At 35.9% G+C, this 72089-nt stretch overlaps 3 protein-coding genes across 3 annotated transcripts; 1 reads left to right on the plus strand and 2 right to left on the minus strand.

Moving 5' to 3' along the window:
• The first annotated feature begins 12642 nt into the window (after positions 1 to 12642).
• Positions 12643 to 15666, plus strand: LOC112772933 (probable receptor-like protein kinase At4g39110). Its single transcript, XM_025817956.3, has one exon. It carries the CDS (start codon positions 12900 to 12902, stop codon positions 15474 to 15476), a length of 2577 nt encoding a protein of 858 aa, XP_025673741.1. The 5' UTR covers positions 12643 to 12899; the 3' UTR covers positions 15477 to 15666.
• A 4196-nt stretch (positions 15667 to 19862) lies between these two features.
• On the minus strand, positions 19863 to 25899 carry LOC112770702 (SUMO-activating enzyme subunit 2). Its single transcript, XM_025815063.3, has 11 exons — positions 25726 to 25899; positions 25542 to 25631; positions 24416 to 24499; positions 24117 to 24335; positions 23309 to 23410; positions 22384 to 22842; positions 22029 to 22258; positions 21228 to 21321; positions 20958 to 21137; positions 20784 to 20881; positions 19863 to 20545 (listed from the first exon to the last, which is right to left on the minus strand). The coding sequence occupies exons 1-11, from the start codon at positions 25744 to 25746 to the stop codon at positions 20227 to 20229; spliced, it is 1896 nt and encodes a 631-aa protein (XP_025670848.1). The 5' UTR covers positions 25747 to 25899; the 3' UTR covers positions 19863 to 20226.
• Positions 25900 to 29455: 3556 nt separating this feature from the next.
• Positions 29456 to 31164, minus strand: LOC112770441 (uncharacterized). Its single transcript, XM_025814796.1, has 3 exons — positions 31128 to 31164; positions 30839 to 30951; positions 29456 to 30742 (listed from the first exon to the last, which is right to left on the minus strand). Exons 1-3 carry the CDS (start codon positions 31162 to 31164, stop codon positions 29456 to 29458), a joined length of 1437 nt encoding a protein of 478 aa, XP_025670581.1.
• Positions 31165 to 72089: the final 40925 nt, after the last annotated feature.

Genomic DNA, 72089 nt, shown 5'->3' on the forward strand with positions numbered 1-72089 from the left:
CACCCTCACTCACGTGACATACACCCTCATCCTCACTCCACACACACATGAAAGATGGAAGAAATCCAAAAGGGGGAGAACGGGAAGAAGAAGAGAAGTGAGGGAAGGAAGGAAAGGACGACTCCGCCGCTGTCGTTGTTGAGCATCAGTGAGAGAGAGAGCTCGAGGAAAAGAGAAAACGCGATGGAGGAGAGAAGAAGGGGGTGCTTCGTCGCTACTGAAGCTCCATCGCCATTGCTAGGGCTTGTTGCCATCGCCGTTCTGCCACCGTCGGGCTGCTGTGCTGCCGCCGAGGAGCTCGAAGGGATGTCTCGCTGCCGTCGTGCTCTGTCGCCAAGCCGTTGCGTCGCCGCTCATCTCTTCTTCACCGTCGCCGCTCATCACCATCGTCGTATCCTCTGTCACCAGGTAAACCTTCTCTGTTCTGTATCCTCCCTTTCTCGATCATTCTCTAACTCGCTCTCATTTTTCAGTTCGAAAGTGGGTATGGTTTTGATAGTGATGATAAACTGCAACGGCTAATTAAGATAGAGAAGGTATGTATCAATTTTCAATTGGTTCTGTGAATGTTTGGAGGTTTTGGTTTCGAATTTTAGGTTTTTAATTAGTTTAGCATCTTGAAAAATTAGTGAAAAGAACAGGTTTCACACTAAAATATTTTGATTTATGTCTTGGTTCATATGCATTCCTTGAACATAGTGGTTGCTTTCAATTTCTAGCTTCAAGCTATATTCCTCTCTGATGCTTTTCAAATGCTTTTTTTGGTTTTTTTTCATAGATGCTTTGAATTTTATTGATAATAGCCAATTAAAATGTGTCAATAAAATAACAGCAAATGGAAAAAAGGAAAAACTTGGTCCTAGAATGTATAATACTGTTATTTGATAAAGCACACTGGAAATAGGAGTTTTATTAGCCGAGTTTTGAGTCAATTACATTACATATGGATAAAAATAGCTGTATAAATTCTTATGTAGCTTCTCATTATTGTTACAATTAAACGGCCATTCCTTATAAAAAGAATTGTTATGTATTATTATTTAATTACGTATCAAGAGAAAATAATAATTGTGCAGAAATTTCGTTAAAATTAAAGGGTAACTATAAAACTAATGAGTGTGAATGAATTAAAGGGCATCATTTTTTTTTTACTTTTGGCTACACTTTTCAAGTGTACCTGAATGGGTATTTTTATTGTAGTATACAGGAGATAAAATAAAATTGTCTCCTGCAGAATTGCCTGTTGCAGCTAAATCAGGCTCAGGTTGCTCACAATTATCTTTTTCTTGATTTTGGGCTTCATTTTTGTTGCTCTCCACTTGATTTCCTACATCACACTCTTCCAAAACACTTTGAACAAGGTTAGAATAAAAAATATAATATGTATGGACTCCTCAATTATTCTAGCATCTTGATGGTAAACTCTATATGCTTTGCTAGTTGCGGAGTAACCTACAAATATATATTCATATATTTTTAGATTAAACTTTTCTAAATTTCTTTTGGTGTTTAAAACAAAATATTTGCATCCAAAGATATGAAAGTAATCTAAATTTTGTTGTTTCCTTTCCAAAGCTCATAAAGGATTTTCTTCAAAAATTTTCTTATGGTTGGTTATATTCAAAATATAGCAAGTCGTGTTCACGGCTTCAGCCCAAAGGAACTTAGGAACTTCACTTTCATATAACATGGCTCTAACCATTTCTTGAATACTTATATTCCTTCTTTTCACAACACCATTTTATTGTGGTGTTTTTGGTAAGAAAAATTATGTGAAATTCCAAGTTCATCACAAAAAAATTTAAAGAAATTGATTTTCAAACTCTTTACCATGATCACTTCTAATAGAAACTATCTTTAAATCCTTTTCATTTTGAATTCTTTTGCTAAAAACCTTAAAGACTGAAAATGCATTATTTTTATGTATAAGAAATAAAACCTAACCAAATCTTGTATAATTATCCGCAATCACCAAACCATAATGATTACCACCCAAACTTTGAGTTCTAGTTAGACCAAAGAGATCAATATGTAACACTTCAAGTGGCCTTTTAGTAGAAATATCTTCCTTTAATTTAAAAGAATTATTTGTTTGTTTTTTCATTTGACAAGCATCACATATGATATTTTTGTCAAACTTAATCTTAGAAAGACCTTTCACTAAATCCTTTTTAACAAGTTTGTTTATTTGAAACAGGTTATATGGTCCAATCTTTTGTGCCATAGCTATTTTCATATTCTTTAGAATGAAAATAAGCTACATTTTGATTCTTAAGTTCATTAAGTAGTGAGGCCATACACATTATCACAACGGTTTGCAACAAATAACACTTCATCAGTCTTTTCACTCACAACAAGGCATTCTAATCTTTTGAAAATTACTAAGTAACCCAAATCACATAATTGGCTAACATTCAAAAGATTGTGCTTCAAACCATCAACCAAAAAACATCATCAATGAAAGTAGAGAGATCTTTACCTATTTTTTCAATTGCAATAATTGTACCATCACCAAAAGACACAAATCATCCATCATACTTGTTGGGTTTGATAAAGAATGTTAACTTTTTCGTCATATGCCTAGAGCATCCGCTATCCAAGTACCACATGTCTTTCTTCCTTTTGGATGCTAGGCAAATCTGCACACATTCTTAAGTAACCTTAGGTATCTAAACTAATTTGGATCCTTTGAACTTAATCCACCTTAGTTACCAAAGTACATTGAAATCACAAATAACCTTGTATATTTTGTCTCCCATTCTCCTTTTGTCAGTAAAGCATTGAGAAGAGAGTGGCCAGGTTTATTGCAATTAAAGCAGTAATTTTTTTGTGCATGTTGTTAAAAACGATTGAAGTTATGATGCTAATAATAATTAAAAGATTTGAATTTTTTATTTTTGAAAAGGGTGCATTTTCTTTGACAAATCTATTTTTAGCATTGATACCTTTTTTTTCAATATAGCCTAAACTAGAATTTTTTGAAGTAAATGGGTTTTTTTAATATAAGACCTTTTTGTCAAAGTACGATTTTTTAAAGGCAACCTCATTGCTAATAAAGTAATCCAAATCAGAAATTGTTTGAAGCAGGTTCGGTTTTTGATGAAGAAGCATTTTTATTAAAATATGGCTTTTCAAAGACAGAATCATTGTTAGAGAAATATCCAAGATTAGATTTATCAGACGAGAATTTTGTTTTTGAAGATGATGCCATAAGTTTAGGAATGGTTTTTCAAAAACTACTTCATTTTTTGTTACATAACCCAAATATGATTTTTCAAATAATGGTCTTCAATTAGCAAGTAATTTGTCTAAGTTGCTTGAACTACATGCAAATTTGGCTAAATCATTATTTAATATTTTAATCATTTCATCCAATCTTTCATTTTCAGCAACAAGTTCTTGAGAAGGATCAACAATGTGCTTTCCTTTGAACTTTTCAGTTTTAGATTTCAAAAATCTATTTTCTTCAACAAGATTAATAGCACATTCGGTCTCCATTTTTTCTTTCAAAAATTTATTTCAACTTTCAAAACTTCATTTTCAAATTTGCATTTTTTATATTTATTCAGCAATTTTTTAAAATGGTTAGTGAGATCATCAACAATAACATATAAATCTTCAAGAGATACGTCATAGTAATTTATCTTTTCTAGTTGATCTTCACCAGCCATTAAACAAACTTGAGCTTCATAGTTGGAGTTATCTTTCTCATCCTAATCATTCTCTAGATCCTCCCAAGAAGTCATGAGCACTTTCTTTTTGTCTTTCTTTGCCTTGTCCTTTTTTTTGAGCTTTGGACAGTTGAACTTGAAGTGTCCTACCTCCTTGCAATTGTGACAGATTACTTTGCTCAAATCCTTCTTGTACTCCTTTGATCTTGAGCCCTTGTTTCTGCCTTTGTTCCTATCAGCCTCCTTAGTCTCCTAGCAAAAAAAAAAATTTGTTATCCTAAAAACTGTCACTTGACTCTCCAAATACTCAACTTTTGATTTTAGAGCCACTTCTTTTTTCTTAGTGTCTTGGCTGGTGTGTGTTTTTATATGCTAGAAGTTTCTCTCTTAACTTATCATAAGTTAATGGACTCAGATTATTGCGTTCGGCTAGGACAGTAGCTTTAGTTTTTCACTCTTTTGTAAGGCTTCTAAGGACCTTTCTCACCAAAGTTTGTTTAGTGTGGGTCATGTCAATAGCATCTAGGCTGTTTATGATGATTGAGAATCTCTTAAACATCTCATCAATGCTTTCTCCATCTTTCATGGTAAATATTTCATATTTTTTTTGCAGCATATCAATCCTTGTTTCTTTGACTTATTTGGTGTCTTCGTGTGTGACTTGGAATTTCTCCTAGATTTTTTTTGCAGTCTTGCATCTAGACACCTTTCAGTACTATTCGAAGTTGATAGCACAATGCATCAAGTTTATAGCTTTTGCAGTTAGCTCCACCTTAGCTTCTTTTTGTCATCATCACTCTATTCGGCTTCTTCCTTTGGAGTCATCACTCCATCAACACTTGTCTTCGTATGAATTTTAGGACTATTCATAACTATCTTCCATATATTGTAATCAATTGATTGAATAAATATCTGCATCCTTTCTTTCCATTAAGCATAGTTTTTTCCATTGAAGAAGGGAGGCTTGTTGTTTGACTGACCCTCTATTAGAGTATAGGCCACAGTATTTGCACCCATGTTGCTCGCCATTGGACCTTTCCTCTAAGCTATGAAGTTTGATTCTTTAGACCTAGTTGTTGGTACCAATTGAAGGTTCTTAATGGCCTAGAGAAGGGGGGTTGAATCTATGTCCTTCTTTAAAAACTTGATTAATAAAGCCTCAAACTAAAACTTTTAACTTAGCTTCTATTTGGTTTACGTATTTGGTTATACAGGAGACAATTTCGTCTTGTCTCATAAATTGTGAAAAACATAATCAAAATAGAGAAGAAGAAGATGACACAACCATGTATCCTAGTTCAGTTGCTTAGTGCTATGTAACCTACATCCAGTCTCCACTACAATGTTGGTGGAATTTTCACTATCTTTTCAAGCATTACATATACCAATTCTCTAGAACTCAACATAATCCTATATGGGACACGCAATCTTCAATATAAACTTGACTTGGCTATGTAACTACCTAGACTCAACATACTAAGTGCTTACCCAACTTAGTAAGGGATACCTCTCAAGTACATGACACAAAATAGAAATATAACCAAAAGAAATCTGAAATCACTCTTGGCTTTTCTCTCCAAATATTTTTTTTTCAACCTTTTCTCTCATTGGCTTTTTCTCAATGCCTTTCTTTCTTATCTTTTACCTCTGAATAAATACAAAGAAAGATATAACATTGAAACAGAAATACAAACAGTAAATCAAGAAGGAGATGATAATTCATAGCCTTTACTTTATGTGCTGAACCCAACTTCTAAACTCAAGACATTGTCCTTCATCTTGGCGGAGTGCTCCTTTTAGTGTAGGTGCAATACTTCTAAGACTTTAAACTCTGTTGTGAGGTTTTTCTCTTCTCTCTCATTCGGGTTCTCTCTCCTTAGTTCAAAATGAAAACCAATTTCCTTTTTGTACATTGCTTGAGCCACGGCTAGAGTTTACTTCAAAAAATCAACCTCTTGATTCTTGGGCTAGCTGAAATCTTTCTTTCTCTTTTTTCAATCAACCCCAAAAATTAGAAATTTGTAATCAGGGCAAAGCCCCTTAGCAGACACAGTAGCAACATGATTTATCTTTTTCAAAGAGCTTAGCAAAATCCAAACCCTTAAATTTGTGCTTTACCTCCAAGAATTCACGTCAAAAAAAATTTACCACCACTTTTTTTATTTTACCCGAAATGGTGGTGCAAAGAGTAGGAGAAAATGTGAAGTAATTGACTTGTCTCTTAAAGAAAATAAATTATTTTTAACTTCTCTGAACTCTGCTTAGCTTGATTTGACATTAACTTTCTTGATTAGCTTTTCCTTTTTTCTACTTTAGTATTTGAACAGAAAAGTGAAGCTCTATTTCTCTTCTTATTTTTATCCGAAGTAAATTTATTTGAAGTTTAGGGTTACTTTCCTTTTGCTTGGAAGATAATGGGCTGAGTTAGTGATTCAGTTTCTATTCAGCTGCTTTGGATTATTGGGTTTCATAAGTTTGGGTTGCAAAAACAATAATTTTAAGCCTACACACTTAAACAACATCATCAAACCCACTTGTGTTATCAATCTAAATTCAATATGTTTGTCATCATCAATTTGTTATATATTTTTTGAACTCAACATAAAATATTATTGTTAGAATAATTATGTAATTTTAGATGTAATAAATATATAATTATAGTTGTTATATATATAATTATAGATGTTTTATTATATAAGGTAACTATCATCCATTTTTAATGTTTACCCAATGAATAATGATATAATTTATTACAATTGAATTTTTTTTTATATTCTACGTACATACTCTCTTACTCTTCCACTCCTCTCCCTGTTAGGTTTTGGGCTCCCTGTCACGGTAAATTTTAGAAGGTTAGATTTAACAGTGTTTGTATAGTTTTTTGGAGTATTTGAGAATACTCTAGATGGTTCCGGAACGTTCTAGAATGTCCTAGAAGGTCCCGGAATACCCTAGAAGGTTCTAGAAGACTCTGGAAGGTCATAGAGTATTCTAGAAGAGTGTAGATGTATATAGAAGTATAAAGAGTGGTATGGAATAATCTAGAAACATTTAGAGAGTTATGGTAGGATAGATATTTGTAAAGAAGGTTCTGAATGATTAATCTGGACCGTTGATTAGATTTAATCCTAACCATCCATTGAGGAGGTGTATGGCTATAAATAGGGGTGAGAGTTAGAGTTTGGGTGTGTGTGAATCATTTGTAACCACACTTGAGCAATAAAGTGTTCTTCCACCAAAGCTTCCTTTCTCTTGTGTTCTCTTGTATTCTTAGCTTTCTTGCTAAGTATTGAGGGTTAGGCTGACTTGGTCTTAGCTCAAGAGGTTGAGTAAGTCCGAGTGCCGGCACGGTAGCGTTGGAGTGTGTCCAAGGCCGTGACAATTTGGTATCCGAGCAAGGTTCGAGAGGGAGCACAAGTCGCTTGTGGGTATGGCTTCTAGTATCACCATGGAGCATGTTGAGTCTCAAAGGGGAAGGAATACTATTCCTTCTCAATGGGGAGGCAAGAAGGTCCGTTCTTCAAGTGAGCCTAGAGGTAAGGACTCTAACTTTTTAGAAGAAAGGGTTTCTGTGTTGGAGAATGTTCTATCCTCTATGGATGAGCGTTTCCAAAGGATAGAACATGATAAGGAGACCCTCGAAGCTCACGTGTTAGGAGAACTAGATGCTTTCAAAGAAAGCATGCTCCAAATCGAAGAGAAGATTGAGAATTCCTTAAAGCTATTTGAGGAAGTTCGAGTTTGGTTCGAGGAGGCAAAATCTCGACCAACCATTATAAGGGAGACGACAAAGATTGATCTCCCCAAGCCAAAGGAGTTCAAGGGCGTAAGGGACACTCGCGAGGTGGAGAACTTCCTATGGCAAATGGAAAGGTACTTCGAAGGCCAAGGGGTGGTCGAAGAAGCAATAAAGGTATGCACTGCAGCTCTCTACCTTTCTGATAATGCTACTTTGTGGTAGAGGAGAAAGTGCGTAGATATGGAAAATGGTACTTGCAACATAGCCACATGGGAAGATTTCAAAAGGGAGTTGAAAAGACAATTCTTCCCTGAGAATTTGGTTTATGAAGCAAGGAAGAAGTTGAGGGAGTTGAAGTACAAGAGTACGATTAGCGACTACGTAAAGGAGTTCACTACTCTCACGCTTCAAATCCCCAACTTAGCATCAGAGGATGCATTGTTCTTCTTCATTGATGGACTTCAACCTTGGGCAAAGCAAGAACTACAAAGAAGGAATGTTAAGGATGTCGACGAGGCCATTGTGGTGGCCGAATCACTCACTGAGTATCATAGGGGAGACTCTAAATCCAAATCATCCTCCAAGCCTAGTTCTGCTAAAGGTGGGGGAGACAAGGGGAGGAGTTTCTCAACCAAGAAGGAAGGAAAATACTCTTCAAAGAAAGAGTATGAAGAAAAGAAGAAGGCTTTCGTGCCCAAAGGAGGATGCTTCGTGTGCAAGGGACCACACCAAATGAAGGATTGTTCCAAGTTAGGGACTTTGGCATCTATCGCCGAGGAACGAGAAGCTCAAACTCAAGTAACTGAGTGTGTTGGATCTATCCAACACATGAATGCTGTGAAGGGCAAAGAGGCAAGCACTACAGAAAAGAAAGGCTTGATGTATGTCAAAGCCTTTATCAATGAAAAACCCGTCATGGCTATGATCGACACTGGTGCTACACACAACTTCATCACGCCTGATGAAGCAAAGAGGCTTGGGTTGAGGATCACCGAAAAGAATGGCTGGTTCAAACCCGTGAATACCAAGGGTGAACCCCTTAAGGGAGTAGCAAAAGGGGTTGAGATGACTCTTGATTCTTGGAAGGGCCTTGTGGATTTCTCAGTAGCACCCATGGACGATTTTAAAATAGTCATCGGACTCGATTTTCAAAGAAAAGCAAATATAATACCTATGCCATACTACGACGTAGTATGCGTCATGGAGAAAGGGTCTCCATGCATGGTCCCTACTATCTCTAAAGTTGGCGGACCACCGATACTGTCTGCCATGCAACTCAAGAAAGGGTTCAAGAAGGGAGAGACTACATATTTGGCTCTATTACAAGAGGAGTCAACATCCGAAAGAGAAGACGTTCCTCCCAAAATCAAGGAAGTCCTTGAAGAAAATAAGGATGTGATGCCTCCCGAGTTGCCAAAACAACTACCACCTAGGAGGAAGATGGACCACAAGATTGAATTGGAGTTAGGATCAAAGTCGCCCGCCTCAACATCTTATAGGATGGCACTGCCAGAACTGGATGAGTTGAAGAAGCAACTCAAGGATTTGCTAGATGCTGGGTTCATCCGTCCATCGAAGGCACCTTATGGCGCACCAGTCTTGTTTCAAAAGAAGCATGATGGTTCATTGAGACTATGCATCGACTATCGAGCACTTAACAAGGTAACCATCAAGAACAAATACCCCATTCCTTTGATAGCCGATTTGTTTGATCAACTTGGTAGAGCTAAGTGGTTCTCAAAGCTAGATTTGAGGTCAGGATATCATCAAGTGAGAATTACCGATGGTGATGAACCTAAGACCACGTGTGTCATGAGGTATGGATCGTATGAGTGGTTGGTGATGCCTTTTGGCTTGACCAATGCTCCTGCGACCTTCTGTACCTTGATGAACGAGATTTTTTTACCTTACCTTGATCGGTTTGTAGTGGTCTACTTGGATGACATTGTTGTCTATAGCAATGCTTTGGAGGAACATGTAAAACACTTACGAACCGTGTTCAAGATCTTGCGAGAGAATAACCTATATGTGAAGAAGGAAAAGTGTTCCTTTGTAAGGGACGAAGTCCACTTCTTGGGATACATCATTAAAGATGGAACTCTCTGCATGGATCAAGGAAAAGTGAAGGCTATCAAAGAGTGGGAACCTCCAAACAAGGTATCTGAATTGAGGTCATTCCTTGGGTTGGCTAATTACTATCGGAGGTTTATCAAGGGATACTCCGCCAAGGCTGCACCATTAACTAATCTTCTCAAGAAGAACCACTCTTGGGAATGGTCAAAGGAGTGTCAAAAGGCTTTTGATGAGTTGAAGGCTGCTATCACAGAAGGACCAGTACTAGCACTACCCGACTACTCAAAGGTGTTTGAAGTCCACACTGATGCTTCTGACTACGCTATTGGAGGAGTTCTGATGCAAGAAGGACATCCTATTGCCTTTGAGAGTCGCAAGTTGAATGATACAGAGAGACGATACACTGTCCAAGAGAAGGAGATGACCGCGGTGGTGCATTGTCTGAGAACTTGGCGTCACTACTTGCTTGGTTCACACTTCATCGTCAAGACAGACAATGTGGCTACAAGCTACTTCCAAACTCAAAAGAAGTTAAGCCCCAAACAAGCTAGATGGCAAGACTTCTTGGCTGAGTTTGATTTCGAATTCGAATACAAGTCAGGCAAGACTAATGTGGTAGCAGATGCGCTGAGTCGCAAGGCTGAGTTAGTGGCCATTTCTATGGTTGAAGGAGATATTATGCATATCATCAAGGAAGGGTTGCATCACGATCCATTAGCCAAGAAGTTGGTGGAGTTGGCTAGAGAATGTAAGACCAAAAGATTTTGGTTAGAAAACGACCTTCTCTACACTAAAGGGAGAAGACTATACGTCCCTAAATGGGAAAATCTAAGAAGAAAATTAGTGAGGGAATGCCACGACACCAAGTGGGCTGGTCACCAAGGTCAGCGAAGGACCTTGGCACTCATTGAATCTTCTTATTATTGGCCTCAAATGAGAGATGAAGTGGAGAGCTATGTGAAGACTTGTCTTGTGTGCCAACAAGATAAGATTGAAAACAAGACACCAAGCGGGTTGTTGAAACCTCTGCCTCCATCAGAGCGACCGTGGGAAAGTGTCTCTCTAGATTTCATCTCTGCCTTACCAAAGTTCGAGGGGTTTGGATCTATTCTCGTGGTAGTGGATCGATTTTCGAAGTATGCTACCTTTATACCTACCCCTACTGACTGCACTGCAGAGGAAGCAGCACGACTATTCTTTAAGAATGTGGTGAAGTACTGGGGATTGCCTAAGAGTATCATTAGTGATCGAAATCCACGCTTCACAGGACGACTATGGACAGAGCTGTTCAAACTCCTTGGGTCGGAGCTTCATTTCTCAACAAGCTTCCATCCTCAAATCGATGGGCAGACTGAGAGAGTGAATGCCTTACTTGAGTGTTACATGAGGCATTTTGTAAGCGCTAATCAGAAGGATTGGACAAAACTCCTAGACATTGCTCAATTCTCATACAATCTGCAAAGGAGTGAGTCTACAGGGAAGAGCCCATTCGAGATTGTGACTGGACAACAGCCGCTTACACCTCACTCTCTTTCTTCCTCTTACTCAGGGAAGAGCCCTGAAGCTTATCATATGATTAAGTCATGGGAAGAACAAGCAGATGTCACTCGTTATTACCTCGACAAAGCTGCCAAGAGGATGAAGAAATGGGCAGATAAGAAGAGGAGGCATGCAAGCTATCAAGTGGGAGACAAGGTAATGATCAAACTTCTTCCACAACAATTCAAAGCCTTTCGCAAGGTTCATAAGGGCTTAATCCGCAAATACGAAGGGCCATTTGAGATCATTGGACGTGTTGGGGAGGTTGCTTACAAAGTACAACTCCCTCCCTCTATGGAGATCCACCCGGTCTTCCATGTGAGTATGCTTAAACCATATCATGGAGACCAAGACGAACCGAGTAGAGGTGACTCAAGTCGCGCTCCGCCTGTGGTAATTAGATCATTTGATAAAGAAATCGAAGAGATCTTAGCTAATCGCATCGTGCGACGAAGAGGGGTGCCACCAAGTATCCAATACTTGATCAAGTGGAAAGGGCTCCCGATAACCGAAGCTAGCTGGGAAACTCGCTGAGATCTGTGGTAATTCCAAGAACACCTAGAGCGCTATCATGAACAGAACGTGACGAGAACGTCTGCGCATTAAATTTTAGAAGGTTAGATTTAACAGTGTTTGTATAGTTTTCTGGAGTGTTTGAGAATACTCTAGATGGTTCCGAAACGTTCTAGAATGTCCTAGAAGGTCCCGGAATACCCTAGAAGGTTCTAGAAGACTCTGGAAGGTCATAGAGTATTCTAGAAGAGTGTAAATGTATATAGAAGTATAAAGAGTGGTATGGAATAATCTAAAAACATTTAGAGAGTTGTGGTAGGATAGATATTTGTAAAGAAGGTTCTGGATGATTAATCTAAACCGTTAATTAGATTTAATCCTAACCATCCATTGAGGAGGTGGATATCTATAAATAGGGGTGAGAGTTAGAGTTTGGGTGTGTGTGAATCATTTGTAACCACACTTGAGCAATAAAGTGTTCTTCCACCAAAGCTTTATTTCTCTTGTATTCTCTTGTATTCTTAGCTTTCTTGCTAAATATTGAGGGTTAGGCTGACTTGGTCTTAACTTAAGAGGTTGAGTAAGTTCGAGTGCCGGCACGGTAGCGTTGAAGTGCGTCCAAGGCCGTGACATCCCTCACGTTACACAACAGCTAAATAAATATAGACCAGAAATTATGTGGCTCGTGTATGAAACGGAATAATGTCACAATGATGCTTTAATTTAACATAATGTTGATTTACTTGTAAGTTGTAACCCACCAACAGATAAAAGGCTTTTAATTATTGTTGTTAAAGAATTACTGGGATGATACTCAAACTAACAGAAACTAAATGTTTGTTTAAGGTGATCAATTCAAGGATACAGAACAAATTAAAAGGCATCTTTTGACTTGTTCAAAATCAATTATTTTCAACTAAGCTTGTTATAAATTCTCTTTGCTAATGCTAAATAAAGGATAAAGATAGCAGATAAAGATAAATAAACGAAGAGAAAAGCATGTCACACACCAGAATTCCCTAATAAAGCACAATAATTGTTTGCCTAATTATAGAAACTGCAAAGTTTTGTGTCAACTTTGTTATCTTCTCTTCCTTTATTTTCTTCACCCTCTTCCAAAAAGAATGAACGAACTTTTTAGATTTTAGGAAAACCACCTTGTAGGGAATAGGGATCAAACCACCCTTTCTCTTTTTTTTTTCTTTTTTTTTCTTACCTTTCTCTAATTCTAAATTTCCAGGGGAGTGTTATAGGAAGGTAGGAAAAGAAACAACAAGAAAAAAAAAAACAAAAACAAAAAAATTAAAAAGCATCATTAGTGCCAAGATAAATTTCTATCATCCTTAGCTTGTGCATGCCATTTGATGGCTATCCCTCTGGTGGTTACCATTCTCTTGGCCTTAGCCTCCACCATAACGCCGCGGACGACCTCGGCCGCGTTCGTCCCCCGAGACAACTACCTGATCGATTGTGGCTCGGAAACCGGAACCACCCTCCCAGACGGAAGAACATTCAAATCAGACCCACAAGCCAACACTTACTTGCAAGCCAATGATCAAAACAAGGTATCAATAGAAAATGGCAATAATAACCCTGATCTCCCAAATCCATTGTACTCGAGTGCAAGAATCTTCATGCAAGAAGCCAAGTACTCCTTCCATTTAATCCAACCGGGTTACCATTGGGTTCGCCTTTATTTCTACCCAATCAAGAACAATATCTTTGATCTCCAAAAAGCCACTTTCTCCGTCAACGCCTATAAATACGTTCTTCTCCATAGCTTCAATGTTAACAACAATGACAAGCCAATTCTCAAGGAGTACCTCATTAATGCAAACGAACCCATCTTCACGCTCTCTTTTACTCCGTTGAAGAACTCAGCTGCATTTATCAATGCCATAGAAATCGTATCCGTCCCGGACAACCTTCTATTCGACTCCGGCTCGAACCTTTTCCCGGTCGGCGATTACTCCGGCCTGACTAACCACGCTTTCCAGCCGGTTTACAGGATCAACAACGGCGGACCTCTTGTAACCGCGACAAACGACACTTTAGGACGGAATTGGGAGAACGACGAGCCTTATATAACGGTGAAGAACGCAGCCATGAGTGTCGTTGTACCTACAAACATTATCAAGTACCCTACGAATAATCCAAATATCTCTCCTCTTATTGCTCCGCCGACGGTTTACGCCTCGGCGACGGAGATGACTAACGACTCTGCAGTGGATCAGCCGAATTTCAATATAACTTGGAAGTTTGATGTGGATACTTCTTTTAGCTACCTTGTAAGGTTGCATTTCTGCGACATTGTAAGCAAAGGTTTGAACGAGCTTTACTTCAACGTCTACATCAACGAGAAAACCGCGATTCCGACGCTTGATTTGTCCAGCATTACGCAAGCCTTGGCGACTCCTTATTACAGAGATTTTGTTGTGAATGCGACGTTGATGTCTCAGGAAGGACTAAAGATTCAGGTGGGAGCGTCGCTGGCGCGAGGAGGAAGCGGGAACGCTATCGTGAATGGGATAGAGATCTTGAAGATAAGTAACTCTTTGGACAGTTTGGATGGCCAATTCGGCCTTGATGGGAGCAATGGCGGTGGTGGCTCTTACCGCGGCGCAGTGGCCGGGGTTGGATTCGCGATGATGTTTGGAGCGTTTGTTGGACTTGGCGCCATGGTGATCAAGTGGCACAAGAGGCCTCAAGATTGGCAGAAACGAAACAGTTTTTCGTCGTGGTTGCTTCCGGTGCACGCCGGAGACAGTACCTTTATGAGCAAGAATGCGTCAGGAAAGAGCAATTTCTCTGCCACTATGGGTTTAGGCCGGTTCTTCTCTTTGGCGGAGCTGCAAGAAGCAACTAATAACTTCGATAAAGCAAACATTATCGGTGTTGGTGGATTCGGCAATGTGTATTCCGGCGTCATTGATGATGCGACTCAAGTTGCGGTGAAGAGAGGAAATCCGCAATCGGAACAGGGGATTAACGAATTCCAGACCGAGATTCAAATGTTGTCTAAGCTTAGGCACAGGCATTTGGTGTCTCTTATTGGATACTGCGACGAAAACGATGAAATGATTTTGGTTTATGAGTACATGCCTAATGGACACTTCAGGGACCATCTTTATGGCAAGAACATGGTCGGACCACCGCTTTCTTGGAAGCAAAGATTGGAAATCTGTATCGGAGCTGCTCGCGGTCTTCATTATCTTCACACCGGCACGGCACAAGGTATCATCCATCGCGATGTTAAGACAACTAACATATTGCTTGACGAGAATTTCACGGCCAAGGTTTCTGATTTTGGTTTATCAAAGGATGCACCTATGGGGCAGGGTCATGTCAGTACGGCGGTTAAGGGTAGTTTTGGGTATTTGGATCCTGAATACTTCAGGAGACAACAATTGACAGAAAAATCCGATGTCTATTCATTTGGAGTGGTGCTTCTTGAGGCCTTATGTGCAAGGCCTGCTATTAATCCTCAGTTACCCCGCGAACAAGTCAACTTGGCTGATTGGGCTATGCAATGGAAGAGAAAGGGATTGCTTGATAAGATCATTGATCCTAATCTTGTCGGCACCATTAACCCCGAATCGTTGAAGAAGTACGCCGAGGCGGCCGAGAAGTGCTTGGCGGATCATGGTGTTGATAGGCCTTCAATGGGAGATGTGCTTTGGAATTTAGAGTATGCTTTGCAGCTTCAAGAGGCCTTCACACAAGAAGGAAAGGCAGAGGATGAGACTCCGGCTGTCCCAGCCTCAGCCTCAGCCTCAGCCTCAGCCTCGGCTGTTCTGCCTCCGGCCGCTCCTGCGTCTTCTAATGCCTTAGATGAGGCTGTCCCTGTTCCAGAAGGAAATAACCCCCCGGCCGAAACCCGGGCGATTGATGACCATTCTGGAACTTTGCAGTTTGCTAGGTTTAGCCTTAATGGCAGGTGAAACCCGGACTCATATTTTTATGAATGAAATGATCTTCATCTAGGATCAAGCCAAAAGGTGTTATAAGAAAATTAAGGTGGGTTTGTGGCCAAAAGAAAATTACATACCTGCATAAATTGTGATGCTTTGTACTATATTCATGTAAAAATTCAATGGAAAGAAAATATATACAAGAATGGCATTATCGGTTCCTCTTAGTGGCAAACATTATATGGCAGTTGGGGTAGTTTGGTTAAAAGTACTAGCGTGTAAATATTGCAGTTAGTACCAATAATCATATGGTCTTATATAACTGAATTCCAGTATTTTGCTATTTAAGTGTTAGAGGGTGATTTTGAGTCATGTTCAAAGAAAATTGGACACTTGCAGCTAGTGAATTGACTCAACTGTGTACACAACCTGTAACTATCAATGTTATTAAATAATAAAATAAGACATGTCTAAGTTCATGATATAAATAATTAAATATATATTTTTTTATTTCGCACTATATTTTTCAACCCAGTAAACTAATCCACGGCGAATTAGAGTTTTATAAAAGTTTATTATTGGCCAACAAATTACTACAAATATAAGGAGGCAGCCGAATCTTCGGCACTTGTTTAACTAGTAGAGCGGGTTAATCACTCGATCAATTCAAATTGGCTAATCTATCTATTTATAATATATAAAGTTGATACTAACCTTCTTAGTTCTCAACAATGAGAAGTCGTTTTTTTTTTGTTAATGATGTTACCTTAACAATTTTAATAATTTGGCAAAAAATGATAATCAATCAATCATCTTTTAGTAAAATATTTTTAAAAAATTAAATGTAAAAGTTTTTATCTATTATTATTTAATTAAAACATAAAATACTAATTAAGTACACTAAAAATACATTATAAAAGTCTATTGAGGTCATAATTTTCTAAAATTTGATAGACTTAATCATCAAAATAATATAACTTAATTCAACTATTTGATTGACGAAAGCATAAAGAGTTATTAAAGTGTGTACCTAAAACTAAACAATGTAAACAGAATATTTAGCGTTAAAGTTTCATTCAAACATTAGTCTTTCTTGATAACTAGATTTAGACTTTTGCAAAAGACCTAATGCTATGAAATTTTTGTCAAAATTTTTAACTAAATGATAATAGAAAAATTTTAGGTTTTATAGTTAGTTATATATAAAACAATATACATATAGCTCTTAAAACAAAGAATTGTACCATAATAAAATTTATAATATAATATAATGATAATAATATAATAAAAACTAATTCAGTCAATATATACCTTATATTTTAAAATATTTGCTTAAATAAAATTCTTGACTCTTAAAACAAAGAATTGTATCAAAATAAATTCTAAACTATAATAAAATTTAAATTTGTCAATCTATAGTGTATATACATTGAAGTATTTCTTTTAAGTAGAATTTCTTAATAAAAGGCATAACAAAGAGTCAATTTTTTCTTATTTGAGATAAATCCAAGTATTTTTGTAACAATTTTTTTAAAGATTGTTGAAGATCAATTAACTTCACAACTTATAATTTCATCCTTAAAATTCACACACACACACACGCACGCTATAGAACTTGTAATATAAAATATATATCAATAGAATAATATTTAATAAATTAAATTAATGACAAAACACATATTTTTTTTGGTGACTAACACACACATATACACATATAACTTGTAATATAAAATATATATATCAATAGAATAATATCTAATAAATTAAATTAATGACAAATAAATAATAGAACAATTTTTTTTAAAAAAAATAATCTAATAACGGTATTAAATTCATTATTAATTAGAAGATAATGCTAGTAAAAGCTATTCGATAAAGAGAGATAATAGGAAAAACAAATTTAAAAATCTACAAAAATTTACAATTTGGCCAAAAACTTGATGTGGCAAAATTGAGATATTATTTTCTAGTTGTAAAAGAATTTGGGTATCAATATATATATATATACACCATGACCCAAATAATCATATCCATCTTTAATGGATCTAACGCAAGATGTCCAGATCTAAGGATATCAGTCTAAAAGTTACACGGGTTAACCTATCCAACTTACTCGAGGCATAGGTATTATGATCCATGTTTGACCCGAATTTTACATAAAAAAGATCTCAAGTGTACTAACGTGCATCCCTATAAATTAGTCCGCTATTTTAAATAAATTTCTTAACAATTCCTAAATAAAATGGACAGTAACCACCCATTATTATAAGTGTATTTTCCTCCTGTATAAATACCTCATGAAACACAAATATCTATTTAAATCCTTGTTAACTTAACCATCGCCAACTATCTTAGATATCTTTACTATCATCTCCAACCTCACAGCCCAATTGCTTACAGTCCGCTTCAAGTACACACTCTCCTGAGTTGTTATGAAGAGGATTCTGATCACTTGAAGTGACGGGTACATACAAAAGGAACATGACTTTCTTTAAAAGAGACTATTGAGAATTAAAAGGCGACAACTTTATTAATTTAATCGTTAAGAGAATATTGTATCTAAATTAAATACCAAAATTCATTTAATTGAGACGATTGCTATATTAATTTATGCATTGTGAGTATATTTTATACATTTTGCAATCATATTCATTCACATTATCGATATAAAAAGGGAGATTCTATGGTGCTTATCAAGAAAATCAACATAACATGCTGTCTTTATGTGTTAATTGTTGATTAGAGGCTATTTTTTTTAAATAAAAAAAAAGAAAGAGTAAATTAAAGTAATATAATAAAAATTTTATTATAATAGTTTATTATAATAATACAAATTTTGAGAAATTTTTTAAATAAATAAATTAAATATTTTATTTATCAAAATATATTATTATAAGAATATTTATTAATTAATGTAATATTATTTATTTCATTTATATTAAAAATAAGATGTATATACATATATTTTATTTACACTATAAATAAAATAAATAAAATAATATAAACAAAATATTAAAAAGTCTATTAATGTCTGAAATAATAATAATAAGTATAAAATTAATTAAAATAATAAATATTTAATATTTTTTATTATAAAATTGTTAAAACATAAACTTAGATGAGTTATGTAAATCGATTTTACTTTTTAAAATAATCTAAAATAAACTATAAATACGGTCTTTTTAGTTATACAATAGTCTATCATGAAAATTAAATAAATATATAAATATTTCATTTACACTTTAAATAAAATTGACTAAAAAAATTTAATATGTATCTCGTTTACATCTTAAGTACGACAAAAAAAAAATATAGCTCTACGAGAAATTAATACTTGGCTCTAAACTATTGATCTTGTATAAATTTTTTAGCGTTGTTATCTGTACAAATGTAATATGAGTCCTCGTTTCATTTTCTTTATCATAAAAAATAATTGAACTTAAATAATTTGATTAATCATTATAAATTTTAATATAAAAGATTTAAACATCGATATTTTAATTCATAAAATATATAAATTAATCTTATATTCATTAAAATTAAATTTGATAAAATTATTAAAATGATATAATAAATAATTTTATTGAATAATTTTTAATTTTATTAAATTAATACAATTTTAATAAATAATAATTTATTCTTTTTTTATTCATGATGATGTTATGGATGCAATCCTAACCTGACTAAAATTCTTGTCGTGACATTTAATTTAATTTTTTTTAGGATGTAAATGAGATACGTATTAAATTTTTTTTAGTCAATTTTATTTAAAATATAAATGAGATACTTATATATCTATTTAATTTTTATGATAGACTATTGGATAACTAAAAAGACAGTATTTATAGTTTATTTTGGATTATTTTAAAAAATAAAATTGATTTATATAACTCATCTAAGTTTATGTTTTAACAATTTTATAATAAAAAATATTAAATATTTATTATTTTAATTAATTTTATACTTATTATTATTTCAAACATCAATAGACTTTTTTAATATTTTGTTTATATTATTTTATTTATTTTATTTATAATGTAAACAAAATATATGTATATACATTTTGTTTTTAATATAAATAGAATAAATAATATTACATTAATTAATAAATATTCTTATAATAATATATTTTGATAAATAAAATATTTAATTTATTTATTTAAAAAAATTTTCAAAATTTGTATTATTATAATAAACTATTATAATAAAATTTTTATTATATTACTTTAATTTACTCTTTCTTTTCTTTTTTCATTAAAAAAAAATAACCTCCAATCAACAATAAACACATAAAAACAGCATGTTATGTTGATTTTCTTGGTAAGCACCATAAAATCTCCCTATAAAAAATAGTTAATTTTGTTGATATATTATTAGGCAATTGAATATAAGTGAAAAACTACTTTACACTGAAAGTGAATGAAAATTAAATTCATGTTATATTTCCCAAAAGTGAACAAAGGATGTACAGATAACTGAATAGGGATTGCAGTTTGCAAAACTTTGTTCACTAATCTCAAATGTAAGCAAGTCAATCTGTAAGGTCAGTGATCCTCTGGTGTCAGACGTCAGCAAGAATAATACATAGTTGCTGCTAGAATTTGTCAAAAATACAGAGGAGAAAAAAAAGCATAAGATATTGTATCTACCCAAATCAGAAGCCTAAGAGCAGCAGAAAAACCCTAAAAACACCTATGGCCAAAAGAATTGCCAAACCTCCCTATCAAAATACAAAATTAGCATGTAAGATTTCTACTCCATAAATTAAATCACACATGGACTACGACAACTTTCTCTTTTTGAATCCTTCCATGTTACCCTCGAGCATGACAAGATCATCTTCGTCATCAATTACTTGCAGTTCATCCTGGTGGTTCCTTGCCTCGTTACCCGGAGCATTTGGAACGTTGGTGAGTTTTCTCTTCTTGGTAGGACTAACTATGCTTATCTCATCTGATTCTACAGCTGGTACAGATGCGCCTGAGGTGCTTGCGCCGTTGTTAGCAGCAGGCTTGTCTTTGTTCTCCGGAGCTGACACATGTTGAGTCCATCCTGAGAGAACCATCGAATCAGGTTCTTTCTCTTCATCAAATTCCTCTCTAAACATGAAAAGGCCAACACAAAAAAGTAATAATTTTAGAACCAAAAGCAAAAGATAAATGACAAAAGGGCAATTAAGCTGTGTCCAACGAAGTAGTGTCGGCTCATGTATCCAACGAGAAAATACTGTGTTTGGTAATTGAAGACGAGAAAGAAAGAGGAATGGGAAAAAGGACTATAAGCATTAGATACACAATAATTCCAACTCAGAACACAGATCCAGGGTTTAGCAAAAACCTGTGCTTGATGTTAACATTGCAAACAAATTCCTGTTGCATATCCTCTACTGTAAGCATCGTTCCGCCAGTTACTGGAGACGGAAGCTCAGCTAAAACCTGAGAAGAGAAGAAAACAAGCTAAATAAGATATCTCTCATGTTGATTTCAAACCAAAGACAAGAAGGGTGCATACCTTTTCAAGGTTGGCAGAGTAGATTGCAACCATGTCGTCCTCAACATCACCAGCTTCATAAAGAAGATTTGAGGAGTTCATAATAAGAGGAAGGTTCATCCCAAGCTTTGCCTTGACTATCTTTTCAACAAAGTCCTTCAACTTTGCGCGTTTTGTGTTTATTTCAAGCGATAAAGGTGTCTGTTTGCCACATACATGTTTGTGCGTAAGCATCTCTGTAAGAATGACTGACACTAGTCAAGAGGTGAGACATGAGAAGATTAGTCATACCTCAGAACAAACATAACAAGACTTGTTTGGTTCAAACGGCTCCACAGGCATCAACAGCATTTTCCTTGATGGATGTTCCAGACAATATGTCATTCTACAAGATGTCCAAAATAAGATTAACAAAAACATCAAAAAATTTATCGAATGCAATGCTAACTAGTAAGTTTCAATGAAGGTACAATAATGAACTCATTATTGAAAGTAAATAAGAACACATAATATAAGATAGCCTCCTAACAGAAACTACAGATAGAATGTAAAAAGCATGAGATACAAAGAACACAGGTAAAAATGAAAGAGCACTGCAGTTCCACTGTACATGTGTCAAAAGGGACTGCCATAAAGAGGGCTGTGTAAACAAATTGTCCGAAAGCTTGTGCGGAGCAAGCTTTTCCTATGCATTCTGCTCCAGCAAAAGAGGCATCATATAAAGCATTAAAGCATTACTATGCCACTCTAAGGATTAAGTACATCTCAGTAAAAATCTTATTCAGTCTAACAATGGAAACTGCACATTTTACTCCGTTAAAACAAAATATAACTCGGTCTAAAAGCCAGCATGACTTTTTTTTATTATTTCCAAAAAGGCAACACATTTTTTTTATAATGTATAAATTTTGTTTTCATTTCACCAAAAGTTGTAAATAGGTACTAGGTAGCATTTTCCTCATCATTGATTAAAACTGCTTAACCTTAATGTACAGCCAAAATAAGATCTTCATTCTTTTCATACAGCAAATACCAAAGGAAGGTACAACGAACCCAAAATAATAATATGAAGGAACAGGAATCGCATTATACCTGTAACTTTTAATGTCGTTCTGCAGCACTTTGATTGTCTCAATGACAATCAACCCAGCAATAACAGCATTTGTTGTCGCAACAGCATGCACAATATTACCAGCAATACCTTTAGCTTCGAAAAGGCTGTACGGAGGGATGCCAAATGAAGCAGCCCGTATGTTTGCAGCTGCAGTAACAAACTCTACAGCTAACTGATCATCTTTATCAAAAGTCAGATTGCCAACATCCTGATTTAAAATAAATAAATAAATAATAAGAATAAATAAACATTACCAGCCCAGGCAAAAACATTCATATGGAGATGCATAGAGGATTATATCTTAACTAAATTAAGAAAAGCATCAAATCAAACCTTCCCCCTATGTGTGAAAAATAGTCTCAGCGCTTCGAGAAATATCCTAGAATTTTCCTTAAGACTCCATATATCCTGAGGGTTCTTCATGCCCAAAGATTTCATGGCAGAAACTGAAAATTCATCATCAAATGCACATTTTTTGTCTACATTCCCATTTGGTTGGGCCAGTTCATCGGACAAGATATCTTTGCTGTATATAGGTTTTGGTCTATTACGATTTTTCCATGTCTCTTCATTCGACAAAGCTAACTCAATGTTATACCCAAATACATGATCAAATATTTTCTTTCCATATTGTTCAATATCTTCATCATTTCTCCGTACAAAGACATCTTCTACATTTTCTGAGGAGCTGGCAGCATCACTTGAACGTACATTTAAATCATTGTCCTGATTCTTGTCACCAAATAACTTTGCAAAAAGTAGGTCCTTTGCCCACACAATACAGTGAACAAACTGCCAGGAAGAATATTAAAAAAATAAAATAGATGAAAACATAACCAAAGGTATACGATTTGCATCAGTATCATCTCATAACTCTTAAGATATAACCAGTAACAGGCTCCAGATATCATGGCAAACAGTACCTACTTAATAACAATCTCAAGATTATTAAAATTATGGTAAACTTCCCATAGATGACCTTAGGACCTCTAGCTTCATGTTTTCAAAATCTTATGTTTCCTGGATACAAACTGTTATTAACCTAGGCAAAAGAAAATGATAACAAAAGAAGTACATAAAATCAACATATATAAAGCAACAATATTATCAATATCAAACCACAACACATAAAGAACCTTAATTCACATGTTAGAAGGCCTGTTCTACAATACGACTCACCATGAAAAGCATCCTAAAACCTAATCCTTTAAATGCTAATTCCTCCAAAGTGGACAAATGCAATTAAACACACCCATACCTTTGATGGGGTACTTGTGATCGTGCAAACAGGATATGTCTTGGGGGCTGGTTTAGGCTGACACTCATAACATTCTGTTTTTCCCTTGACATGTACAGTGACCTGTTTTAAAATCAAAACTATATCACAAATATAGTGGAAAATCTACAACTTAGTATATTATAAAAGATTAATCAAGAAGATTTATATTTAAGTTGTCATCATGTGAAATCAGTAAATAGCTTGATATAAGTAACAAACAAATTTCACAGTTCACATGCATTTATACAAGTAGATCAGAAGAAAGCAGAGCACCTAATGGAATAAGACTCTGCTGTTGTTGTTGTTTCAGAAGATAGCAGGTGTTATTGAAAGGATAAAACAAAACAAGAAGAACAGCCAGCCAATACAAGATCTCAAACCTCAAATGTCATAACAAAACAAATTAAAACCAAATAGCATAACAATTATGAATTAACATAATATAAATCACAGTTTATTTTCAGATGACTATAAAAGTACCAGGATGAAGAAGGGGTGTTTGCTGACATCGACAATGATCACAAAAATCAAGCATTTAAAAGATAAACGAGTTGGAAGCTTAAAATGCCATAGAAAATATATTTTGCTTCTCCAAAAAAAAAATGGCATTAGAGACAAACAAATCAGTTATCAGTAGTAGAAAAAAACTGAATTTTACAGCTAGAATAATAATTATAACAAGATAATCAGAGTACACTCCTAAGCATAAAAAAAAACTAGGCATCAAATAGGAAAAATTGCCCTGCATAATACAATTTTATACAGCTGAAACACAACCTCTTATTACCTGTCCAAGGAACCCAGTAGTTCCACTTTCAACGAGAGGAACATCAGCAGCCAAGCACAAGCGATTCACATGTCGGCGTGCATCAAGATTGTCGAGTCCATTCAGAACAACGTTAAATTGCTTAAAGAAATCAACATTGAATTCAGGATCTTTGACATTTGCATGGTACGGTTGAATGTTTATGTGGGGCCTAAATTTTAAAACAGCATCCCTAGCAACCTGGTCGAGAACTTAATCAGATGAATAAATGACAGAAACCAATACCAGTAAACATTAATAGCCATAATGCATTGTCTCACTTTTGCCTTGGATTGCCCAACGTGAGATTGTCGAAATAAAAATTGTCTGTTAAGGTTACTGACTTCTATGGTGTCCATATCAATCTGCACATTTGGAAGTGAAATGTATTTAGGTACGTCTGTAGCTTAAATCTGTACATCTTCCAGTCCCCAAACACAAACAACCAAACTGATCACTGCCAACATGATACTAAAATGAATGCCAAAACTAACTTTGGCTACTCTTAGTGAGACATCAATCCACACAGATAAGAGCCTAAACTATAATAGAAATATAAATATAAATATAAACATGACATGCCATACTAAGCAACTCCCTCATTACGAGAATTCAACAAATCTGCTATTTCCATCTCCCTCGTTACAAACTATCAGTAATAAAAATTTGCACCACTAGTACTATCAGCATCTATGCCACCAAAACATAATATTGAAATATGAATTTCAAAGATCTTATTCTTATACATGAATCAACTAAAACCCAGCAAGATCCACCCCCACTCCATCAATCAGCACCCTGCTATAATTGTCACAGCACTTGATTACTACAAGAACAACAGAGAATTGACAGAATAAGCACCAAAAAGCTTCCCTCCAACACAAGCCAACTATCTACCCTATTTCCACCTTCCACCACAGTTAATACCAAAGAAGGAAAATCGCTCACATCTAAGAAAATCATAGCAAGCAACACTTAAATCTTACCCAGTGACTCAAACCTCCAGGATCAAAAAAGGAAAGAAAAGATGCTACAACTCCATAAAAAATTATTTTAAATAATAAAAAACATATTTCAGTAACAAATAAAATACCCTAATTAGAAGCTCAAAAAGTTCAAACCTTTAACAATTAAAAACCACCAACCACTCCACTTCTCATTCTCAAAAACACTTCCCTAATAACAACAGAAAAACCAAGGCCCGAGATTTTTCAAACACCCACCTCATCGAACACATAAAAATCAAAACTTTACCAACAACAAAAATAAAACGAAAGCGAAACCCCAACTGCACAAAAACCCTAGTTAGATAAAGTATAAAAAGCTTAATTCCCGAAATTCATAAAACTAAAAACCCTTTCTGAAAATTTTAAGAATCTTTTGAGACCCCTAAAAGAAGGAACTCACTATGTGAATGTCACGAAAACCAGAGAGAGCAAGGGTCTTCAGAAGCTCACAGCCAATTCCACCGGCACCAACCATGAGCACTTTTGCTCCCTGAAAACACATAAAAACGACACAGGGTTGTCCTTAAAACGACACTAGCGAGAAATTAAGAAGGAGAAGAAGAGAAGAGAAGAGAGGAAGTTACCTTAATAGCCTCAGAAGCCATTGGAAGAGAAGAAGAATAAGAAGCAGCAAGAGGAAGTCGAATAGTGTGCGTGTTTTGAGGGTACACGCAGAATCGTTGAAACTTGAAAATCAAAAGAGAAAAAGAAAGGAAAAAAGAAAGGGAAAACACAAGAGAGCGCAGTGTTTTCAGTGTTTATTTAACTTAAAATTAATTAATATAAACAAATAAGGTGAGTACGGAGAATCGAACCGGGGACGTTGAGCAGCACAATCTAAAGAGCAAAGAGTCTGAAAAATCGAAAAATTACTCCTAACAAAAGAAATTAAATAAAACATTTAAAAAATAAAACTTATTTTAAATTGTTTAAATTACACTAAAAATAAGAAAAAATATACCGTTATAAATATTTTTTTTGCAGTGATCAAACTAAAAATTATTATTTATATTAGTTTGATTTTGGTGATATTCAACTTGGTGATCTTAGCTGATGATAAACGTGGGGTGGTATACTAAGATTTCTCGCAAAAAACAAAAAATCGACGTTAGCATCATGCAAGCAGCGACAAATTGTGACAACGACACGTGTCGTAAGAGTTAGAGAAAAGCACCTACCGTTAACATCATGCCGGCTTTGCCAGGCATCGGTGGTATCACGCAGGCTTCGCCACGCGTCACTAGACTAGTTGGGACTTGCTTCTCCTACAACCAAACTTTCTGTGAACGGTAAGAAGTGTTTCATATGTGGACTATGCACACTTGTTGTAGCTGTTCTCCACCCTGCCAAACCGTGTACACATTCATCCTTCTCACAATTATGATTTGTTAATTAAAGGAGGAGAAAATAAATTTAATAATAGTTTACAGTAAAAACCATCTACATCTGTTGATATTGCGTTATCAAAAATATGGAACGTATACATGTCATTTGTTTATATGTGAGTGTCAAAGCCGTATGGGAGTTGTGTCTATATAATCAGTAGCGGACCACGACTAAAGGGTAGTTGTCAACAGTCGAAGAAGATAAATGTATTTAAAGTTGGTCATTAAGATTTGTTAATTATAGGGTGGAAATAAATTTAATAATAGTTTGCGTTGAAAACCACCAAATCTGTTCATGTTACGTGGTTGGTAGTTGGAATGTATGTGTGTCTTTTGTTTGCGTGTGGGTATTAGAGTCGCATGAGAGTTTTGTCAGTTTGATCAGTAGTAGGGTTATAAATGAAGAGTAGTTGTCAATAATCGAAGAAGATAAATAGATTTAAAATGTGCCATTTTAATTAAAGGGGTGAAAATAAATTTAATAATAATTTGCGTTGAAAATCACTAAATCTGTTCATGTTGTGTTGTCGGTAATATGGAATGTATATATGTATCCTTTGTTTGCGTGTGGGTATCAAAGCCACACGAGAGCTATGTTAGTGTGATCAGTAGTAAAGTCATGAATGAATAGTAGTTATTAGTAACCGAAGAAGATAAATAGATTTTAAGTTGATCATTATGATTTATTAATTAGAGGGGTGAAAATAAATTTAATAATAGTTTACAATGAAAGTCACCTACACCAATTGATGTTGCGTTGTCGGGAGAATGAAACATATGTGTCTTTTATTTACATGTGAGTATCAGAACTGCATAGGAGCTGTATCGGTATGATCAGTAGTGGACCATGTATGAAGAGTAGTTGTTAACAACAAAAGAAAAAAAAATGAATTTAAAATTGGTCATTATGGTTTGTTAATTAGATGGGTTGAAATAAATTTAATAATAATTTGCAATGAAAAATACCCACTTCTGTTGATCTTGCATTGTCGGGAGAATAGAATGTATGTGTGTCCTTTGTTTACATGTGAGTATCAGAGCCGTATAAAAACTGTATCAGTATAATCAATAGCGGGTCACGAATAAAGAGTAGTAGTTATCACTAATCGAAGAAATAATTAGATTTAATGTTGTTCATTATAAATTGTTAATTAGAGCAATGAAAATAATTTAATAATAGTTCACAAAAAAAATCACCCACATTTGTTGATCTTGCATTGTTGAGAGTATAGAATCTATGTGTATTTTTTTATTTACGGGTGAATATTTGAGCTACATGAAAATTGTGTTAGTATAATTAGTAGTGAGACCGTGAATGAAGATTAGATACAAAACTGTGACTAACTTTAATTCATATTATAATAATTTAGGATAGGAATCGCGAGTTTTTTATTTTTAATATTGGGCCTAAGTTGGTATAATTCACTGAAATGCTAAAAAAAAGTGGGTTTAACGTCGTTGTGGGGATCACTGACTGCTGCAGGAAAACATCACGGCCGTTTTTTTACCCACGTCACTTTCTTCTTCAACAAAACGTCGGTGACGTTTTGTGTGTGCATGGTTAACACGTGGATGAAAAGTTCTTCCTCGTTTCAGCGTGAAGATTTTTAACCTTAGTAACCCCTTCTCTTTCCCATTTCTTCGTCTTCTCTTCTCAGTTCCACCACAAAACGGCTCTCTTCCATCCTTATCAATCTTACCCCACCAAAAATAAGGAAACCCACAAAGTAAAACGGCAACACCCATACTGACCAATAATCACAACTAAACCAAACCATTCAGGTAAATATTTATATGGTTTACTTATTGCTTTTTTTTTTTGAACTGAAAGTATGAACAAGAATTTTTTAAAAATAAGGTAAGGTTTTGTAATTTTTTTAGATTATTTTACTATTAATTAATAGTAAGTTAATTAATTGTTAATAGTAATAGTACCGGCGTTAGTATAGGGGTTAGTTAGTGTTAGGGTTAGTTTTAGTAAATTAATTATTGTTAGTGACTTAGTTACTGTTAGCATTAGGTTAGGTTAGTGTTATTTAAAATTTAAAATAGCTGTTTTGAAAAACATAATTATTTATGTATTAATAATTGATTATTATTAATATATGTTTGAAAAATATTTTAATTATTCAAATATGTTCTTTCTAGTGCAGTGTTTAAAAAAGAGGAAGATGGAAAAACGTGACATCATACGTGCTGAAGATCATATTGTAAAATATCTTCGACATCCTGTATATGTAAGTAATTTTTATGTTTACTGTAGTAGTTAATAATTAGTAGTTTATTTAGTAATCATCAATTATTAGAATATGTAGTGATTTAGTAAGTGTTGAATATAATAGTAGTCATGAACTGGTTATAGTAATTTACTATTAATGATTAATTTTTGTTTTCAGGGTTCAAGAAATTTACACATGAGACACTTACACCAAATAGACTCATATGATAATAGAGTGGAAGAACAAATGAGAAGGAGCGGGTTCTATTATGTTTCTCAAATTGGGAGGATCGTGTTTCATAGGTCGACTGTAGACACACTAGCTGAAAGGTGGCGTCCGGAAACGCACACGTTTCATCTTCCATATGGTGAGTGCATGATCACTTTGGAGGACGTCGCAATGATTCTTGGACTCCAAACAGATGGTTTGCCGGTGACTGGATCAACCGATCATAGTACAAGTGGGTTAGAAAACGAGTGCTTGGCCCAATTTGGTGTTGCTCCTGGGCCAAACGACCACAAAGGAAGCGGAATCAAGCTGGCATGGTTTCGCACTCTAAAGCGGCGCCAACATTTGACTGATCAAGTAAGTAAGGAAATTTATGTGAAATGTCACATAATGTGTCTATTCGATACGATGTTATTTAGTGACAAATCTGGAATCTCTGTGCACTGGAAGTATTTACCGTTGCTTCGTGACTTTTCTCAAATTCATAAGTTTAGTTGGGGTTCTGCTTGACACAAGCACATGTATCGATCATTATGTCTGGCATCGAGATATGATTGCAAGGACATGGATGGTCCTCTGGCGTTGCTCCTTGTGTGGGCCTGGATACGAATGCGACAATAGGGCCTCTGCCGGTGGATACCAGCTGAGCGCTGATTTGACATAATTTTCTGAGTTGCATATTCAGAGAATAGTTGTCCTGCACTTATACGAGCCTCAACCTCAGATCTCTTCCTTGTGAACAACGCATTTAGCCTGTAAAAAGTTGCCTTAACAAAGGCTGTGACTGGAAGATTGCATGCCCCTTTCAGTGCTCCATTAATGCACTCCACTAGGTTAGTTTTCATATGACCCCAACAATGTCCACCATCATATGCCAAGGCATATTGCTGTCGAGGTATCCGGTCTAACCACTGCTTGTAAGCCTCCCCCCGCTCACATAATCTCTGGTAACGCATATCGAATTCACGCATTGTTCTAGAATAGCCAATGTTGACAATTAGCCTCTGCAGGAGTGGTGCCTTGAAACTCCTCAAAAAGTTGGATGCTATATGTCGGATGCAAAACATGTGAATAGCTCTCGGATATTCCCATGCTCCATTACTACGACCCACAGCTGAGATGATTGACTCGTGTCGATCAGAGATAAGGGAAACACCATCCCGATTAACTACATGTGTTCGCAAATGGCTAAGAAAAAAGTACCAAGCATTGGCAGTCTCACCTTCGACTATGGCAAATGCAAGAGGCACGATATTTCCATTGCCATCTTGTGATACTGCAACTAAAAGAGCTCCTTTATACTTTTCATACAAATGTGTGCCGTCAATCTGAACTACTGGCTTGCAACTTCTGAATGCTTTAATGCATGGGTAGAAAGCCCAGAAGACTCGTGTCAGAATCCGGAGATCTTCAACTAACTCACCCCCTCGGTAGCCATATGCAGTTTTATACTCATCAGCTGCTGATGGTTCTTTTGCAACCATTGCTTCAAACCATGTGGGCAAAGCTTCATATGAAGATTCCCACCCACCAAATATTTTCTCCACTGCCTTTTGCTTGGCCAACCATGCTTTGCGATAACTTATCGTGTAGTTGAACTTCAATTGCACTTCAGCAATGACAAATTTCACCTTTATGGACGGGTCAGCTTCAACTAATGGCTTTATCGCTTCTGCAATTGTATCAGAGTCCAGTTTAGCATGATCTTGAGATATGGTACTTCTGGTGCACGTGTGACTACCATTGTACCTCCTTATCGCCCAACAATACTATCTTTTCATAAGACTAACTCTGATAAGCCAATGACAACTTGTTCCGTACTGTACGCATTTAGCATAGAATGTTGTTGGTTCTGATTCATATACCCTATAATCAACTCCTCTTCGAATGGTATACTCTTTAACTGATGCAATAACAGCCTCTCTAGAGTTAAACTCTATTCCAACGACAAATTCACCGGCAGCTACAACTGCTGGGGCTACACCAATAACAAAACAAAAATAAATCTAAATAATATTCTATTATTAATAATAATGATGACAACAATAAATAGTAATAACAATTTAAAAAATAAAAATAATACTAACATAAAAGCAAAACAAATAATAATATTACTAATATTAAAAAAGTGAATAACAACAACAACAAAATTACCTGTATTGACATATTCAGAAAATTCTGGTGCATGCATGGCATCAAGATTCAAAGCATGCATAAAAGATGGCTATCCATAGGGATGTTGTCCGGTTAGTGCATTTGCAACATCAGCCACATCTCTTTCAACCATTATCTCATCTTCCTCTACATCTTCAGTTGGACCAACAACTTCATAATTACCTTCAAACTCTTCATCGCTTTCAGTATTATAACCCACCCAGTCTGTGTTGGGTTCTGGAAAGTCAACATCAATGATTTCTTCGAGCTCAACATACAACTCGATAAGTGAGGCCTGTGCTCTAGTTTGATGATAGGTAAAAAACATTCTTTGCATACTAGCTTCATCTGTCACATGCATTATTTGAAATTGGCCGAAACCACCAAATACTAGCATAGGCTGCCTATACAGAATATTTATGACTCTTTTTTGCACTTGATGATCTACACTTTGAGAAAGTATACTCTTAAGTCATTCATATGTTATTGAAAGAGGAACAACAATAACAAATGGATTCTCACATAAAAAACTCACACCTTCATGTGTATGAGATAAAATCTGACCATTATAATATATTTTTAAACTAATATAACCCTCCATTTTATACACTCATCACACTCACTCACGATTTTTTTCACCCTCTCAAACTGAGAACATTTTGTAGAACAAAGCTCTCATTACTTCACTTAAACTTTAGTCTCATACTCCATTTTTACGTTTTAACACAATCCAGAACTTCTTTTATAGTTACTTTTATATTTTTTTATTCCCCCAGCACAAAACGTCACTGACGTTTTCACAAAACGTCACTAACGTTTTTACTTTTTTAGCAATACGTCAACGACGTTTTGACCAAAAAATAATTTAAAAATATATTTTCCAGCAAAATGTCACTGACGTTTTTCTTTGTGACAATTAAAAAATAAATAAATATATATACAATACGTCGCTGACGTTTTGCCTATAATAAAATAAAAAAAATTTCACATAGCACGTTGCTGATGTTTTCTTCATGCAAAATTTCAAAAAAAAAATTTATTCAATCCGTCGACACCGTTTTGCTTTGTTTATTTAAAAAAAAAATTCACCCTCCCACAAAACATTAAAGACGTTTTGTTTCTTTCAAAAAATTGAAGCAGGCCCATAGCAGAGTAATATACAATACCAATCAAATATCATTGAATAACACACATTAGTTTATAATATACAAAAAGTGAGCCTAGGAATCGCCACCATCCTTTATCATCTACCTAAAACGGATATAGTATCCCCACTACTAAACAACTACTCTAAAACTGTGGATCCTGACTCTGATTATGCTGTAGTCACATCGCGTCAAAAGTCACAAAAACTCATAGCAAATTTTAAGAGTGGGGGGACAAAAATATGTATAATTAAATAAATTTTGTTGAACATTGTTAATTATATTAAAAATATAATAAAGATATGAAAATTACAAAAAAATTAGTGAACACTTTCATTCTTAAAATACTATTTATTATATATAATTTATAATAAATATTTTTATTTCTAAAAATTAAATTTAAAATATTTTAATTAAATTATAGATAATTTGTCATCCTAACTAATTTTACTTTTATTTATTTTTACACAATTCAATAATAAAAAAACTGAATCAATTGGTATGTTAACACCTATTAATATACTAGTATTTATAATTTGAAACTAAAATTATATATAAATACCAAAAAAAACCAAGTCTATATATGAAAAGTATGTTTATCTCAAATAATAAAAACTTAATTTACAATTATTTTTCTCTCTTTCTCTTTAAAATAATTAAATTTGTTTATATATTTTTTAATTTAATTTTAATATACTGTCATATTAAAAATTTTATGTATCTATTTAATTATGTATTGTAATTAAAAAAAATATCTTTTATATTTATTATATAAATAATAAATAATTATCTAAAAAAATAAATATAATTAAATGACTGTATAAAAAAATATACATATTTTTAATATATCAAAATTAACTTCTATGCTTTTAAACAATTGTTCTATTACTCATTATAATTTTCAAATATTAATTATCTTCCATTCAATTAGGAAATTTATTTGTTATAATATTTATAACATAAAACACTTTCTAATTCAAAATAATTGTTACAAGTAAGATTATTTAAGAGATAAAATTAAAAAATCTTATATAATTTTAAAACAAAGAATATAATTAATAGATAGATACTATTCTTTTTTATTTTAATTAATTTTTTAAGACAAAAAAATATTGATAATTTTACTTATATTCATAAAACTGAGATTTAATTTAGTGGTTAACTAATTGATTAATTTTAAAAATTATATTATCATTGTTCATTAATTTGTTTTATTGAGTTCATTTATTTACTTATTTTCAATTTTAATATTAAATCAAATTTAATAAAATTAATATTGTTACATATTAAATTTAATAAAAAAATTATTTTTAACATAAATCTAAAAACAAATTTTGTAAATTTTTATGGAGACAAATATATATATTATATAATTTTTTAATTTAGTGGGGACAAGTGCCCGTACTCTATACATCGGTCCGTCCCTCGTAGTAGAACGCGCATTCACCACTGGGTTTTGTCGCGACAGCTTAGTATGTGTTGAAGGTATTCACTTTAAGCACCATAGAATTAGTTAAAATCGCCTATTTCCTCTATTATTTAGAAACCGTATATCTTTTCTATTATTTAAAACCGTCAATCTTCCCTATTATTTGAAACATTCTATTTTTAAAAATTTGGTCTAATTTAAATTATTAATATTTTTATTATTTTTAAAAATTATATTTTTATATTTATAATATACATATCTCATTTACAATAAGATAATTATAAACGTATCTCGTTTACAGTATAAACGAGATATACAGTATAAATGAGATAAGACTGCAAGACATATTTTCGTAATAATTTTTATAATTATTTATTTCAATAAATAAAATATTTATTTAATTTATTTAAATTAAAAATCCTACAAACTTCCTCACTATTTTTCTTTCTTTTTTACTTTTGTTTCTCTTTTTCATCCAATTTTTATTCCCTTTTCTCCTTCATTCTTTTTTATTCTTGTTCTTCATTTTTTTCATGTTTTAATTTTTTTATTTTTTATTTGTTCAAATTATTTTATCTGTTTATGTAAAAATTTTGATTATTTTCATGTCATAAAAAGAAAAAAAAATAAAGTAAATGATGAACGATGGAAAAAAATGTGAGTAGAGGCGAGTGTCCATCTCCGTACATGCCAAAAGAATTTTTTCAATTGGAACTTGTTTTTAATTCCATTAGTCATAATGTATACCTAAATTGAAAATAAATCACGAGACAACTGTTTTATTTTCGAAACAATATAACTCACTTTAAATTTGCAAAACCGTGACCAACTTTAATTTATATTATAGTAGTTCAGGGTAGGAATCGCCATCATTTTTTATCATCTATCTAAAATAAATTCATTATCCCCACTATCAAAAATTACTCTAAAATGGTGGATTCCAACTCTGACTATGCTTGCAGTCACATAGAACCAAAAGTCTCAGAAACTAATATGGTAGGACACGCGTCCACCATTGCATTTTGTCACAACAGTTCAATATGTGTTGAAGATATTCACTTTAAGCACTATATAATTATTTTTTTTTATAGAAGCATCGTATTCATATTATACATAGGAATGTCAATGAAGTTTCGTAAAAGTGCATATCCATAGTTCACTCTATTTTCATTAAGAAAAAATGGTTGTTATCTCCTTTTTATTTTCGTCACAAGTTTTAATTTACTGGTTTTTGTAAAAGTGAATCATTGTAGGTATATGTAGATATTAATTTAAAAAATTAACTTTTAAAAAAAATACAACATAATCCAACATAGTATAACGTAAAAGATAAATATTCATAATTTATTTATTAAAAAACTCAACATAAAGTTAAAATACAACATAAAGATTCATGTATATTATTTCAAGGTCAAAATTTTTCAAACATATCAGATTATTTATGTATTGTTTATCACACTTTTTTATAATAATATTATCTAGATCTCACATTAACAAAATCAATAATAACTAAAATTCTAATTTTAAATTTTATATAAATAAAGTAAAAGATTATTTTGTATTTTATGTTATAAGAATTTAGCAAATGTCCGAGGTATAGAAGTAAATCTCCATTTATGTGAAAACTTAAAAGGTCTTTTTTTTTATTCTAGTAACAAATAATTCCCAAATACTTATTCTAGTAATTTTTTGCCATCTTTACTTATGTGCACACCGAGTTCATTTTTCTCACTATTTTTTTTTTTCTCTTTTTCATCATTTTTTTATCCCTTTTCCTCCTTCGTTATTTTTTATTTTTTTATATTTTAATTTTTTTATTTTATATTTGTGCAAGTCTGTTTATCTGTTTGTGTAAAAATTTTGGTTATTTTCATAAGTTATAAAAAAAATAACAAAAGAAATAAGTGATGAATGATGAAAAAAAAATATGTGAGTAGGTATAGGTTTCCATCTCCATACATTCCAAAAGAACTTTCAATTGCAGTTTGTTTTCAATTCCATCAATCATAATTTACACCCAAATTGAGAATAAATTACGAGACAATTATTTCATTTTTGGGAACAATAAAACTTGCTTTGAATTTGCAAAACTGTGATCGACTTTAATTCATATTATAATAGTTCAGGATAATAATTATTACCATTCTTTATATATTGTTTACATCCTCTTTCTATCCTCAATCTCGTTCTTAATATTATTAGAGATCATCGGTTTCTGCTTTTTTGTGCATAACCAGAAATCACAATACATTTTTGGTTGACAAATTGAACAAGGACCAAGTGACAAAATTATAACACGTAAGTTTTATTATGCTGATTTTAAAACTACAGCATTTCAGCTGATTTTTCTTTTATTTTAACTGATTTAAAACACACAGATCATTAAGAACTTGAAAAAAAAAAGCATATAATCATAACAAAACCAAAAGAGGCATGTATAATCTTGAAACAAAAAAAAATAATCAGTAGAAGCTAGAAAAACTCATATTAACAAGCTCACATGTTAAATCAAGAGTACGAAACTTTCCACTTAAAGTGAGGTTCAAAATCACATGTGATTGTAGCTAAAGAGTAAAAACTATTTCATTTGGTAATTTTACCCTTTTTTTAATCCAAGATCGTCATAAACCTACTCACAGAACTAGGGAGAACAAAAAAGATTCTCCCTATTCAAAATCTATCTGCATGCAAGAATCTACATGACATACACAAACAAGATAAATGTTAAAGAAGAAACCGCAATGTCCTATATGATGAACCGTTGTAAATAAGAATGTGCACTATCAGAAGAGCAGAGAAAGAAGATTTCTTATACAAAAACCTACTCTAAAAGCTACCTGATACACATAAACAAGATGAAGCTAGAGAAAAAGAAACTCGGGACATTGAGCGGCATAATCTAAAGAGTAAAGAGTCTTCAAGAAAAAATCAAAAAAATTACCTGTAACCAAAGAAAATTAAATAAAATATTTAAAAAATAAAACTCATTTTAAATTGTTTAAATTATACTAAACAAAATAAACAATTTTAAATGACTTTTTTGCAATGATGAAACCAAAAATAATATTTTATATTGGGCCGATTTTGGTGATATTCAACTCGGTGGCCTTAACTGATGAAGAACGCGGGATGGTGGACCAAGGTTTCTCACAAAAAACGAAAACTGGCGTTGGCATCATGCAGGCAACGAGAAGCTAAGATAGTGATACAGTTCGTAAGGGCTAGGGAAAAGCACCTGGCGCTAGCATCACTCAGGCTTTGGCACGCGCCGCTGGCATCACGCAGGTTTTGCCACGCGTCACTTGGCCAGCTAGGACCCTGCTTCTCCTACAACCAAGCTTCTCATGAGCTACGAGAAGTGCTTTATGAAAACACGTGTGGGCCATACATAATGATTGTAGCTGTTTTCCATCCTGGTAAACTGTGTATATATCCCTCATTCTCGCAATTATGATTTGTTAATAAGAGGAAGAACAATAAATTTAATAATAGTTTACGGTAAAAATCATCCACACCTGTTGATATTGCGTTTTCAGAAGTATGAAACGTATGCATGTCATTTATTTACATGTGAGTGTCAGAGCCACGAGAGTTGTATCTATATGATCTGTAGCGGTGCCACAAATGAAGAATAGTTGCCAGCAATTGAAGAAGATAAATGTATTTAAAGTTGGTCATGATGATTTATTAATTATAGGGTGGAAATAAATTTAATAATAATTTGCCTTGAAAACCACCAAACCTGTTCTTGTTGCGTGGGCAGTAGTACGGATATATGTGTCATTTGTTTGTGTGTGGGTATCAGAGTCGTATGAAAGCTGCGTCAGTGTGATCAGAAGTAGGGTCATGAATGAAGAGTAGTTGTCAATAACTGAAAAAGATAAATGCATTTAAAGTTGGTCATTATGATGTAGTAATTAGAGGGGTGGAAATAAATTTAATAATAGTTTGCGTTGAAAACCACCAAATCTGTTCATGTTACGTGGTCGGTAGTATGAAATGTATGTGTGTCCTTTGTTTGCATATGGGTATTAGAGGCACACAGGAGTTGTGTTAGTGTGATCAATAGTAGGGTCATGAATGAAGAGTAGTTGTCAATAACCAGAGACGATAAATGAATTTGCAGTCAAAACCACCTACACCAGTTGATGTTGCGTTGTCAGGAGAATGGAATATGTAAGTGTCCTTTGTTTACATATGAGTATTAGAGTTGCATACGAGCAGTATCAGTATGATCGGTAGTGGACCTTGAATAAAGAGTAGTTGTTAACAACCAAAGAAGATAAATGAATTTAAAGTTGGTCATTATGGTTTGTTAATTAGATGGCGAAATTAAATTTAATAATAGTTTGTGATGAAAACCACCCACACCTGTTGATCTTGCGTTGTCGAGAGAATAGAATGTATGCATGTCCTTCATTTACGTGTGAGTATCAGAGCCGCATAGGAGCATTATAATCAGTAGCGAGGCCACAAATGAAGAGTAGTAGTTGTCAGTAATCAAAGAAGATCAATGGATTTAATGTTGGTCATTATAATTTGTTAATTTAGAGGGACAGAAATAAATTTAATAATAGTTCTGTTGATCTTACATTGTCGAAAGTATAGAATGTATGTGTGTCTTGTATTTACGGGTGAGTATACGAGCCACATGAGAGCTATGTCAATATGATTAGTAGTGATACTTGGTTGTCGTCTGTGCTACCTTGGTTTCGTCATCCCTGAAGTTTTCCTCCCTCCCATGCTTACTGGTGTTGTAACTGAAAAAGCAAGAGAGAAGAAGATGAAAGGGCGAAGAAGATGAAGGAAGAAATATGTTGATAGAAGTGAATCCTTGTGGGTATATGTTGATATTAATTAAAAAAATTAACTTTCAGAACAAAATACAACATAATCCAACATAATATAATGTAAAAGATAAATATAATGATTTATTCAATAAAAAACTCAATATAAAATTAAAATACAACATAAAAATTCATATACATCATTTAAAGGTCAATTTTTTTCAAACATATAAGATTATTCATGTATTGCTATCACACTTTTATAATAATATTATCTAGATCTCACATTAACAAAACCAATAATAACTAGAATTCTAATTTTAAATTTTTATATAAATAAAATAAAGGTTTATTTTGTATTTTATGTCATAGGAATTTAGCAAGTGTCCGAAGAATGGAAGTAGATCTTCATTCATGTGAAAACTTAACAGGTCTTCATTTTCATTCTAGTAATAAATAATTTTTCAAACACTCATTCTAGTAGTTTTTTGCCATCCTTACTTGTGCGCGCACTGAGTTCATTTTCCTCACTATTTTTCTTTCTTTTTTATTTTTTTTCTCTTTTTCATCATTTTTTTGTTCCTTTTCCTCCTTTCTTTTTTATTCTTTTTATGTTTCAATTTTTTATTTTATATTTGGGCAAGTCTGTTTTCTGTTTGTGTAAAAAATTTGGTTATTTTCATAAGTCATAAAAAAATAACAAAAAAAAAAAAAAAAAGTGATGAATGATGCAAAAAGAAATAATGTGTGAGTAGGTGTAGGGTGTCCATCTCCATACATTCTAAAAAAATTTCAATTGTAACTTGTTTTCAATCTCATCAATCATAATGTACACCCAAATTGAGAATAAATCACGAAACAATTGTTTTATTTCTGGGAACAATATAACTTATTTTGAATTTGCAAAATCGCGACCGTCTTTAATTCATATTATAATAGTTCAGGATAAAAATCGCCACTTTCCTTTATCTGTAGTTTACATCCTCTTCCATCCTAAATATTGTCCTTAATCTCATTAGGGATCATCAGTGTGTGCTTTTTTCGTGCATAACCAGAACTTACAATATATCCTTGGTTGATAAATTCAACAGGGACCAAGTGACAAAATTATAACACATAAGTTTTGTTATGCCAATTTTAAAACTACAGCATTTCAGCTGATTTTTCTTTTATTTTAACTAGTTTAAGACACACAGATCATCAAGAACTTCAGAAAAAAGCATATAATCATAAAAAAACCAAAAAAGGCATGTACAATCTGGAAACAAAAACAAATGATCAACAGATGCTAGGAAAAACTCATATTAACAATCTCAGATATTAAATCAAGAGTACAGGACTCGTAGCTCAAAGTGGGGTTCAAAATCACGTGTAATTATAACTAAAGAGTAAAAACTATTTCATTAGGTAATTAATCATTTTTCTGATCCAAGACCGTCATAAACTTACTCACAAACCAGGGAGAACAAAAAGGATTCTCCCTGTTGAAAACCTATCTGCATGCAAGAATCTACCTATCATATACAAATAAGACAAATGTTAGAGAAGAAATCTCAGTGTCCTATATGATAATCGACGTAAACAAGAATGTGCACTATCAGAGAAGCAGAGAACGAAGATTTTTTACATAAAAATCTGCCTTAAAAACCTACCTGATACACATAAACAACATGAAGTTAGAGAAAAAGAAACAGAGGATGTTGAGCAGCAGAATCTAAAGAGTAAAGAGTCTTTATGAAAAAATCGGAAAAATCACCTGTAACAAAAGAAAATTAAATGAAACATTTAAAAAATAAAACTCATTTTTAAATTATTTAAATTATACTAAAAACAAAAAAATAAATAGTTTTAAATGACTTTTTTGCGGTGATCAAACCAGAAATTATTTTCTATATTGGTTCAATTTTGGTGATATTCAATTCGGTCGATTTAACTGGTGATGAACGCATGGTGGTGGACTAAGGTTTCTCGCAACAAATAAAAAACTGACGTTGGCATTATGCAGGTAGCGAGAAGCTGCAGTAGCAATACGTGTCATAAGGGCCAGGGAAGAGCACCTGGTGCTAGCATCACGCAGGCTTTACCACGCATCGCTGGCATCACGCAGGCTTGACACGGATCACTGGGCCAACTGTGACCCTTCTTCTCTTACAACCAAGCTTCCCATGAGCTACGAGAAGTGTTTCATGAAAACACGTGTAGGCCATGCACACTGGTTGTAGCTGTTTTTCATCCTGTCAAAACGTGTATATATCCCTCCTTCTCACAATTATGATTTTTTAATTAGATGGGAGAAAATAAATTTAATAATAGTTTATGGTAAAAACTATCCACATCTATTGATATTGTGTTGTCAGAAGTATGGAACGTATGCATGTCATTTGTTTACATGTGAGTGTTCGAGCCGCATGGGAGTTGTATTTGTATGATCAGTGCGGGGCTACGAATAAAGAGTAATTGTCATCAATTGAAGAAGATACATGTATTTAAAATTGATCATTATAATTTGTTAATTATTGGGTGGAAATAAATTTAATAATAATTTGCGTTGAAAACCACCAAACGTATTCTTGTTGCGTGATCAGTAGTATGGAATGCATGTGTGTCATTTGTTTGCGTGTGGGTATCAGAGTCGTATGAGAGTTACGTCAGTGTGATTAGTAGTAGGGTCATGAATGAAGAGTAGTTGTCGGTAACCGAAAAAAGATAAATGGATTTAAAGTTTGTAATATGATTTGTTAAATAGAGGGGTGAAAAAAATTTAATAAGTTTGTTGTGAAGACCACCTACACCAGTTGATATGTATTGTCGGGAGAATGAAATGTATAAGTGTCCTTTGTTTACTTGTGAGTATCAGAGCTGCATAGGAGCCGTATCAGTATGATCAATAGTGGGCCGTGAATGAACAGTAGTTGTTAACAATCAAAGAAGATAAATAGATTTAAAATTGGTCATTATTGTTTGTTAATTAGAAGGTGGAAATAAATTTAATAATATATAGTTTGCAATGAAAACCACCCACACCTGTTGATCTTATATTGTCAGGAGAACATGTGTGTGTCCTTTGTTTACGTGGGAATATCAGAACCACATAGGAGTTGTATCAGTATAATCAGTAGCGAGGCCACAAATGAAGACTAGTAGTTGTTAGTAATTAACCGTTGTGGAGTTTTCGCTAGGCAATGGGGCTATAGTGATATGGTCCTCCAATTTTTTTATAGAAAACTTAGTAATAGTAGTGTATTAGGAGAAATTTAGTTCAAGTGGCATAATTCTTTCCCTTTTTCATTAGAATTATTGTGTTCAATACTCATTACTTGCATTTACTCTTTTATTTTTAGTTTCAAATCCAAACATATTGTCCTTTGAATTTGGACCGAAATATGCTAACCAAAAAAGAGAAAAACACTAATAACTTTTAACATTATATAACCAAATAAAAATAGAACCAAATCTTTTAAATAGATTCAATAACTATAAAAGAACATTTTTGACTTCATCCAAGTGAAAAATAAAAAAAGCTAAAATTAGGTATTTTATTTATTTAATTTAATATTATTTTAGATTTTACTGTTTATTTAATTTAATTTTTTATGTTATAAAAAAATATTAAAATATTCAATAAGTATTGATAACATTACATTTTTATAGATTGATAGAAGAATTTGTAAGTTGTAACTTAAAAATTTTTTATTTTTGAAACTAAGTTCCAAATCCAAGCAATTATATTTTTTTGCATCATCTTTGTAAAATTATTGAAAGCTTCAATTATTGAAGAACGAAATCTTATTTACATTGAAAAAGAAATTGCTGAAAGTTTAATTTTCATTCAATTATTGAAGATTTTAAGCCACTCAATATTCGAAGAGTACCATTATAAATTATTTTATATTTTTTATTTGTAAAATTATTTATTTATTATCATATTAATAATAAACTTAAAGAATAATTATATTTATAAATTTTATTTTAATACAAATACTATTATGTAATTTTTATGTTAAATTTTGGCTACCTCAAAAACTTTTTCATGCTCCACCACTAAACATAATCCAACATAATATAATGTAAAAGATAAATATTCATAATTTATTTATTAAAAAAATCAACATAAAATTAAAATACAACATACATATTCATGTATATCATTTCAAGGTCAAATTTTTTCAAACATATAATATTAGTTATGTATTATTTATCACACTTTTGTAATAATATTATATAGATTTCACATTAATAAAACCAATAGTAACTAGAATTCTAATTTTAATTTTTTATATAAATAAAATAAAGGATTATTTTATATTTTATGTCATCAGAATTCAGCAAATGTCCAAAGAATGAAAGCAAATCTCAATTTTTTATTTTGTATTTGTGCAAATCTATTTATTTGTGTGTAAAAATTTTAGTTATTTTTATAAGTCATAAAAAGAAATAACAGAAAAAGAAAATAAGTGATGAATGGTGAAAAAAGAAACAATATGTAAGTAGGTGTGTAGGGTGTCTATCTCCATACATTCTAAAAAAAATTTCAATTACAATTTGTTTTCAATATAATGAATCATAATGTACACCCAAATTGAGAATAAATCACGAGACAACTATTTTATTTTTGGAAACAATATAACTTACTTTAAATTTGCAAAACCATGACAGTCTTTAATTCATATTATTCCGCTATTTACATCCTTTTTCAATCCTCAATATCATCTTTAATCTCATTAGGGATCATCAGTTTGTACTTTTTCGTGCATAACCAGAACTCACAATACATCTTTGGTTGACAAATTAAACAAGGACTGAAGGTTGTAGAAGGCTTAGAGAATGGGGGTTAAATCTATGACCTTCTTTTATTTTACTGAATTAACCCTTTTAAGACAAACTTTCAATCTGAATCTGTTTGAACTTAACAACGAAAAATTTATGAGACAATTTTATTTTGTCTCATGAATATCAGAAAATAGAACAGCGTAGAGAAGAAAGAAGCTGACACCACCATGTATCCTGGTTCGGTTGTTTTGTGCAATACAACCTACGTCCAGTCTCCACCACAACTGTGGTAGAATTTCCACTATAGTTAAAGTATTACATACACCAATTCCACAGGATTGACATAATCCTTTCACACTCAAGTTCTAACCTAACTTAACTTAGTTATGCTAATACCTAACTATTCACTCTTAGTGCTGACCCAACTAAGAAAGGGATACCTTACTGGTACAAGATACAAGACACTTAATCAACCTAAAAAAATCTGAAATAACTCTAGGCTTTTCACTCATGTGTATCTCTCTGCCTTTTTCCACTCTTAGGCTCTTACAATGACTCTCTCATTCAGCATTTTACCTCAAGAAATTACAGAAAGATAAACATTGAAAAGTAAATTACAATCAGTAAAATATGAAGGAGATTGACTCTTCAACAGCCTCTTTGCTATGTGATAAACCAGATTTGCTAGCCTCTGATTTAGTTTCATATTCTGGCGGAATGCTTCTTTGAAAGAAAGTACTGTCCAAGTTGATGAACTTCTTCAGAGAACTCTTCTCAGAACACCAAACCTCAAACCACTGGTTATCTCTCCTTGCTTTCTGAATGGTGAGCCAACTTCTTTTCTATCTCCTTGCATGTTGTTGATTTGCTCTCTCCTAGGTCAACTCTCGAGCTTTGTGCTTCACCAACCCACCATCTCACTTTTTCCCATTAATCCTCAAACTAGTAACTTTGGTTCTGACCTTCTATTGTTGACCGAAAGCCACAAGACAGCAGAAACAAATATTTTCAATGGTAAACCCAGATCTTGGCCATTGAAAAACAACTTGGTCCCCAAGACACACTTATGACCGTAGATGCACAGCAGTGAAGAACAGAAATCATCTTTTCCATGTATCCCAGAATGGATTGGCAGAACGTTGAAGATGAGAAGAAGAAGATATGATGCATGTAAAAGGAAATGAAATCACCTTTAGCTTCTGACCTCTTCTTGATACAGTTTGATGAGGGTGATTAGACTTCAACCTTTTTGCTTAAGCTTCTCTTTCTTGCTTCTTTGGTGAACAACTTAAGGAATAAGCTTTCTCTCTCTCTCTCTCTCTCTCTTGCTCTGAGTTCTGACTGAGACAGGAAAAAGTGAACGTTGCTTTGGAAGCAAGATGGAGGGATTAGCTTGCTGAAATCAAATCGGGCTTGGGTTGGTTCTATTCAAGTTCAGCCCATTTTCATTCTTTTCATCATCTTTGGGCTTCTATTGATTTGTGGCCCAGTAGAATAGATTCAGCTTGCTTTGTATTGGGCTGCTGCAACAATGTATTTTAGCCTGCAACATTTTAATCATAAATAATCAATACTAATTATTTACTTTGCCCAATAAAATAATGTTTGTCATCATTAATTAATTTAGTTAATTTCTTAACTCAACAATCTCCTCCTTGATGAAAAACATAATTGATACAATGATCAAAGGAAATGAATTTGAGTAAGGTTTAGGAACTCCCTTTGATTTTTGTCATTTGCTTTTATGTTGCTCTCCCTTTCCTTTTCAAGAGTAGCTCCCCCTAGATTTATGCTCTCTTCTTCTTTCCTGTTATTATTCTTATAGGGAATGCAAAAAAGAGCTACATTCACTTCAAATTGACTAAGTGATATTGCATAGCTAGCAACACAAGTCCAGCCCAGTATAACATATCATGTCAGCATCAAAGCAGAACATTAAGTCTAACAAGGGCAAAACAGCAACATGTCATAAAAAGCAAGTTCCATTTTTCATGCAAAAACAATCACAGCAGTAGCAAACATTTGCAAATCAAATTCTCATGCCAACAACATTGTAGCAGCAGCAATCAACATTCCAAAAAATTTATCAAATATTCACAATCTTGCTGCTCATGATTTATCAAATATTCACAATCCTGCTGCTCATGCGCTATTACTCCCCCTTTTGTCATCAAGGGTGTAAAATAAGCAAACTCAAGTAAAAACTGCACCATAAAACCTGCAAGAAAGTGTTAATCCACAGTCTAAAACATCAAATTAATGTAAAGTAGTAGTTAAAGGATTACGGTCATCCGATGATCCGAAATAACAAAAGGTAGTTCAAAAGTAACAAAAGAAACAGTTTTCATGAGACAAAAGTCAGCGGATAGCAGCAGCTTCATGAGACAAATCTAGGCATCTGAACCATTTCCCTCCGAATCAGCTTCCTCATCAGCGTCAATGGCAGGATCCTCATCCTTTTGAAGGTTATCAATGAATGTCATGAATACAGCCTCTCTATCTCTTGATGTTCGGAGGATATTCTCATGCTTGCTTGCTAGCTTCCTTTGTTCCTTACTTATGGCAATCATGTGATTGGATTGGGAGACAAACTCCTAGACTACATCTTTGACAATATTCAGCAGAGTAGATTTTTGTCCAGTGGAGATGGAAGTACCCTCGGTGGAAGGAGGAGGAGATTCCTCAGGAATAAAGTCATCATCTTCATCATCTAAGACCACTCTCTTAGAACGAGTAGGTCCTTTTTGCTGTTTCACTGAACCATCCCTTTTTAGATATGAATGTCTGTTTTCATAATCCTCATTGGACAAGTCAACACCAAAATGCTCAAATATACAAGTTAGAAACATGCCATAAGGAAGGGGTTAGTCTTTCTCACTTCTAACAGAGTCAAACATGTATCTAACCATCAAATAAGCAAAAGAAATTTCTATTTTAGTAAGCAGGGCATACAAAACAAGAGTGTCAATGTAAGATACCCTTTGATATGAACCGCTCTGTGGAAGTATGATGTGATTTACAATACAGTGCAACTGAGCACGTTCATAACCCAGGGCTTTATGAGTAGGGGTGATGCCATCAATTAGAGAAACATGTTCATAAATATGAGCCAAAGCATCATTGAAAGATATACATACTCCTTCATCCCACTTAACAAAAGTATAAGCACAAGGCCCAACATCAGTATACTTCAATGAATCACTGATTGTTTCATCTTTTAAAATAATGTCTCTGCTCTTAACATAAGAATGAACACTGCCCTCATGATATGTCATGTTAGCATTAAACTCTTTGACCAAAAGAGGATAAACAGGCTTTTTGATGTTAAAAAGATGATTCCAGTCTAGAAATTCTAAATTTTCAACAAAAGGAAAACCTTTCTTTTTCAAAGTTAGTAAATCAGCAAGAAAAGAGGGACATAGGGTACGGTACTTAATTACTCCTTCAACAAAGTCATTAATTCATGGCAGACTTAAATCTATAAGGGTTATAGTTGGAGTGAGATGTCATGAAATGGAATTTACGTGCAAAGGGATCAATGTCTGGTTCTCTAACTGATTTAAGGGGAATTCGAGGTTTACCTCTCTGAGAACGTAAGGGAACAGACCTTGTCTTAGGTTGAGTAGGCTCAGAAGTAGGTTCGGCTGCTGGGCGCTTCCCCTTCGAAGAGCTTGGCTTCGACGAACCATGTTTGAATTGAGGTTCCTTCGGAGGTGGCGTCGGCTTGGCTGAAGGAGGAAACCTTGATGGGTTCTTAGTGCGAGCCATGGGGTCAGACCTAGGAGGTGAGGTAGGAGGAGAAGGAGATGGAGTGAAGGTTTTGTCCTGAGAGCGAGTTGAAGGTTTTTATTTTGTAGGAAGCTTGTATATCTTTTCTCGAAGAGGCCTTTGAGATATGGTTTCTTGCTCATTTGGTTGGTTTTTGGTTTTTGAAAGAAGAGATACAGTAAAGGTAGTGGGGAGAAACTGAAGGGTTGGAGGAGTTATGGAGGGAGAAGAAAAAGTATTGGTAACCGTACCCAAAAGAAATTTTCTTAAACCATGCAACTGCATCACCTCTGATTTGACTTGAAAAGACTTGACATCATAAGAAGAAAGATTTGATTTTATTTAAAATTAAAGAGGAAGTTAATTTTAAAATTTGAAACCCTTTTTGGACCTAAAGACAAAAAGAAATAATCTGAAACACACAACCCAACAAAAACAAAAAATGTAGCATTCATATTGGGCCCAGAGGTTGTTTGAATTAAGGAAACATATTGGACCACCCATGATCTGATTTTTTAGGCTGGCCCAGATAAATCTGCACGTGCAACAAGCCCAAAGAACACTGATTGAAGAGAACGTTCTTCACTTGCCCAGAATTGTCTCATACCTGTTTATGAGACGAAAACTCCAACAAACACATCAGCAACTTTCAAACAATGAATCATAGCTTAAAATTCCTAGACTAGTCCTAAGCATGCAAAATCTGTCCTCAGCTAGTGGTTTAGTGAAAATATCTGCCAATTTCTCTTCTAATTTAACAAATTAAATGCTAATATCCCCTTTTTGAACATGTTCTCTTATTGAGTAAAATTTCGCTTCAATATGTTTAGTCCTAGAGTGCAAAACTGGATTTTTAGAAATATTAATGGCACTCATATTATCACACAACAAGGGAATATTTTCAGCATTTAACTTGTAATCAGCAAGCTGTGTTTTTAACCACATAAGCTGAGAACAACAAGAAGAAGCAGCTATATACTCAGCCTCAGCAGTGGATAAAGCCATTGTTGGCTGCTTCTTACTTGACCAAACATTCAAGGACTTTCCAAGGAAACAACATAAGCCTGAAGTGCTCCTTCTATCAACTTTATCACCGGTAAAATTTGCATCACAATAACCAACTGCAGAAAAATCATCAATCTTAGGATACCAAATACCAAAATTGGATGTGCCATGAATATATCTAATGATCCTCTTAACTGCAGAAATATGTGACTCTTTTGGTTTAGATTGGAATCTTGAACACATTCCAACACTTTGCACAATATCGGGTCTAGAGGAAGTTAAGTACAAAAGAGAGCCAATCATTCCTCTATACCTAGTCTCATGTACATCTTTCTTAGTTTCTCCCTTATCTAATTTTGAATTAGGGTGCATGGGAGTTCCCATGGGTTTGGCATTCTCCATACCAAATTTCTTAACTAGTTCCTTGGCATACTTCTCTTGATGAATGAAAATACCATTTTCAGTTTGTTTAATTTTGTAGCCTAAGGAAAAAATTAAGTTCACCCATCATACTCATGTCAAATTCACTTGTCATGAGTTTTCCAAATTCAGTACAAAGGGATTTATTGGCTGATCCAAAAATAATGTCATCAACATATATTTGGACTAGAATGAAAGAATCATTAGAATTCTTGATAAATAGAGTAGTGTCTATGGTGCCTCTTTGAAAACCATTTTTCAAAAGAAAAGAGCTAAGTCTCTCATACCAAGCTCTAGGAGCTTGTCTCAAACCATAGAGAGCTTTTGATAATTTGAAAATATGGTTAGAAAGCTCTTTATTTTCAAAACCAGGTGGCTGCTCCACATACACTTCTCTATCTATCACACCATTCAAAAATGCACATTTTCCATCCATTTGATATAATTTAAAACACAAAATACAGCATAAGCTAAGAGAAGTCATATACCTTCTATTCGGGCAACAGGGGCAAAGGATTCATTAAAGTCTATTCCTTCTTCTTGGTCATATCCATGTGCCACTAGCCTTGCTTTGTTTCTTGCAATGCTACCATTCTCTCCTAGCTTGTTCCGAAATATCCACTTGGTGCCGGTCACTTTCTTTCCATTCGGCCTTGGAACCAATGTTCAAACTTGGTTCTTCTTAAACTCATGAAGCTCATCTTCCATTGCCTTTACCCAAGAAGGGTCATCAAGGGCTTCCTTGACATTTTGAGGCTCCATTTGTGAGAGAAGGGCAATGTTTGTTCCTTCATTTGCCTTTCTAGATGAAGACCAAGTTTTAACCCCATGAGAGACGTCCCCAATGACAAATTCCTTGGGGTAATTCTTCAAGAATCTCCATTCACGAGGTTTGGTGGACTTGGAGGCAGATTCAGTTACCAAGGGATTTTGGTTACTGCTGGTTTCAGGATCTCCTTCAAATTCATGAGACAAAATGGAATTGTCTCTTAAATTTTCAACAACTGCAGTTTCTAGTTCAGCTTGTCCAGAATTTTCATTTTCATGATTTTGTGCAGTCTCATTGTCTTTTTGAGCTTGATTCCCTGCATCACAATCTTCCAAAACACTTTGCACCAAGTTAGTATCACAAAACGTAACATGTATGGACTCTTCAATAATCCTAGCATCTTGATGATAAACTCTATATGCTTTACTAGTTGTGGAATATCCTACAAATAAGCACTCATACGCCTTTGGATCAAATTCACCCAAATTATCTTTGTTATTAAGAACAAAACATTTGCATCCAAAGATGTGCAAGTAGTCCAAGTTTGGTGGGTAACCTTTCCAAAGTTCATAAGGGGTTTTCTTCAAAAATTTCCTTATGATTGTTCTATTTAAAATGTGGCAAGCTGTGTTAACCGCTTCAGCCCAAAGGAATTTTGGAACATTGCTCTCACAAAGCATAGCTCTTGTCATTTCTTGAATACTTATATTTCTTCTTTCCACAACACCATTTTGTTGTGGTGTCCTTGGATAAGAGAAGTTGTGAGATATTTCAAATTCCTCACAAAAGGATTCAAATAAATAGTTTTCAAATTCGGTTCCATGATCACTTCTTATAGAAGAGATCTTTAAATCCTTTTCATTTTGAATTTTCTTGCAAAATATTTCAAAGGCCGAAAATGCTTCATTTTTGTGTGCAAGAAATAAAACCCAACCAAACCTAGAATAGTCATCCACAATCACTAAACCATAATGTTTACCACCTAGGCTTTGAGTTCTTGTTGGACGAAACAAATCAATATGTAGCAATTCAAGTGGCCTTTTAGTAAAGATATCTTCCTTTGGTTTAAATGAACTTTTTGTTTGTTTTCCCATTTGGCAAGCATCACAAGTGATGTCTTTGTCAAACCTTATCAAAGGAAGACCTCTTACTAACTCTTTCTTTACAAGTTTGTTTATTTGAAACATACTTGCATGGCCCAATCTCTTGTGCCATAGCCACTTTTCAGATTCTTTGGAATGAAAACAAGCCATATTTTGATCCTTTAGTTCATCAAGGGTAAGTCCATATACATTGTTACAACGCTTGGCAACAAACAAAACTTCATTTGTCTTTTCATTCACAACACAACATTCTAATCTTTTGAAAGTCACTAAGTAACCCAAATCACATAGTTGACTTATACTCAAAAGATTGTGTCTCAAGCCATTTACCAAAAAGACATCATCAATAAAAGTAGAGTGGTTATTACCTACTTTTCCAACAGCAACTATTTTACCTTTTCCATTATCTCTAAAGGTCACAAAACCTCCATCGTACTTGTTTAGTTTGATGAAGTAAGTTGACCTTCCACTCATGTGCCTTGAGCATCCACTATCTAAGTACCACATATCCTTTTTGTTCTTAGATGCTAGGCAAATCTGCATGAAAAACTTCAAGTAACCTTAGATATCCAAATTAATTTGGATCCTTTGAAGTTATCTTGGTTGCCCAAGTGCATAGAAATCACACACAACATTGTAAATTTGGTTTCCTACAATTCTTTTTTCAATGAAGCATTGTGAATAAGAGTGACCAAATTTTTTACAATTAATGCAATGATTTCCTAATGCATGTTGCTGAAATTGAGGTGACCTATTGTGCTGGAAATGATTAAAGGACTGGAATTTTCTGGTTTTTGGAAGAGGTGTTTTTCTTTTGACAAACTGATTTTTGTTATAATTGTTCCTCTTTGCAAAAGTATTTCCACCATAATTTTTGAAAACTTTAAGACTTTTCGAATATGAGGTTTTGTTGTAAAATGGTGGATTTTTAAAAGCAACCTCATTATTCGAAATGTATCCCAAACCTGACCTGTCAGGTTTGATGTAGGTTCGATTTTTGATGATAGCTCATTTTCACTAGCATAAAATTCATCAAATTTCTCCTCATGTGTGGGAGTATATCCAAGACCAGTTTTATTGGAGTTGAATTTGGTTTTTGATGAAGAAGCCACGAATTTCATAAAGGAATCATCAAAAACTCCACTTTCCTTGGTTACATAACCCAAACCAGATTTTTCAAACAATGGTCTTTGACTTGCAAGTAATTTGTCCAAGCTACTAGAACTTTGAGCAAATTTTGCTAAGTCACCATTCAACCTTTGAATTATTTTATTTAATCTTTCATTTTCAGCAATTAGCTCTTGAGAAAGATCCACAATGTGCTTTCCTTTAAGTTTTTCAAGTTCAAATTTTAGAAATCTGTTTTCTTCAATAATATTCAAAGCACATTTAGTTTCCTTCACCTTTTCTTTTAAAAAATCATTTTCAGCTTTTAACACATTTTTTTCAGATCTGCATTTATTGTACTTATCCAACAATTTTGAGGTGTTTAGTGTAAGATCATCAATTATAGCATGTAAATCATCTATAGACAAGTCATAGTAATTTAACTCATCAAGATGATCATTACCAGCCATGAAACAGATTTTATCTACACCTTCAGAATCTTCTTCCTCATTGGAATCATTCTCAAGATCCTCCCAAGCTGCCATGAGCACTCTCTTCTTTTCTTTCTTCCCTTTGTCCTCCTTCTTGAGTTTCGGACAATTTAGCTTGAAATATACAGCCTCCTTGCAATGATGACAAGTCACCTTGCTCAAGTCCATCTTGAGTTCCTTTGAGCTTGAACCCTTGTACTTGCCCTTGTTCTTCATCATCCTTCTAAATCTCCTAACAAAAAACATAAGCTCATCATCTAAAATACCATCACTGGACTCACTCTCTTTTGATTCTATTTTTGACTTGAGGGCTATTCCCTTTTTCTTTGAGTCCAGGTTTGTACGTGTGGTTTCATAGACAAGGAGTTTTCCTCTCATCTCATCATAGGTTATGGGGCTTAGGTTATTGCTCTCGGCTAGAACAGTGGCAGTGGTTTCCCATTCCTTTGTGAGGCTTCTAAGGAGTTTTCTCACTAGGGTTTGTTCTGAGTAGTTTGTACCCATAGCATCAAGGTTGTTGATTATGATTGGGAATCTCTCAAATACTTCATCAATGCTTTCTCCATCCTTCATGTTAAACATCTCGTACTCTTTTCGCAGCATATCAATCCTCGTTTCTTTGACTTGTTTAGTGCCTTCGTGTGTAACCTGGAGTTTTTTCCAGATTTCTTTGGCTGTCTTGCATCTAGACACCTTTCTGTACTCTTCAAAGCTGATAGCACAGTGAATAAGGTTGATGGCTTTAGCATTCAGCTCCATCTTCTTCTTATCGTCCTCATTCCATTCAGCTTCTTCTTTTGGAGTCACCACTAGGGGTGGCAAGCGGGGAAGCCCGCCCCGCCCTGCTAGAAGCCCGCCCTTTAGCGGGCTGGCCCGCCTTGCCCCGTCTAGTGAGGCAGTCCCAAAATCCCAGCCTGCCCCGCCTAACGGTGGGCTGGCAGGTCGGCGGGCTAAGCTCGCCAAATATCTTCTTTTCTTTTTACTTTTAACTATTAAATAATATATATAAAAGCATAAAAAAATCTCTTCTATTTTTTTCTTTTAACTATTATAATTTTTATATTCACAAACATTAAAGTCTTTGTAATTATAAATATCTAATAAACATAATTATAAACTAAGTTTTCATCCAAAACATAATTATAAATAGTCTCTAAAACAAAATAAACATAATCCAAAACACTCAATTTTCATCTTCATTCTCTTGTAAGTTGGGTTGGGGGAAGTTGGGTTTTGGCAAAAAAAATTGTAAAAATATCCCTTGATAAAAAAATACTAAGCCCGGCGGGGAAGCCCGCCCCGCCCCGCCAAAGCCCGCGGTTTAAGCGGTGCGGGTCAGGTGAGCTTTTGCTATTTGGCGGTCCTAATTTTCCAGCCCAGTCTGCCTTTTTTGGCGGGTTACGCGGGCCGGCTCGGCGGGTTTAGGCCCGTTTGCCACCCCTAGTCACCACTCCATCAGTACTTGTTTTCGTTGGAATCCTGGGACCGCTCACAATAATCTTCCATATGTTGTAGTCAATGGATTGGATGAGGATCCTCATCCTCTCTTTTCAGTAGGCATGGTTCTTCCCGTTGAAGAAAGGAGGCCTATTGTTTGACTGGCCTTCAGTTAGAGTGTAGGCAACCGTAGTTGTGCCCAAGTTGTTCGCCATTGGACCTTTGCTCCAAGTGGTGAAGCTTGATTCTTGAGACCCAGGCTCCTTATACCAATTGAAGGTTCTAGAAGGCTTAGAGATGGGGGGTTGAATCTATGACCTTCTTTTATGTTACTGAATTAACCCTTTTAAGACAAACTTTCAATCTGAATCTTTTTGAACTTAGCAGCGAAAAATTTATGAGACAATTTTGCTTTGTCTCATGAATATTAGAAAATAGAACAGAGTAGAGAAGAAAGAAGCTGACACCACCATGTATCCTGGTTCGGTTGCCTTATGCAATACAACCTACATCCAGTCTCCACCACAACTGTGGTGGAATTTCCACTATAGTTAAAGTATTAAATACACCAATTCCACAGGATTGACATAATCCTTTCACACTCAAGTTCTAACCTAACTTGACTTGGTTATGCTAATACCTAACTATTCACTCTTAGTGCTGACCTAACTAAGAAAGGGATACCTCACTGGTACAAGATACAAGACACTTAATCAACCTAAAGAAAACTGAAATAACTCTAGGCTTTTCACTCATGTGTATCTCTCTGCCTTTTTTCACTCTTAGGCTCTTACAATGACTCTCTCATTCAGCCTTTTACCTTAAGAAATTACAGAAAGATAAACATTGAAAAGTAAATTACAATCAGTAAAACATGAAGGAGATTGACTCTTCAACAACCTCTTTGCTATGTGATAAACCAGATTTGCTACCCTCTGATTTAGTTTCTCATTCTGTCAGAATGCTTCTTTGAAAAAAGCATTGTCCAAGTTGATGAACTTCTTCAGAGAACTCTTCTCAAAACACCAAACCTCAAACCACTGGTTATCTTTCCTTGCTTTCTGAATGGTGAGCCAACTTCTTTTGTATCTCCTTGCATGTTGTTGAGTTGCTCTCTCCTAGGTCAACTCTCAAGCTTTGTGCTTCACCAACCCACCATCTCAGTTTTTCCCATTAATCCTTAAACTAGTAACTTTGGTTCTGACCTTCTCTTGTTGACCGAAAGTCACTGGACAGCAGAAACAAATATTTTTAATGGTAAACCCAGATCTTGGCCATTAAAAAACAACTTGGTCCCCAAGACACACTTATGACCGTAGATGCACAGCAGTGAAGAACAGAAATCATCTTTCCCATGTATCCCAGAATGGATTAGCAGAACGTTGAAGATGAGAAGAAGAAGATATGATGCATGTAAAAGGAAATGAAATCACTTTTAGCTTCTGACCTCTTCTTGATACGGTTTGATGAGGATGATTAGACTTCAACCTTTTTGCTTAAGCTTCTCTTTCTTGCTTCTTTGGTGAATAACTTAGGGACTAAGCTTTCTCTCTCTCTTTTTCTGAGTTCTGACTGAGACAGGAAAAAGTGAACGTTGCTTTGGAAGCAAGATGGAGGGATTAGCTTGCTGAAATCAAATCGGGCTTAGGTTGGTTCTATTCAAGTTCAGCCTGTTTGCATTCTTTTCATCATCTTTGGGCTTCTATTGATTTGTGGCCTACTAGAATAGATTCAGCTTGCTTTGTATTGGGCTGCTGCAACAATGTATTTTAGCCTGCAACATTTTAATCATAAATAATCAATACTAATTATTTACTTTGCCTAATAAAATAATGTTTGTCATCGTTAATTAATTTAGTTAATTTTTTAACTCAACAAGGACTAAGTGACAAAATTATAATATGTAACCCTTGTTATGCCGATTTTAAAACTACAGCATCTCACTTGATTTTTATTATTTTAACTGGTTTAAAACACACGAATCATCAAGAACTTGTGAAAAAGCATATAATAATCATAATAAAACAAAAAAAAAAGGCATGTACAGTCTTGAAACATGGTGCACGAAATTGTAAATCACACTTTTCACAACTCGTACAACTAACCATCAAGTGCACTGGGTCGTCCAAGTAATACCTTACGTGAGTAAGGGTCGATCACACGGAGATTGCCGACTTGAAGCAAGCTATGGTTATTTTGTAAATCTTAGTCAGGAGATTAATGATAAAAATGATTTTGTTATGAAAAGTAAATAACATGAATTAAAAGGTACTTGTGATTCAGTAATGAGGAACAGGTTGAGGTTCCGGAGATGCTCTGTTGTCTGAATCTCTACTTTCCTACTGTCTTCTTCTCCAAACACGCATGGATTCCTTCAATGGCAGGCTGTATGATCCTCTCGGATGAAAACAAATCCATATGCGCTGTCACCGCATGGCTAATCATCTGTCGGTTCCCGCTAGCATCGGAATAGGACCATTGTCCTTTTGCACACTGTCACTGCGCCCAACATTCGTAAATTTGAAGCTCGTCACAGTCATTCCTTCCTAGATCCTACTCGGAATACCACAGACAAGGTTTAGACCTTCCGGATCCCAGGAATGCTGCTAACTGGTTCTAGCCTTTACCACGAAGATTCTGATCCCAAGGACTCGGTCTGTGGATCAGAGACCCAAGAGATACGCACTCAAGCTGTCGCCCAATGTCTACGTTGAGCTCAGATAGAATGGGAGTGGTTGTCAGGCACGCATTCATAGATGTGAGAATGATGACAAGTGTCACGGATCATCATCTTCTCCGATTGAAGTACGAGTGAATATCTTAGAATAGAATCAAGCGTGATTGAATAGAAATCAGTAGTAATCGCATTAATCCATTGAAACACAGCAGAGCTCCTCACCACTACCTATGGGGTTTAGAGACTCATGCTGTCAGAAATACAATATGAAGTGTAAAAAAATGTCATAAGATGTCAAATGAATCTCTAAAATTAGTTTTTATACTAGACTAGTAACCTAGGTTTACAGAAAATGAGTAACTAAGTGCAGATAGTGCAGAAATTCACTTCTGGGGCCCACTTGGTGTGTGCTTGGGCTGAGCTTTGGATATTTTTCGTGCATAGGCTGTTTCTGGAGTTAAACGCCAGCTTTGGTGCCAGTTTGGGCGTTTAACTCCAATTCTGGTGCCAGTTTGGACATTTTATGCCAGAATTTTTAGGCTGACATTAAATGCCGGTTTGGGCTATCAAATATCGAGCAAAGTATGGACTATTATATATTGCTGGAAAGCTAAGAATGTCTACTTTTTAACGCAATTGAGAGCACGCCAATTAGGATTCTATAGCTTGAGAAAATCCATTTCGAATGCAGCAGGGTCAGAATCTAACAGCATCTGTAGTCATTTTTCAGCCTCTGAATCAGATTTTTGCTCAGGTCCCTCAATTTCAGCCAGAAAATACCTGAAATCACAAAAAAATGTGATTTTTGAATAAAAACTAATAAAAACTAATAAAAATATAATAAAAACTAACTAAAACATACTAAAAACTATATAAAAATAGTGCCAAAAAGGGTATAAAATATCCGCTCATCACAACACCAAACTTAAATTGTTGCTTGTCCCCAAGCAACTAAAAACAAAATAGGATAAAAAGAAGAGAATATACAATAAATTTTGAAAACATCTATGAAGATCAGTTTTAATTAGATGAGCTGGGCTAGTAGCTTTTTGCTTCTGAACAGTTTTGGCATCTCACTTTATCCTTTGAAGTTCAGAATGATTGGCATCTATAGGAACTCTGAATTCAGATAGTGTTATTGATTCTCCTAGTTCAGTATGTTGATTCTTGAACATAGTTATTTTATGAGTCTTGGCCGTGACCCAAAGCATTTTGTTTTCCAGTATTACCACCAGATACAAAAATGCCACAGACACATAACTGGGTGCACATTTTCAGATTGTGACTCAGCTTTACTAGAGTCCCCAGTTAGAGGTGTTCAGAGCTCTTAAGCACACTCTTTTTGCTTTGGACCACGACTTTAACCGCTCAGTCTCAAGCTTTTTACTTGACACCTTCACGCCACAAGCACATGGTTAGGGACAGCTTGGTTTAGCCACTTAGGCCAGGATTTTATTCCTTTGGGCCCTCCTATCCATTAATGCTCAAAGCCTTGGATCCTTTTTACCCTTGCCTTTTAGTTTAAAGGGTTATTGGCTTTTTGCTCTTGTCTTTTGGTTTAAAGAGCTATTGGCTTTTTCTGATTGCTTTTTTCTTTTTCTTTCTTTTTCTTTATTTTTTTCGCCATTTTTTTCGCAAGCTTTGATTTTCACTGCTTTTTCTTGCTTCAAGAATCAATTTTATGATTTTTCAGATCATCAATAACATTTATCCTTTTTCATTATTCTTTCAAGAGCCAACAATTTTAACATTCATAAACAACAAAATAAAAAATATGCACTGTTCAAGCATTCATTCAGAAAACAAAAAGTATTGCCACCACATCAAAATAATTAAACTATTTAAAATTTGAAATTTATGTACTTCTTGTTCTTTTGCAAATAAAAAAATTTTTCATTTAAGAAAGGTGAAGGATTCATGGGACATCCATAACTTTAAGACATAGGCACTGAATACTAATGATCATGTAATAGAGACACAAACATAGACAAAACATAAATCATAAAAACCGAAAGACAGAAAAATAAGAACAAGGAGATTAAAGAACGGGTCCACCTTAGTGATGGCGGCTAGTTCTTCCTCTTGAAGATCTTATGGAGTGCTTGAGCTCCTCTATCTCTCTTCCTTGCCTTTGTTGCTCCTCTTCCTAGAGGTTTCTTTGGCCTTAGGTGCCATTAGTGGTTATGGAAAGCAAGAAGCTGAGCTTTTCCACACCAAACTTAAAAGATTTGCTCGTCCTCAAGCAAAACAAGATAGAAGGGAGTAGAAGAAGAATGATGCAATTAATTTTGAAAACTTATTGTTGTATGCAATAAAAAATTAAAAAGAGGTTGAAAAGAATTTGAAAAGATATGTGAGTTTTGAAAACGTTTTAGAAGAAATTGAAAAGAATTAAAAAGAGTTGGAAAGATTATTAATTTTTGAAAATAGAAATTTAAAGATGAATGTCTTAAAATATGTTTGATGCAAAAAAAATTATGATTTAAAACATGAAAAATTGAAAAAAAATCGAATTGGAAATAAAATTACCTCCCTTGTGTCATCCTGGCGTTAAACGTCCAGAATGCTATCTATTCTGGCATTTAACGCCCACTTGGCTACCTCTTTGGGCGTTTAACGCCCAGCCAGATACCCTGACTGGCATTAAACGCCAGGAATCCTTCTTTACTGGGCATTTTTCTGAACGCCCAGAATGCTGCCAGCATGGGCGTTAAACGCCCATTCTGCTATCCTTACTGGCATTTAAACGCCAGTAAGCCTGTCCTCCAGAGTATGCTGTTTTTGATGCTGTTTTTTATTCTGCTTTAATTCTGCAGCTATTTTTATGACTCCACATGATCATCAACCTAAAGAAAACATAAAATAACAATGGAAAATGAAATGAAAATGTGATTAACATAGATAAATAAGATTGGGTTGCCTCCCAATAAGCGCTTCTTTAATGTCTTTAGCTGGACTTTTACTGAGCTTTTTAATTTAGTCTCAACATTGCCTTCAAGATAATGTTTAACTCTCTGTCCATTAACAATGAACTTTTTGTCAGAGTCAATATCCTGAAGCTCTACATATCCATATGGTGACACACTTGTAATCACATATGGTCCCTTCCACCGGGATTTCAATTTCCCAGAGAACAATCTGAGCCTAGAGTTAAACAGCAGGACCTTCTGTCCTGGCTTAAAGACTCTAGATGATAGTCTTTTGTCATGCCATCTTTTTGCTTTCTCCTTGTAGATTTTAGCATTTTCGAAAGCACTGAGTCTGAACTCCTCTAGCTCATTCAACTGGAGTAATCTTTTCTCTCCAGCTACCTTAGCATCAAGGTTCAAGAACCTGGTTGCCCAGTAGGCCTTGTGTTCCAGCTCTACTGGCAAATGACAGGCTTTTCCATACACAAGCTGGTATGGAGAGGTCCCTATAGGAGTTTTGAATGCTGTTCTGTATGCCCATAGAGCATCATCCAGACCTCTTGCCCAATCCTTTCTACGAGTACTTACAGTCCGTTCCAGGATTCGTTTTAGTTCTCTATTCGATACTTCAGTCTGCCCATTTGTCTGTGGATGATATGGAGTGGCCACTTTATGGTTAATTCCATATCTGACCAGAGCAGAGTCAAGCTGTTTATTGCAGAAATGAGTGCCTCCATCACTGATCAGTATCCTAGGGACACCAAACCTGCTGAAGATATGCTTCTGGAGGAACTTCATCACTGTCTTAGTATCATTAGTGGGTGTTGCAATTGCCTCTACCCATTTAGATACATAGTCTACTGCCACCAGAATATAAGTGTTTGAGTATGATGGTGGGAAAGGCCCCATGAAGTCAATACCCCATACATCAAATAACTCAATCTCTAAGATCCCTTGCTGAGGCATGGCATAACTGTGAGGCAGATTACCAGCTCTCTGGCAACTGTCACAGTTACGTACAAACTCTCGAGAGTCTCTGTAGAGAGTAGGCTAGTAGAAACCACATTGGAGAACCTTGGTGGCTGTCCGCTCACCTCTGAAATATCCTCCATACTGTGATCCATGGCAATGCCATAGGATCTTCTGTGCCTCTTCTCTAGGCACACATCTACGAATCATTCCGTCTGCACACCTCTTAAAGAGATATGGTTCATCCTACAAGTAGTACTTTGCATCAGTAATTAATTTTTTTGTTTGTTGCTTATTGTACTCTTTGGGTATGAATCTCACAGCTTTATAATTTGCAATGTCTGCAAACCATGGTACTTCCTCAATGGCAAAGAGTTGCTCATCCGGAAAGGTTTCAAAGATCTCAGTAGGAGGGAGGGACACTCCTGCTACTGGTTCTATCCGGGACAGGTGATTAGATACCTGGTTCTCTGTCCCCTTTGTCTCTTATTTCTATATCAAACTCTTGCAGAAGCAACACCCATCTTATGAGCCTGGGTTTTGAATCCTGCTTTGTGGGGAGATATTTTAGAGCAGCATGGTCAGTGTACACAATCACTTTTGATCCTACTAAATAAGATCTGAACTTGTCAATGGCATAAACCAATGTAAGAAACTCCCTTTCTGTGGTTGTGTAGTTCTTCTGTGCGTCATTTAAAACAAGGCTAGCATAATAAACGACATGCAGAAGCTTGTTATGCCTCTGTCCCAACACTGCACCAATGACATGGTCACTGGCATCACACATTAGTTCGAATGGTAATGTCCAGTCTGGTGCAGAAATGACTGGTGCTGTGACCAGCTTAGCTTTCAGAGTCTCAAAGGCCTATAGACACTCTGTGTCAAAGACAAATGGCGTGTCAGCAGCAAGCAGATTGCTCAGAGATTTTGTGATTTTTGAAAAATCCTTTATAAACCTCCTATAGAATCCTACATACCCCAGAAAGCTTCTGATTGCCTTAACATTGGCAGGTGGTGGTAATTTTTCAATTACCTCTACCTTAACTTGATCCACCTCTATTCCCTTGTTCGAAATTTTGTTCCCAAGGATAATTCCTTCAGTCACCATAAAGTGACATTTCTCCCAGTTTAAAACCAGGTTAGTCTCTTGGCACCTTTTCAGAACAAGTGCTAGATGGTCAAGACAGGAGCTAAATGAGTCTCCAAATACTGAGAAGTCGTCCATGAAGACTTCCAGAAATTTCTCTACCATATCAGAGAAGATAGAGAGCATGCACCTCTAAAAGGTTGCAGGTGCATTGCACATACCAAATGGCATTCTTCTGTAGGCAAATGCCCCAGATGGACATGTGAATGCCGTTTTCTCTTGGTCTTGAGGATCTACTGCAATTTGGTTGTAACCTGAATAGCCATCCAAAAAGCAGTAGTATTCATGACCTGCTAGTCTCTCTAGCATCTGGTCTATGAATGGTAAAGGAAAATGATCCTTCCTGGTGGCTGTATTGAGTCTTCTGTAATCAATACACATACGCCACCCTGTAACTGTTCTCGTAGGAACCAGTTCATTCTTTTCATTCTGAACCACTGTCATGCCTCCCTTCTTGGGGACAACTTGGACAGGGCTTACCCAGGGGCTATCAGAAATAGGATAAATAATCCCAGCCTCTAGTAACTTAGTGACCTCTTTCTGCACCACCTCCTTCATGGCTGGATTCAGCCGCCTCTGTGGTTGAACCACTGGCTTAGCATCATCCTCCAAAAGGATCTTGTGCATGCATCTGGCTGGGCTAATGCCCTTAAGATCACTTATGGACCACCCAAGAGCTGTCTTGTGTGTCCTTAGAACCTGAATTAGTGCTTTTTCTTCATGTGGCTCTAAGGCTGAGCTTATGATCACCGAAAAAGTGTCATCATCTCCCAGAAATGCATATTTCAGGGATGGTGGTAGTGGTTTGAGCTCGGGTTTAGGAGGCTTCTCCTCTTCCAGAGGAGTTTTCAGAGGTTCTTCTATATTCTCTGGTCCCTCCAGATCAGGCTGAACATCTTTAAAAATGTCCTCTAGCTTTGATTCGAGACTCTCAGTCATATTGACCTCCTCCACCAGGGAGTAAATAATATCAGTGCTCATGCAGTCTTTTGGTGTGTCTGGATGCTGCATAGCTTTGACAGCATTCAACTTAAACTCATCCTCATTGACTCTCAGGGTTATCTCCCCTTTTTGGACATCAATGATGGTTCGTCCAGTTGCTAGAAAAGGTCTTCCTAGAATGAGAGTTGCACTCTTGTGCTCCTCCATTTCCAGTACTACAAAGTCAGTAGGGAAGGCAAATGGCCCAACCTTGACAATCATGTCCTCAATTATGCCTGATGGGATTTTAATGGAGCCATCAGCAAGTTGGAGGCATATCCGGGTTGGTTTAACTTCATCAGTCAAACCAAGCTTTTTGATAGTGGATGCAGGTATTAGGTTGATACTTGCCCCCAAGATCACATAGAGCTGTCTTGGTGCAAGCAACCTCTAATGTGCATGGTATCATAAAGCTTTCGAGATCTTTAAGCTTCTCTGGTTAGCTTTTCAGAATGACTGCACTGCATTCTTTAGTGAGAAAAACTTTCAGTTTTTCTCCAATCCTTCTTATGACTTAAAATCTCTTTCATGAACTTAGCATAAGAGGGTATTTGCTCAAGTGCCTCTGCAAACGGAATCTTTATTTCAAGAGTCCTGAGATAGTCTGCAAAGCGGGCAAATTGTTTATCCTGTTTCGCTTGGTGGAGTTTCTGAGGATAAGGCATCTTGGATTTATATTCTTCAACCTTAGTTGCTGCAAGTTTATTTCCTACAGAAGTGGTTGGAGAAGCCTGCCTAAGGGGGTTGTTATCAGCACTTGCAGGTGTCTAATCCCTTGTTGGCGTTTGAACGCCAGTATTGGGTGCTGCATGGGCATTTAACGCCATATTGCCACCCTTTTCTGGCGTTTGGACACCAGATTTGGCTATCCAATGGGCGTTTAATGCCAGCTTTCTACCCTTTTCTGGCGTTTGAACGCCAGAATCATTCTTCTCTGGGCTCTTACTGTCCTCAGAGGGATTTTAGGCAGTGGTTTGGTTATCCTCTGTCAATTGTTCCTTTCTTGGTTTTTTGTTGCCTGGAGTTGATACATTCAATGTCTTCCCACTCCTTAATTGAACAGCTTGGCATTCTTCTGCTATCTGTTTAGATAGCTGCTGTCTTGTCTGATCCAATTGTGCTTCCATATTCTTGTTAGCATTTTTAGTGTCTTGGAGCATCTCTTTGAATTCTTCAAACTGATTTGTTATAATAAGCAATTGCTGATTGAGTTCAGCAACTTGTTCTTGAGGACTAAGTTCAGTGGATACTGTTTTAGCTTCTTCTTTCATGGAGGACCCACTACTCAAGTATAGATATTGATTTCTAGCAACTGTCTCAATGAGCTCTTGATCCTCTTCAATTGTCTTTCTCATGTGTATAGATCCACCAGCTGAGTGGTCTAGAGACAGCTGGGCCTTTTCTGTAAGCCAATAGTAAAAGATGTCTAACTGCACCCACTCTGAAAACATTTCAGAGGGGCATTTCCTTAGCATCCCTCTGTACCTCTCTCAGGCATTATAAAGAGATTCATTATCCTCTTGTTTAAAGCCTTGGATGTCCAGCCTTAGCTGTGTCATCCTTTTTGGAGGGAAATATTGATTCAGGAATTTGTCTGATAACTGTTTCCATGTTCTTATGCTTGCTGTGGGTTGGTTATTTAACCACCTCTTAGCTTGATCTTTTACAACAAATGGAAACAGTAATAGTCTGTAGACATCTTGATCTACTTTCTTATCACGTACTGTGTCAGTAATTTGTAAGAACTGTGCCAGAAACTCAGTAGGTTCTTCCTGTGGAAGACCGGAGTACGGGCAATTTTGCTGCACCATGATAATGAGCTGAGGGTTTAGCTCAAAACTGCTGGCTCTGATGGGAGGTGTTCCGAGGGTTACCTGAAACTGTAGGTCGATCTCGGGCGAGATCTTCTGTGCTTGGTCGGAGATGATGGGTCCGGCCGGTGGGTGGCAGTTGGAGTTGTCGTGTCTGACTTGTTGGACTGGCTGCACTGCTAATCCTTGGTCACCGGAGGGTGGGGGATACCTGCAAGGGACTCCGATACTTAAGTTAGCAAGGGTATTAAGCAGGTTTTTAGTAGAATCAGAGTATGAGTTATACCTGGGTGCTCCAGTGTATTTATAGTAGTGTGGAGTGACCTTTTTAGATAAGATAAGTTAGTTATCTTATCTTATCTTTAGGTGAGGTCAGCTTATCTTCAACGGAACCGCCCTTATCCCTGTAGGCTTGGACTGTCTTTGGATTTGGGTCGTGTTCCTCTATTTGGGCCCTTTATTCGGCTCTCCTGGTAATTTGGCCGAGCTCTTTGAGAAGAGGTTGGATGATCTGACCTGAAAAGGTCGGTCGCTTTGCCACTAACCATTCCGGGTCGGACAGCTTGACCCGGGGTATGAACAGTGCCCCTGCTCGAGCTCGGTCTTTCTTTTTTGAGGTCGAGTCTTAGTTTTTTTTAGGACTTCGATCCTTCTCTGTTTGAAAGTCGAACTCGAGCATTTTGTCGATTTTGTAGAGCTTTTTCTTCCTTTGAATATGGAACGTTTCCTTTGCTTCTTTAAAAAGCGTGAGCTTTTGTATTAGCGCTCCTGGCTTTGGGAATATGCGGGGCTTTTAATACCTTCATTAATTGGTTTTTAATTGCCCCGTTTTCCTTAACTTTTTATTTTTGAATTTTACACTTAGGAAACGGTTTTTCTTCTTCGTAACCTCCCTGTTCTTTCTCTCTTTTTGTTTTTTGCCTGGAGTTTATAGTTTCTCCCTGCGATATTGTTAGGTTATTGCTTCTTTTGTGGGTGACTCTGGATTTTGCCTTCTGTTTCTTACTTCCGTGAGGCTTTCTGTTCGAGGGGGGTGCTTCTCCCTACTGCTTTTGCTCTCAACTTCTCTTCAGGGTTTTCTCCTATTCCTCCAGGTTTGATTTTTCTTTTTTTTTTGCCGCTTTTTTCCTTCTTTGCCTTTAGTTCCTAGTGAAGTTTTGGTTTTTCTTAAATGCATGTTTGAAAGCTTAAATATTTATGCTTCATTGTGCTTGCTCGTCGCTATGCTGTATGTTTTTTCTGGCTTCTATGAACCTGTTTTGCTTCGCCCAAAAGATTGCTCCTTTTGATGACTTTCGCTATGTTTGATGATTTTGCTGATGAACCCTCGTAGAAAGTTGGTACCTTTTTTATCTTCGTAAATCATCTTTGTTTGGGGTGCTTTTTCTCTGGAAAAGGTGGCGTTTTTTATGACTCCCTCTTGACTTCCTCTTGACACTTTTGTTACTTGGTAGTTTCGTCCGAAACCGTGAATTTGGGAGGTAATTATTTTGATGGCTTTTCTTCATGGTTTTCCGCTCGGAGTGTTGTCTTCCTGTTAGGTCGTGTAGAAATGTAACTTGTAGGATTTCTTGAGTCCTTGCTCCCTATCTTGCCCCCAAAGGATGCCCCTGGATCTTTAGCGTGGGTCCTGGGGTTTTCTTTTGTTGCTTGCATTGCTCTGTGTCATGCCTGTCTGAGATGTTCTATTTTTTATCCGAGATGTTTTTTGGGTTAGTAATCTGTTTTCTTTTCTTCTTGCTGTAGGACTAGTCTACCTCATATCTTCTCGCAAGAACATTGTTGAAACGTCTTCCCAGGTTCCTGAGGGCATGGCTGATTGGGTGGATTCAATGGTTCTTTTGTGTGTTTCTTTGGTTGATTCCGAGTTTTGTCAGTAGCTTAGGCAGTTTCATAGGGTTTGTAGTAGCATTGGTGAGGAAAAGAATTACGAACTTGTACCTCCCACTTCTGAAGAGAGAGTTTGTTTCTCTACTCGGGTTGCTGGAGATCACCCTTTTTTCTATGCTTACGATTTCTTTTTTGGTCAGATGAGTATCACCCTTCCTTTTACTGATTTTGAAACCAACCTGTTATGGTCCTATAATGTTGCTCCTTCCCAACTTCACCCCAATTCCTAGGGTTTCATAAAAATTTTCAATTGTTGTGTGATGGATTCGGTATTCCTGCTTCGCAATCTCTATTCTTCTATCTCTTTGTTTTGATGAAGCCTGGGGTAGTAAAGAAGAAAGCAGCTTGGGTTTCTTTCCGAGCTTCCCAGGGAAAGAAGGTCTTTTCCATGTTTGATGAATCCTTTCGTGATTTTAAAAATTACTTTTTTAAAGTCCGAGCTGTTGAAGGAGCTCGGCCCTTTTTTCTGGATGAAAATGACGAGCCCGCCTTTCCTTTGGAATGGCAAAAGGATGTGAGAGTATCTAGATATACATGAGAAATGTTGGATGAGGGTGAGCAAGCTTTTGTGACTGTCTTGGAAGAGCACTGGGGTCAGCCTCCCCATCTCGACACAAAGAAATTTTTAACCAATCCCTCTCTCCTCCAAACTGAGTTGGGTAGTTTATATTTTTGATTTTCCTCTATTTATTTTGTTTCTGTGCAAATTCTTTTCTGATTTGTGACTTGATTCCTTACTGTTGTGTTTGCTTGCAGAGATGATTAAGAATAATGAATCCATGAAGGCCTTCAAGCGGGCGAGGAAAGCTACCGTAGCCCAGAACGTCTCGGCTAGGGCGGCCGGGGAGGGATCATCCCAAGCTCAGTCGAAGCTGACCCTGCCGAGCTCATCTGGGATGAGGAAAGTAATCCCGACTCCCCGGGTTCATTTGGTTGATCCTCCCCAAGCCTCTGTTGCCACTTCTGGTGCTCCTCCCTCCAAGAAGCATAAGACAATTGAGCCTTTCAACCTTGATGCCCCTGATTTCGATGCGGTCGAGTTCGTAGATCAGCAGATCGGTCCCTACGGTGCCCTCTCTATGGATGATGTATCGCTCCTTCGCCATTTGGACGTTATAACTCGGAGTAGTGTAAAAATGGCACATATGGGAGCTGCCTTGTACCGAACTGCTCAAAATCTTCCTCTCCATGCCACCAAAGCCTTCATGGAGGAAGCTAAACATGAGTTTGATCGGATGAAGAGCTTGAAGGAGGAACTTGAGGTGAAAGTTCCCAAACTGGAGAAAGAGCTGAAGAATGAGAAGGCTAGCTCCCTTGCTTTGGCGGCTTCTTTGAAATTGGCCGAGGATACGGCATTGAGGCATAAAGACAGCTACGTCACCACTTATCGGGAAGTGATGCATCTTAGGGAGGAGCTAGCGTCGGCCCGGGTTGACTATTCTGAACTCTAGGGTCACCTTGTAGGCAGCGTAAATGCTGCTTATGAGAACCTGAAGGAGCAGGTTCGGGTTTTCGTTCCTGAAGTCGACCTTGCTCTCTTCAGCCTGGACAATGTTGTGAGGGATGGTAAGATTGTCCCTGACGACCAAGATGATGATGATGTCGAGCCTCCTCCTGCGCCTGCTGCCAAAGTGTCAACTCCTACAGTTCCTCCAATTGAGGTCGATCATCCCGTATCCGATCTGGACTGTCAAATCCTGAATCGAGATGATGGGACCGTGGATGTTGTGCCTATTCAGACTCGCCCTCCTTCACCCCATACTACTGAGAAGGCTTCTGATGTTTAGTTGTTTTTTCTCTTGATTGTGTAGACAGCCCGGCTTGTGGGCTTTTAAACTCTTTATTTTGTAAATTTTATTTTGCTGACTGTTAACACTTTTTAGTTGCTTGTTTAGAAACTTTTATTTTGAAAAACAAAGGTAGTTTCCAAGCTTTTGAGGTAGACTTTGGTGGCCTCTGAAGCTTGTTATAACTTCGTATTTTTATATCCTGCTTGTTTGTATTTGGCTTGGCATCTTTCTGTGTTTTGAGAACGTTGTTGTTCGACCTTCTTTGTGCTTATGGCTTTGATTCCTTTGAGGCCAAAATCCTTTGTTGTTCGGGCCTTTTGTGAGGTCTCTGCCAAATATCACTTTTTGTAGCTTTCGCACTTTTATGTGGGTCGATTTCGACATGTCGGGTCTGACTTTGTATTAAGTTATTTCGTAATCCTCTTTCTTGGACTTTTATTTAAGTCTCTTTCAGGGATTACTTCCGTAACTTTATGTTTTGGGCCGTCTTCATCATGTCGAGCCCTTCTAAGTTATTTTTGTAATCCTCTTTCTTGGACTTTGTTCAAGTCTCTTTCAGGGATTACTTCTATAACTTTATGTTTTTGGGCCGACTTCATCATGCCGGGCCCTTCTAAGTTATTTTTGTAATCCTCTTTTTTGGACATTGTTCAGGTCTCTTTCAGGGATTACTTCTATAACTTTATGTTTTGGGCTGACTTCATCATGTCGGGCCCTTCTAAGTCATTTTTGTAATCCTCTTTCTTGGACTTTGTTCAAGTCTCTTTCAGGGATTACTTCTATAACTTTATGTTTTTGGGCCGACTTCATCACGTCGGGCCCTTCTAAGTTACTTTTGTAATCCTCTTTCTTGGACCTTGTTCAGGTCTCTTTCAGGGATTACTTCTATAACTTTATGTTTTTGGGCCGACTTTGTCATGTCGAGCCCTTCTAAGTTAAAGTAATCCTCTTTTATAGGGTTGGCAGACCTCTTTCCAGAGTTTACTTGTAACTTGGTTTGACTTGGTCCGACTTTGTTAACGTCGGCAAGTCTTTTAAGTTATTATTTAGCAATCCATTAGGACCTCGTCAGGTCCTTTCTCCGGATCACTTTCGATAACTTCTTGCATTATTCTGTTTTTCATCTTTGCCGATTTGTAGAAGGTGGATTATATCCTCGTTTAGTCGACCTTTTAGATGAACTTGGTTTTCATCTCTGTTGGTCTTTATCGTGATTGTGCAGTGAATTTGTTTCACTTTCCGCCAATCTGTCGCTTTATAATCGGACGATGAATGTTTTAGATTAATGCGTCTTGAACACTTGTAGAACATCTAATATATTTTATTTAAAATGAAAAAGAAAATATGTACATATAGAGTTTTTATCCTTTTGAGTCGGATAATTTCTGGATCCCAACTTGATGCCTCATTAAAAAACCTTTTCAGGAAAAAGAGTGCATCCTATGATGAGATCTTTTACCTTCTCTAGTTATAGTACCTTCTTAGGTTGCAGGCGTGCCATGATCTGGTAAGCTCTCGTACGTCGAGTTCGGATAGTCTGTAGTAGCCCTTTCCAAGTACTTCTATGACTCGGTAGGGTCCTTTCCAGTTTGCTGTCAGCTTTCCTTCTCCGGGTCGAGTTGTTCCAATATCATTACGGATTAGAATGAGATCATTCTCAGTGAAACCTCTTGGCACTACCTTTTGATTATATCTGGAAGCCAATTGACATTTTAGTGCTTCTTCCCTAATCCGAGCTCTTTCTTGGATTTCCGGAAGTAGGTCGAGCTCTTCCCTTCGAAGTTGGGAGTTGGCTTCTTCATTATAATGGACTACTTTAAGCGACCCTTCCTCGAGCTCTACCGGGATCATTGCCTCTATTCCGTATGCTAATCGGAAGGGTGACACCTTTGTGGTGGAATGTGGCATTGTTCGATATGCCCATAGGACTTGTGGAAGTTATTCGGCCCAAGCTCCCTTTGCGTCTTGTAATCTCCGTTTTAGCCCAGCCAATATGACTTTGTTGGCAGCTTCAGCTTATCCATTGGCTTGGGGATGTTCGACGGAGGTGAATTGGTGCTTTATGTTCAAGTCGGCTACTAATTTTCTGAAGCCTGCATCTGTGAATTGGGTGCCATTGTCTGTGGTGATGGAGTACGGAACCCCAAACCTTGTGACAATGTTTCTATATAGGAATTTCTAGCTTCTTTGAGCAGTGGCGTTGACTAGGGGTTCTGCCTCGATCCACTTTGTGAAATAGTCTACCCCTACTATGAGGAATTTAACTTGTCTCGATCCATGGGGAAAGGGTCCAAGAAGATCGAGACCCCATTTTGCAAATGGCCAAGGTGAGGTTAAGCTGATGAGTTCTTTCGGCAGGGCGATGTGAAAGTTGGCATGTTTCTGGCATGGTGGACATGTCTTTACAAACTCTGTAGCTTCCTTTTATAGAGTTGGCCAATAAATCCCCACCCGAAGTACTTTTTTGGTGAGAGCTTGTGCTCCGAGATGATTGCCACAAATGCCACTGTGTATTTCCTCTAAAACTTCCTTGTGTTGGAGGTCGGCACACATTTTAATAATGGTATTGAAATCCCTCTTTTGTATAGGGTGTTGTTTATGATAGTGTAGTACTGTGCCTCCCGTTTTAATCTCTTTGCCTCCTTTTCATCTGTGGGGAGTGTTTCTGTTTTGATGTAATTAATTATGGGGGTCATCCATCCTTGATCCTGACCTGTTATGGCTAGGACTTTTTCCTCTTCCGAGACTGACGGGTTCTGTAGCATTTCCTGGATGAGGATTCTATTGTTGCCCCCTGGTTTGGTGCTGGCTAGCTTTGAGAGTGCGTCAGCTCGGACATTTTGTTCGCGGGGTATGTGGTGGATCTTATATTCCTTGAGTTGTCCGAGCTGTTTCCTGGTCTTATCCAAATAATTTCTCATGGTGGGGTCTTTGGCTTGGTAGCTCCCTGTTATTTGTGAGGTGACTACTTGTGAATCACTGAAGATGTTGAGTTTTTGAGCTTCCACCTCCTTAGCCAGCTTCAAACCAGCTAGTAACGCTTCATATTCCGCCTGGTTGTTTGAGGTCGAGAACCCAAATTTGAGGGAAAGCTCCACTTGGGTTCCTTGGTTGCTTTCTATTATCATACCCGCACCGCTTCTAGTCTTATTCGAGGAACCGTCCACGTAGAGATTCCATTCTGTGGGGGTTTCCAGGGTGTCTGTGAATTCTGCAATGGAGTAGGCTAAGTACTGTGATTTGATGGTTGTCCGAGCTTCATATTGGAGGTCGAACTCGGATAACTCGACTGCTCATTGTAAAATTCTTCCTGCTAGATCTGTTTTCTGCAATATCCCTTTTATGGGTTGGTTGGTCCGAACCTTAATGGTGTGAGCCTGGAAGTACAGGCGAAGTCGTCGAGATGTCAGTATGAGAGCGTAGGCAAATTTTCTATTTTTTGGTAGTTCAGCTCAAATCCCTGCAGCGCTTTACTAATAAAGTATACAGGTTTTTGCCCTTTGTCGTCCTCTCGAACCAGTGCTGAGGCTACTGCCCGACTTTCTACCGCGAGATATAATATGAGTGGCTCTTTCTCTTGTGGTCGAGTTAGGATAGGTGGTCGTCCCAGGAAACTTTTGAAATCCTGGAAAGCCTGCTCGCACTCCATTGTCCATTCGAACTTCTTTCCTTTCCTTAAAGTAGCATAGAAGGGGAGAGATCTTATCGCTGATCCTGCTAAAAATCTGGATAAGGTTGTCAATCTCCCGTTGAGTTGTTGCACCTCTTTAACACAAGTTGGGCTCTTCATATTGAGTATGGCCTGGCATTTATCCGGATTTGCCTCAATTCCTCTTTGTGTGAGCATAAAACCTAAGAATTTGCCTGCTTCTACTGCAAAGGTGCATTTTGCAGGATTGAGTCGCATGTCATGCTTCCTTATAGTGTCGAACACTTAGGCCAGGTCGGACAATAATGTCTCTTCACTTTGTGTCTTTATTAACATGTTGTCCACGTAGACTTCCATAATTTTTCCGATATGATCTGAAAAGACTTTATTCATTAGCCTTTGATAAGTAGCTCCCACATTCTTGAGACCAAAAGGCATCACAATGTAGCAGTAATTTGCTTTCGATGTTAAAAACGAGGTCTTTTCTTGATCTAGTGGATACATGGAGATTTGATTGTATCCGGAATATGCATCCATAAACGAGAGGTATTTATATCCAGATGAGGCATCTACCAGAGCGTCGATACTTGGGAGTGGATAAGGATCTTTCGAGCAGGCTTTGTTGAGATTGGTGTAGTCGGTGCACATTCGCCACTTCCCATTTGATTTTTTCACCAAGATGACGTTAGCTAGCCATAGTGGGTACTTGACTTCTCTTATGAATCCTGCCTCTAGTAGTGCCTGTACCTGTTCTTCCACAGCTTGGGATTGTTCTGGCCCAAGTTTTCTTCGTCTCTGCTGTACCGGCCGAGATCCTGGATAGACCGCCAACTTGTGACACATTAGCTTGGGGTCTATGCCTGGCATGTCTGCGGCTTTCCATGCGAAAAGATCGACATTATCTCGTA

This window comes from Arachis hypogaea, chromosome 18 (genome assembly GCF_003086295.3).
Source record: "Arachis hypogaea cultivar Tifrunner chromosome 18, arahy.Tifrunner.gnm2.J5K5, whole genome shotgun sequence".
In the NCBI taxonomy this organism is placed as follows: Eukaryota; Viridiplantae; Streptophyta; class Magnoliopsida; order Fabales; family Fabaceae; genus Arachis; species Arachis hypogaea.

Excerpts from the sequence above, each read along its gene's own strand:
- LOC112772933 (XM_025817956.3), top strand. The coding sequence starts at position 12,900 with ATGGCTATCCCTCTGGTGGTTACCATTCTCTTGGCCTTAGCCTCCACC.
- LOC112770702 (XM_025815063.3), bottom strand. The coding sequence starts at position 25,746 with ATGGCTTCTGAGGCTATTAAG. Across the intron at positions 21,322-22,028 it reads AACGACATTAAAAGTTACAG|AATGACATATTGTCTGGAAC; the intron begins GTATAATGCGAT and ends GACATCTTGTAG. Across the intron at positions 20,882-20,957 it reads ACTCTGCCAACCTTGAAAAG|GTTTTAGCTGAGCTTCCGTC; the intron begins GTATGCACCCTT and ends TTCTCTTCTCAG.
- LOC112770441 (XM_025814796.1), bottom strand. The coding sequence starts at position 31,164 with ATGCATGCACCAGAATTTTCTGAATATGTCAATACAG. Across the intron at positions 30,952-31,127 it reads TTCTGAATATGTCAATACAG|CCCCAGCAGTTGTAGCTGCC; the intron begins GTAATTTTGTTG and ends TTATTGGTGTAG. Across the intron at positions 30,743-30,838 it reads GAAGAGGAGTTGATTATAGG|TATTGTTGGGCGATAAGGAG; the intron begins GTATATGAATCA and ends ATGAAAAGATAG.